The sequence below is a fragment of the Schistocerca serialis genome, chromosome 7, assembly GCF_023864345.2.
Source record: "Schistocerca serialis cubense isolate TAMUIC-IGC-003099 chromosome 7, iqSchSeri2.2, whole genome shotgun sequence".
Taxonomy (NCBI): domain Eukaryota; kingdom Metazoa; phylum Arthropoda; class Insecta; order Orthoptera; family Acrididae; genus Schistocerca; species Schistocerca serialis.
Window position 1 is genome coordinate 85,662,349 of NC_064644.1, and position 72,089 is coordinate 85,734,437.

Here is a 72,089-nt window from a genome sequence, read left to right on the forward strand (position 1 = left end):
TATGTTTGCTATGAAGTTCCTTTTGCTTCCGTAGCAGTTTCTAACTCGGTTGTTGTACCACGGTGGCTCTTTTCCATCTCTTACGATCTTGCTTGGCACATACTCATCTAATGCGTATTGTACGTTGGTTTTGAACTTTGTCCACTGATCCTCAACACTATGTATACTTGAGATAAAACTTTTGTGTTGAGCCGTCAAGTACTCTGAAATCTGCTTTTTGTCACTTTTGCTAAACAGAAAAATCTTCCTACCTTTTTTAATATTTCTATTTACGGCTGAAATCACCGATGCTGTAACCGCTTTATGATCGCTGACTCCCTGTTCTGCGACAACTGTTTCAAATAGTTCGGGTCTGTTTGTCACCAGAAGGTCTAATATGTTAACGCCACGAGTCAGTTCTCTGTTTCACTGCTCAAGGTAGTTTTCAGATAATGCACTTAAAAAATTTCACTGGATTCTTTGTCCCTGCCACCCGTTATAAACGTTTGAGTCTCCCTGTCTATATCTGGTAAATTAAAATCTCCACCCGAGATATTTTCCTTCAGGTGTTCTGCCACGCCGGCCGGTGTGGCCGAGCGGTTCTAGGCACTACGGTCTGGAACCGCGAGACCGCTACGGTCGCAGGTTCGAATCCTGCCTAGGGCATGGACATGTGTGATGTCCTTAGGTTAGTTAGGTTTAAGTAGTTCTAAGTTCTAGGGGACTGATGACCTCAGAAGTTAAGTCCCATAGTGCTCAGAGCCATTTGAACCATTTTTTGTTCTGCCACAACAGCTGCTGAGCCTGGGGGCCTATAGAGACATCCAATTATCATGTTTGAGTCTGCTTTAACAGTGACCTTCACCCAAATTATTTCACATTTCGGATCTCCGTCAATTTCCTTCGATACTCTTGCACTTTTTATCGCTATAAACACGCCTCCCCCTTCACTGTCCAGCCTGTCTCTGCGGTATACATTCCAATCTGAGTTTAGAATTTCATTACTGTTTACATCTGGTTTCAGCCAACTTTCCGTCCCTAGTACTATGTGGGCATTGTGTCCGTTTATTAATGAGAGCTGCTCTGGGACCTTTCTATAGACGCTCCTGTAGTTTACTATTACCACATTAATATTGTCGTTCCCTGTTGAGCTTTGCGTACTGCTACCTTGTCGCGTCTCAGCAGGCATCTTGTCGGGCCTAAGGAGGGAATTCTCTAACCTAAAAAACCCACATGTGCACTCCACAAGTACTCTGCTACCCTTGTAGCCACTTGCTGCGTGTAGTGCACGCCTGAACTATTCAGGGGGACCCTAAATTTCTCCACCCGATAGCGGAGGTCGAGAAATTTGCACCCCAGATCTCCGCAGAATCGTCTGAGCCTCTGGTTTAAGTCTTCCAAAAAACGGTCCAAATGGCTCTGAGCACTATGGGACTTAATATCTAGAACTTAGAACTACTTAAACCTAATTAACCTAAGGACATCACACAACACCCAGTCAGCACGAGGCAGAGAAAATCCCTGACCCCGCCGGGAATCGGACCCGGGAACCCGGGCGCGGGAAGCGAGAACGCTACCGCACGACCACGAGCTGCAGACTTTAAGTCTTCCACTCGGCTCCAAACCAGAGGACCGCGATCGGTTCTGGGAACGACACTACAAATAGTTAGCTCAGATTCCACCCCTCGAGGGAGGCTTTCTGCCTTCACCAACTCTGCCAACCGCCTGTATGAACTGAGGATGACCTCTGAACCCAGACGGCAGGAGTCATTGGTGCCGACAAGAGCAACAATTCGCAGTCGGGTGCACGCAGTGCTCTCTATCGCCACCGGTAGGGCCCTCCTCCATATCTCGGATGAGACCCCCCCCCCCCCCCCCCCGGCAAGCAGACAGAGTGAACACTAGCCTTTTCCCCAGACCTTTCGGCTATTTCCCTAAGGGGCTCCACTACCCGCCTCACATTTGAGCTCCCAATCACTAATAAACCCCTCCCCGTGTGCCTGCTCGGACCCTGCCAAAGGAGCGGCCACATGTCCACTCACAGGCAGAGCAGGCGATGCCACACGGCCAGCCTCCACATTGACCCTCCGCCTCGTGCGCCGCGAACGCCGTTGAACCCGCCATTCCCCTTGGGGAGAGGGTGGCCCAACTGCGGCCAGTACACGCGAAGATGTCTCGACAGCAGGGACCGTGGGCGGAGCATGTAACACCTGGGTGTACCATGCGACGCACCAGACTCCCCACTGCCGATACACTCCGAGGCAGCAGCCTGAAGACGGCTGACCGCGGCCATCACCACGTTCAGGTGTTCGCGAACAGTGGCCAGCTCCTCCTGCATCCGTACACAGCAGTCACACATCGTATCCATCCTAAGAAATCAACAATTTACTGTAGAGAGTTAAGTAATCAACTTTTAACTAGACTGCTAATTCACTAAAGGTGGCTGATAGCTGACTAAACTGTGGTTACTAGACACTTCTTGCTGGAAACGATTAAAATAAGCACCAACTGTCTCTGGACTGTATTCAAAACAAACACGAAATCTATGGAACACTATTATTAGTGCTCGAAAATTAAAGCTTTCTAAAAGCAAAAACACACAGAAAAAGAAGTGACAAGTATGAAAAACACAGTTAATACTTAAATTTACGTAGCTTGCTGCACAGCAGACGTGAAGCAGACGGCAGTTACGACGACACTAACCTTTTATACTGATGAGCCAGAACATTATAACCATCTCTTTAATAGCTTGTTTGTCCGTCTTTGAAACAAAATACATCACTGATTATGCGTATCGGGGATCAGACAGTTTGTTGGTAGGTCTGAAAGTATGGAGCATTAGATGTCTACTCACAGGCCATCTAATTCGCGTAAATAAAACGGGACATTGATTTGCGTACGCAATGATGGGGCCCGAGAGCGACAAAGATGGGTTCCATAGGATTTACATCAGACGAATTTGGTCGCCGAGACTTCAGCGTAAGTTCTCTATAGTGCTCCTCAAACCACTATAGCAATGTTCTGGCTCAGAGACAACAACAATTATACTGCCGAAGGATGTCAACACTGACGGGGAAGCATCAAGGATGAAGGTGTTCGCAGTTGTCAGCGTGTCTTCAGTTACTACCACAGGCCCCGTGCACGCACAAGAGAGTGTCTCCCATACCATAATACTGCTCCCACCAGCCTGCGTCTGTGGGGAGCTGTTCATTTCGAGCCCCCGTTCACCTCGATGACGGCGTTTGTGGAAGCGACCATCGACTTCGTGTAGCAAAAATGTGATTCACCCACACAGGTGACATGTTTTCATTGATTGACGGACGAATCGTAATGGCGCTGTGCCCACTGCTATCGTAAGACGATATTGTTGTGTCAACGTGTGAACATGCAGGGGTGGTCTGCTGCGGAGCTCCATGTTCCAAAATGAACGATGAACAGTGTGTTCCGAAACACCTGAGCGTGCACCAGCATTGTGCTCTTTCGGCACAGATGCCACGGACCACCATGTAGTCTACTTTGCAGAGCTGACAAGCCTGTGGAGGGTCGTGGACGTCCAGCCATTTAGGGACTAGTGGTAGTTTCATTGTCCTTGGACCTGTTTCTGTAGGTGCTCACGGTAATAGTATGTGAACATTCAACCAGCTTCACCGTTTCCGGGATGCCTGTTCACATGCTCCGCATAATAATAATCTGCCCTTTGTCCAAGTCGCTTATCTCAACGGATTTCCCCATTTGCAGCCCGTATCATCGCCTTGGGAGAGCCAGTCCTGACAAAACTCTACCATCTGGTGAGCAAGATGTATGAGACAGGCGAAATCCCCTCAGACTTAAAGAAGAATATAATAATTCCCATCCCAAAGAAAGGAGGTGTCGACAGATGAGAAAATTACCGAACTATCAGTTTAATAAGTCACGGCTGCAAAATACTAACGCGAATTCTTTACAGACGAATGGAAAAACTGATAGAAGTCGACGTCAGGGAAGATCAATTTGGATTCCGCGGAAATATTGGAACACGTGAGGCAATACTGACCCTACAACTTATCTCAGAAGAAAGATTAAGGAAAGACAAACCTACATTTCTAGCATTTGTATACTTAGAGAATGTTGATTAGAATACCCTCTTTCAAATTCTGAAGGTGGCAAGGGGTAAAATACAGGGAGCGAAAGCCTATTTTCAATTTGTACAGAAACCAGATGGCAGTCCAGGGATATGGAAAGGTAGCAGTGGTTGGGAATGCAGTGAGACAGGGTTGTAGCCTATCACCGATGTTATTCAATCTGTATATTGAGCAAGCAGTAAAGGAAACAAAAGAAAAGTTCGGAGTAGGTATTAACGTCCATGGAGAAGAAAAAAAAAACTTTGAGGTTCGCAGATGACATTGTAATTCTGTCAGTGACAGCAAAGGACTTGGAAGAGCAGTTGAACGGAATGGACAGTGTCTTGAAAGGAGGGTATAAGATGAACATCAACAAAAGCCAAACGAGGATAATGGAATGTAGTCCAATTAAGTCGGGTGATTAGATTAGGAAATGAGATACTTAAAGTAGTAAAGGAATTTTGCTATTTGGGGAGCAAAATAACTGATGATGGTCGAAGTAGAGAGGATATAAAATGTAGACCTGGCAATGGCAAGGAAAGCGTTTCTGAAGAATAAAAATTTGTTAACATCGAGTATTGGAGGGCAGCGTGGAGGGTAAAAATCGTAGAGGGAGACCAAGAGATGAATACACTAAGCAGATTCAGAAGGATGTAGGCTGCAGTAGGTACTGGGAGATGAAGAAGCTTGCACAGGATAGGGTAGCATGGAGAGCTGCATCAAACCAGTCTCAGGACTGAAGACCACAACAACAACAACATCATCGCTGGGGGAATCCACCGTCCGTGTCTGCTCCGCTTACACTCTTTTACAACCACGCCACATGCCCACAACGCCACCAGGCGGTATCCAACTTCGCGTTGGGCAGCGGTTATAATGTGTAAATGATTCTAACTACTGCTTCCAGTCACACTAAGTTATTACATATTTATTGTTCGACATGTTTCGAGGCTATGTGGCATTACAAAAACAATTTCGCAGTAGGATCATGCAGATGTTAAACAGTCTTTTCATGAATGCTGTGGTTATCCCATGGAAGAAGAGAAAACAAAAGCTATTAAGAGGTGATGTCACTTTGTAAGCTGGACTGATGTTTGCATGAAAGTGTTTTGTAACGGTCACTGACTTTGTTCTTATGGCGTGGTAGTCTCGTTGTGATGAGCTGAGGTGTTTCCATTTCCGTGGCTCTCTTGGCTTTCTTGATCACTGTTCACAAATTTTCACAAACGTACCAGTAACTTGTAAACACGGAAACAAAAACAAATATGTAGTGCAGTGGACAAGATGGCGGTCAAAATACAGCTGGTTTCGATTTGACTATCGATCTGTCGATCTATCTGGTGTCAGATGTTTACAATGTCTTCTGCACATCTTGTTATCGTATTACATATGCGGGTAGACGAAATACATTACAAATTGAGCACCTGTTACAATATTATTGTACAAATGATGATATAAATGCTATTTATTTTACACATTTCTAAGCTATTACTGGGGCTAGAGTCAAATGACTGTGATGTTATGTATCTGTTATTCTAGGAGTACTATAGTGAAATTGGAAAAGAAATACAAATACACTACTCACCATTAAAATTTCTACACCACGAAGATAACGTGCTACAGACGCGAAATTTAACCGACAGGAAGAAGATGCTGTGATATGCAAATGATTAGCTTTTCAGAGCATTCACACAAAGCTGGCTCCGCCGGCGACACCTACAACGTGCTGACATGAGGAAAGTTTCCAACCGATTTCTCATACACAAACAGCAGTTGACCGGCGTTGCCTGGTGAAACGTTGTTGTGATGCCTCGTGTAAGGAGGAGAGACGCGTACCATCACGTTTCCGACTTTGATAAAGGTCAGATTGTAGCCTATCGCGATTGCGGTTTATCGTATCGCGACATTGCTGCTCGCGTTGGTCGACATCCAATGACTGTTAGGCCGGCCGCGGTGGTCTCGCGGTTAAGGCGCTCAGTCCGGAACCGAGCGACTGCTACGGTCGCAGGTTCGAATCCTGCCTCGGGCATGGATGTGTGTGATATCCTTAGGTTAGTTAGGTTTAATTAGTTCTAAGTTCTAGGGGACTGATGACCACAGATGTTAAGTCCCATAGTGCTCAGAGGCATTGCAATGACTGTTAGCAGAATATGGAATCGGTGGGTTCAGGAGGGTAATACGGAACGCCGTGCTGGATCCCAACGGCCTCGTATCACTAGCGGTCGAGATGACAGGCATCTTGTCCGCATGGCTGTAACGGATCGTGCAACCACGTCTCGATACCTGAGTCAACAGATGGGGACGTTTCCAAGACAAGAACCATCTGCACGAACAGTTCGATGACGTTTGCAGCAGCACGGACTATCAGCTTGGAGACCATGGCTGCGGGTACCTTTGACGCTGCATTACAGATAGGAGCGCCTGCGATGGTGTACTCAACGACGAACCTGGGTGCACGAATGCCAAAACGACATGGGGTGCCATTGGTTACACGTCTCGGTCACCTCTTTTTCGCATTGACGGCACTTTGAACAGTGGACGTTACATTTCAGATGTGTTACGACCCGTCGCTCTACCCTTCATTCGATCCCTGCGAAACCCTACATTTCAGCAGGGTAATGCACGACCGCATGTTGCAGGTCCTGTACGGGCCTTTCTGGATACAGAAAATGTTCGACTGCTGCCCTGGCCAGCACATTCTCCAGATCTCTCACCAATTGAACACGTCTGGTCAGTGGTGGTCGAGCAACTGGCTCGTGACAATACGCCAGTCACTACTCTTGATGAATTGTGGTATCGTGTTGAAGGTGCATGGGCAGCTGTACCTGTACACGCCATCCAAGCTCTGTTTGACACCGAGCGAGGTGGCGCAGTGGCTAGCACACTGGACTCGCATTCGGGAGGACGACGGCTCAATCCCGTCTCCGGCCATCCTGATTTAGGTTTTCCGTGATTTCCCTAAATCGCTTCAGGCAAATGCCGGGATGATTCCTTTGAAAGGGCACGGCCGATTTCCTTCCCCATCCTTCCCTAACCCGAGCCTGCGCTCCGTCTCTAATGACCTCGTTGTCGACGGGACGTTAAACACTGATCTCCTCCTCCTCCTCCTCTGTTTGACTCAATGCCGAGGCCTATCAAGGCCGTTATTACGGCCAGAGGTGGTTTTTCTGGGTACTGATTTCTCAGGATCTGTGCACCCAAATTGCGTCAAAATGTAATGACATGTCAGTTCCAGTATAATATATTTGTCCAATGAATACCCGTTTATCATATGCATTTCTTCTTGGTGTAGAAATTTTAATGGTCAGTAGTGTATGAATTTTGAAGTCTGTCATTTCATTCAGGATCTCGTTATTCACTATCTGGTCATGAGAAAGATAACAAAATTATTTTTCTAGGAATGATAATAACTAACACAGACAAAACCCTAAATATCGATGTATACAGAAAACCAACATACACAGACACAGTCATTAATAAATCTTCCACACATCCCAACTCACTTAAACAAGCTGCATTCAGATCCTTCTTAAACAGAGCACAGTAATTCCCACTTAATGCTGCCGACTATGAGACAGAAATGAACACTATCAAATCATTGCACATAACGACGGCTATCACGAAAGTGAAACAGACACACTTTCACAACGCACTACTAAAAATAACAACAAACAACGTGACACAGCTTCCTCACACAACATCCAAAAACTCAAGTACATAACGTTACCATATGTAGGTGTCATGTCAGACAAAATACCCAAGCTGTTTAAAAAACAGACTTCAGGATCACCTTTGCCACCAAAAACAACTTAAAAAAAACTGATGCATGACATCTCACATCCTACAGAGAAACTGAACAAATCAGAAATTTATAAAATTACTTGCAGTCATTGCAACTACATAATTTAGAAAAGAGCTGAGAAATGGAGATCTTGGAAGAAATGGAAATATTCATCTATGGCGGCATCGGGAATAACGAGATCCTGACTGAAATGACAGACTTAAAAAATTCATATTTCTTTTCCAATTTCACTATAGTACTCCTAGAATAACAGATACATAACATCACAGTCATTTGACTCTAGCCCCAGTAATAGCTTAGAAATGTGTAAAATAAATAGCATTTATATCATCATTTGTACAATAATATTGTAACAGGTGCTCAATTTGTAATGTATTTCGTCTACCCGCATATGTAATACGATAACAAGATGTGCAGAAGACATTGTAAACATCTGACACCAGATAGATCGACAGATCGATAGTCAAATCGAAACCAGCTGTATTTTGACCGCCATCTTGTCCACTGCACTACAGATCTGTTTTTGTGACCGTGTTTACAAGTTACTAGTACGTTTGTGAAAATTTGTGAACAGTGATCAAGAAAGCCAAGAGAGCCTCGGAAATGGAAACACCTCAGCTCATCACAACGAGACTGCCACGCCATAAAAACAAAGTCAGTGACCGTTACAAAATATTTTCACGCAAACATCAGTCTAGCTTACAAAATGACATCGCCTCTTAATAGGTTTTATTTTCTCTTCTTCCACGGGATAACCACAGCATTTATGAAAAGACTGTTTGACATCTGCATGATCGTATTGCGAAATTGTTTTTGTAATGCCACATAGCCTGGTGATGAGGTATACCCTCAAAACATGTCGCACAATAAATGAATAATACATCAGTTAACAAATTTTGTGGCTGGTAGCGGCAGTTAAAAACCTTTACATAATTTACGAGACAGTCACGGTCGAAAAAAAAATAGGCTTCAAAAGCGGTTATATTGTTTTGTCTTATCAGTGTATATCTCGTGTACGCGATACTACCGACATCTGTATACGTGCATATCTCTGTCCCACGACTTGTCACTTCAGTGTACATGCTGAGGTGGATGTCAAACGAATGTAGAATCACCTTAAATGATGGTTTGTACTTGGACTCTATCTGAAGCCACGTTCACCATTATGGATTCGCTTTTATACATTTATCGTTATCAGTTACCATAGGTTATGGGTTGGGTATCAAAATAGTAAGTCACGATCACCAGTGACGTCTCCTGATCGTGGCTGAGTTCTGCGTCTGACTGTGTACCTACGTTAATAGAGAAGCGTTGTTTGTGTATGGTGTTCGTGTCGGACTCAACCAGGGGAAACTCCACCACACGCGCGTGCACACACACACACACACACACACACACACACACACATACACATATACACACGCTGTCGCGAGCCACAAACTCGATTAAATTGTGCTCCAGTGGGTGCTGAGAGGTGTCGCCGCGGAATTATGCGGCGTCACCCCCGCCGGCAAACTCCGGAGTGTGGGCTCATCTCATTACACGCCGGCGACGAGCGGCGAAGCGAGGGCCGGCAGGCTGGCAGCACTGCGGCGGATCTGCGATCATCCAGGGCAGCCAACTTGCGGAGGCCCGGCTGGAGAGCACTCTGCGGTCAGCCTGACGGACGCTGCCTGATTAATTTCTCGGCGAGCTGCACTAGCGAGCTAACTCTCCGTGCCCTTTATGCCACCGACGTACCCACAGAGTCACAGTGCGTTTAACGTGACGCGCTAATCCGGAAGGCAACTACCAGAAGCACCCATGTTGACGATTTAATCTACAGGTTTGCTTATTGCGTGATAAAGTTTCCGACTTAGAAAACGTGTTTGGGCAATTGTAAACAGTTTATCATAACTGAAGTTCTTCTTTTCTAAGATGTGCAATTCCTATTTGTAGATATCTGCTGTAGATATTCGTGCTGCATCCTGCTTATCGCATATCACTTTTCAAGAAATCGACGTTCAGTGTGTCATACTTCAACTGGTGAAGTTTCGATGAATGAATTTTTAAAACTTTTTAACTTTCTAATTTTTTATCTTTTGTAGCCTGATTATGAAAAACATGTCTCATACATACACTACTGGCCATTAAAATTGCTACACCAAGAAGAAATGCAGATGATAAACGGGTATCTATTGGACAAATACAGGGTGTTACAAAAAGGTACGGCCAAACTTTCAGAAAACATTCCTCACACACAAATAAAGAAAATGTGGACGTGTGTCCGGAAACGCTTAATTTCCCTGTTAGAGCTCATTTTAGTTTCGTCAGTATGTAATGTACTTCCTCGATTCACCCCCAGTTGGTCCGATTGAAGCAAGGTAACGTTGACTTCGGTGCTTGTGTTAACATGTGACTCATTGCTCTACAGTACTAGCATCAAGCACATCAGTACGTAGCATCAACAGGTTAGTGTTCATCACGAACGTGGTTTTGCAGTCAGTGCAGATGCCCATTTGATGTATGGATTAGCACGGGGCAATAGCCGTCGCGCGGTACGTTTGTATCGTGACAGATTTCCAGAACGAAGGTGTCCCGACAGGAAGACTTTCGAAGCAATTGGTCGGCGTCTTAGGGAGCACGGAACATTCCAGCCTATGACTCGCGACTGGGGAAGACCTAGAACGACGAGGACACCTGCAATGGACGGGGCAGTTCTTCGTGGAGTTGACGATAACCCTAATGTCAGCGTCAGAGAAGTTGCTGCTGTACAAGGTAACGTTGACCACGTCACTGTATAGTGAGTGCTACGGGAGAACCAGTTGTTTCCGTACCATGTACAGCGTGTGCAGGCACTATCAGCACCTGATTGGCCTCCATCGGTACACATCTGCGAATGGTTCATCCAACAACGTGTCAATACTCATTTCACTGCAAATGTTCTCTTTACGGATGAGGCTTCATTCCAACGTGATCAAATTGTAAATTTTAACAATCAACATGTGTGGGATGACGAGAATCCGCACGCAATTGTGCAATCACGTCATCAGCACAGATTTTCTGTGAACGTTTGGGCAGGCATTGTTGGTGATGTCTTGATTGGGCCCCATGTTCTTCCATCTACGCCCAATGGAGCACGTTATCATGATTTCATACGGGATACTCTACCTGTGCTGCTAGAACATGTGCCTTTACAAGTACGACACAACATGTGGTTCATGCACGATGGAGCTCCAGCACATTTCAGTCGAAGTGTTCGTACGCCTCTCAACAGCAGATTCGGTGACCGATGGATTGGTAGAGGCGGACCAATTCATGGCCTCCAACCTCTCCTGACCTCAACCCTCTTGACTTTCATTTATGGGAGCATTTGAAAGCTCTTGTCTATGCAACCCCGGTACCAAATGTAGAGACTCTTCGTGGTCGTATTGTGGACGGCTGTGATCCAATACGCCATTCTCCAGGGCTGCATCAGCGCATCAGGGATTCCATGCGACGGAGGGTGGATGCATGTATCCTCGCTAACGGAGAACATTTTGAACATTTCCTGTAACAAAATGTTTGACGTCACGCTGGTACGTTCTGTTGCTGTGTGTTTCCATTCCTTGATTAATGTGATTTGAAGAAAGTAACAAAATGAGCTCTAACATGGAAAGTAAGCGTTTCCGGACACATGTCGACGTAACATATTTTCTGCCTTTGTTTGTGCGGAATGTTTCCCGAAAGTTTGGCCGTACCTTTTTGTAAAACCCTGTATATTATACTAGAACTGACATGTGATTACATTTTCATGCAATTTGGGTGCATAGATCCTGAGAAATCAGGAATCTTGAAAACGTCCCCATCTGTTGACTCAGGGATTGAGACGTGGTTGCACGATCCGTTACAGCCATGCGGACAAGATGCCTGTCATCTAGACTGCTAGTGATACGAGGCCAATGTGATCCAGCACGGCGTTCCGTATTACCCTCCTCAACTCACCGATTCCATATTCTGCTAACAGTCATTGGAACTCGACCAACGCTAGCAGCAATGTCGCGATACGATAAACCGCAATCGCGTTAGGCTACAATCCGACCTTTATCAAAGTATGAAACGTGATGGTACGCATTTCTCCTCCTTACACGAAGCATCAAAACAACGTTTCACCAGGCAACGCCTGTCAAGTGCAGTTTGTGTATGAGAAATCGGTTGGAAACTTTCCTCATGTCAGCACGTTGTAGGTGTCGCCACCGGTGCCAACCTTGTGTCAATGCTCTGAAAAGCTAATCATTTGCATATCACAGCATCTTCTTCCTGTCGGTTAGATTTCGCGTCTGTAGTACGTCATCTTCGTGGTGTAGTAATTTTAATGGCCAGTAGTGTATATTCAAATTTGAGCTTCTCGTGCTGTTTCCAGCACAACAGTGCAACCTGCAGACTTGGCTAGCGCCTGTATTTACCCCACTGGCCATTAAAACTGCTACACTAAGAAGAAATGCCAATGATAAACGGGTATTCATGGGACAAATATACTATACTTGAAGTGACATGTGATTACATATCCACGCAATTTGGGTGCATAGATCCTGAGAAATCAGTTCCTAGAAAACCACCTCTGGCCATAATAACGGCCTTGATACTCCTGGGCATTGAGTCAAACAGAGCTTGGATGGCGTGACAGGTACTGCTGCCCATGCACCTTCAACACGAATCCACAGTTCGTCAAGACTAGTGACTGGCCTATTGTGAGGAGCCAGTTGCTCGACCACCATTGCCTAGACGTTTTCAATTGGTGAGATATCTGGAGACTGTGCTGGCCAGGGCAGGAGTCGAACATTTTCTGTATCCATAAAGGCCCGTGCAGGACCTGCAACATGCGGTCATGCATTATCCTGCTGAAATGTAGGGTTTCGCAGGGATCGAATGAAGGGTAGAGCCACGAGTCGTAAAACATCTCAAATGTAACGTCCACTGTTCAAAGTGCCGTCAGTGCGACCAAGACTTGACCGAGACGTGTAACCAATGGCACCCCATACCATCACGGCTGGTGATACGCCAGTATGCCGATGACGAATACACGCTTCCAATGTGCGTTCATCGCGATTTCGCCAAACACGGATGCGACCATCGTGATGCTCTAAACAGAACCTGGATTCAGCCGAAAAAATGACGTTTTGCCATTCGTGCACTCAGGTTCGTCATTGAGTACACCATCGCAGGCTCTCCTGTCTGTACTGCAGTGTCAAGGGTAGCCGCAGCCGTGGTCTCCGAGCTGATAGTCCGTCCTGCTCCAAACGTCGTCGAACTGTTCGTGCAGATGGTTGTTGTCATGAAAACGTCCCCACCTGTTGACTCAGGGATCGAGCCGTGGCTGCACGATCCGTTACAGCCATGCGGATAAGATGCCTGTTATCTCGACTGCTAGTGATACGAGGCCGTTTGGATCGAGCATGGCGCTCCGTATTACCCTCGTGAACCCACTGATTCCATATTCTGCTAACAGTCATTGGATCTCGACCAACGCGTGCAGCAATGTCGCTATACGATAAACCACAATCGCGATAGGCTACAGTCCGACCTTTATCAAAGTCGGAAACGTGATGGTACGCATTTCTCCTCCTTACACGAGGCATCACAACAACGTTTCACCAGGCAGCGCCGGTCAACTGCTGTTTGTGTATGAGAAATCGGTTGGAAACATTCCTCATGTCAGCATGTTGTAGATGTCGCCACCGGCGCCAACCTTGTGTGAATGCTCTGAAAAGCTAATCATTTGCATATCACAGCATCTTCTTCCTGTCGGTTAAAATCGCGTCTGTAGCACGTCATATTCCTGATGTAGCAGTTTTAATGGCCAGTTGTGTATTTTCATCATATGAGGTAATACTCTTAAAATGGGTCAATCAGAGTCGTTTCACAAGCCTTGTATTTGTGGCGCATCTCGCATACTTGTAGTGCTGATTTGCATATGCGTGTTACTTTATTCAGTTTTTCTTCTTTGGGTCCAGCGAGCATAATATATGTCTGACAACGACATGATTATTAGAACAGATGCACCAAACAGCTGTTTATAACAAGTAAACTTTATTCATGACCCTTATCGTCACTGTGAAGTACGTCTAGATTGATGTGACGTTCATATTATGTCTTTAGCGAACTGTTTTATAACTGTCAGTATTTAATAAGATAGTAAATGATGTAAATATGTTGAAAATAAAATGTTAATTATGGTGTGACAGTTTTTCCATAGTTCTTTTACGACACTATGTTCAAAATGAAACGTTCATTACGCTATATAACGTCGTACTGTCAACGGTAATTAACATTTTATTTTCAACATATTTACATCATTTACCCTCTCATTAAAACAGTGACAGTTATAAGACAGTTCACTATCAACGCAATATAGACGTTACATCGATCTAGACGTACTTGATAATGACGATAAAGCCTGAAGCAGTCTGTCGTGAATGAAGATTAATTACGAGGGCTATTCAGAAAGTAAGGAACGATAGGTAGCAAAATGTAAACCACAGCGAAAATCAAAACTGTTTTATTTGCAACAGTTAGCTACAACTTCCAGCTACTTATCTCCATAGTTGCCGATCCGACTTAGACGTTTGTTGTAGCGTTTGTCCTCGTTATAGAAGGCAGCCGCCAGTGCTTTCCGCCAATTCTCCACGCTGGCCTACAGCTCGTTGTCTGTGCCAAAATGTTGTCTCCATAGCCAGCGGTTCATGTGAGCAGAGATGAAACTCAGAGGGAGACAATTACGGGCTGTATTGTGAGTAATCAAACATTTACAATTGAAAACGTGGCAGGAGCATCTTCATTGTCCCTGCAGAATGCGGCAGAGAATTGTCTTGAAGAAGAAAACGCACAACAGTTATGTAATGTTGGCTGCATAGCTTCAGGCGAAATTTCTTACCAGGCCCTCGTACTTGGCGAGAGACACTATTGTTCTAGGTATTTTTATGTGATCCCAGTGTGCTCAGAACTAAAAAGAACGACATAACGCGATCGACGGGCATGCTAAAGACACTGCCCAACACCCCTGTGCAAAACTTCATTGGATTTTCACTGTGGTTTCCATTTCGCGACCGATCGTTCCTTACTTTCCGAATAACCCTTGTATTATCAGCAGCTATTTGGTGCATCTATTCTAATAGACGTTACTTTATTCAGTTTAACATAATACTCTGGTGAAAGGATGAGCCAATCTGTTCATTTATAATGCTTCTAAAACACTCCTTTTCAGTTCCTGAGAAACCCACACTTGATAATGAGTGTGCGAATTCGTCGGCGTCTGTAATTCAAATGTTTCTGCGAGCAACAACAGTATGCGTGGCGTGGGGTCATTGCTAGCCTAACCTGGTGAGGTAGTTTGATACAGAACAAAAAGTTGAGAGCAGAGCGAAAGGTAAATGTTAGATTCAAACGTTGTCGTGTGGTAGTTGATCAGACATAGCGGGACCACTATCCCCTCCACCTGGTCTGAAAGCGGAGCCGTTTTTCGGCTAGCCGACATTCTCGTCACTCTGGTGGGTAAGTACACGGTCACGCAACTCTGAGCTGGGTCGTTCAGTGTGGCAGCTTGTATTTGAATGTATGACTTTTAACTAGCAGGAATGTTTAACCCATTATGCTTACAAGATGCCATAGTAGAATGGTAACGTGGGAATTATCTGTCATTAATTACTGCACAGGAATGACCCCTGACACAGATTAACCCTTAAGATATACTACATAAATCTGTATGCAACGGTCTGTCTGAACACTTATTGATATTAGGTGGCCCTACTAGTAAACACTAAGTTGGCAACTTGTGATACGACCACAACTTACATGAAATATTCAGGAAAAAAAAGAACGAAGCATATTCGCTACTGAAGTAAGGCTAGTGCCCCCCCCCCCCCCCCCCCCCCCGTGAACTATGGGACCATGGACCTTACCGCCGGTTGGGAGGCTTGCGTGCCGCCTCAGAGATACAGATAGCCGTACCGTAGGTGCAAGCACAACGGTGGGGTATCTGTTAAAGGGTCAGACAAACGTGTGGTTCCTAAAGAGGGGCAGCAGCCTTTTCAGTAGTTTCAGGGGCAACAGTCTGGATGATTGTCTGATCTGGCCTTGTAACACTAACCAAAACGGCCTTGCTCTGCTGGTACTGCGAACGGCTGAAAGCAAGGGGAAACTACAGCCGTAATTTTTCCCGAGGACATGCAGCTTTACTGTATGGTTAAATGGCGATGGCGTCCTCTTGGGTAAAATATTTCCGGAGGTAAAATAGTCCCCCATTCTGATCTCCGGGCGGGGACTACTCAAGGGGATGTCGTTATCAGGGGAAAGAAAACTGGCGTTCTACGGGTCGGAGTGTAGAATGTCAGATTCGTTAATCGAGCTGGCAGGTTAAAAAATTTAAAAAGGAAAATGGACAGGTTAAATTGAGATGTAGTGAGAATTAGTGACATTCGGTGGCAGGAGGAGCAAGACTTGTGGTCAGGTGAATACAAGGTTATAAATACTAAATAAAATAGGGGTAATGCAGGAGTAGGTTTAATAATGAATAAAAAATGTGAATGCGCACAAGCTGCTACGAATAGCATAGTGAAAGTATTATTGTAGCGAAGATAGATACGAAACCCACGCCTACCACAGTAACACAGTTTATATGCCAACTAACTTCGCAGATGAAGAGATTGAAGAAAGATATGATACGATAAAAGAAATTATTCAGATACTTAAGGGAGACGAAAATTTAATAGTCATGGGTGACTGGAATTGGATAGTAGGAAAGGGAAGAGAAGGAAATGTAGTGGATAAAAATTGGACTGGGGGTAAAGAATGAAAGAGGAAGCCGCCTGGTAGAATTCTGCACAGAGCGTAACTTAATCATAGCTAACACTTGTTTTAAGAATCACGAAAGAAGTTTATATACGAGGAAGAGGCCTGGAGCCACTGGAAGGTTTCAGATAGATTATATAGTGGTAAGACTGAGATTTAGGAACCAGGTTTTAAACTGTAAGTGTTGTGTACATAGTTCTGCGTAGTCAGCGCGTACACAACTTTCCCACTAGAGCGCGCCCCGCTAAGCACAACACCGCAAGCGCAGCGCTCGTGCGTCTCCGCACTACGAGATGGCGCTGTCATAGAGACGGACCAAATCCTGTTTCCGCCGATCCGCGTATTAATATGTAACGCAGCCAATGAGATTGCTGCTAACGGAGAACCTTTTCCCCTCGCGGATCACACTCGCGCAGTGATACATGAACGCGCAAGGTATTATAACGAGTGTACAGACCTCCGATTAGTCAGTCTGTTTTTGTCTGCACCAGTCCGTACCAGTCTGCATTAGTCTGTACCAGTCGATAGTCAAGTTTCAGTCTGCGCCTAATAAGATTATCATATTCCTGTACATAGCCATGAAGATAAATGTATAGACACTTTGTCAAGTATCAGAGATATGTGAGAATAAGATTAACGTACCGAGACAAAAGAAACGTCCGATTGTCAATTGTAAATAGCATCCAGAATCAAGTTAAGTAAGGTTTATGATTGTTATTATTTTAATAAATGTGTGTGAAAATTAATCAAGTTCTGTTTAAAGTTGGTCACCGTCAATCTGCTACTCTAAGCGTAGAAGTGGCATTTCTATCGTCTGACCTAACGGCAGAAGATAAACACGCCACGATAAGACCACGAGACATATTGCTGACACTCACCTACTTCGCTAGAGCGACAAGTCAAATAATCTGATGGTGTGTGTACCGAAGGTCTTACAGTACGCACACCACAGTAGGACATTTCCAGGGCAGATGTGTACTCTGACCACAATCTATTCGTTATGAACTGTAAGGAAAAAGTAGTAATTTGGGGAGTTGGGACCTGGATAAACTGGAAGAACCAGAGGTTTTAGACAGTTTCAGAGAGAGCATTAGGGAATAAAAGACAAGAAGAGATACAAAGAAAGAAGAATGGGTAACTTTTAGAGATGAGATAGTAAAGGCAGCAGAGGATCAAGTAGGTAAAAAGACGAGGGCTAGTAGATACCCGTGGGTAACAGAAGAGATGCTGAATTTAATTGATGAAAGGAGACAATATAAAAATGCAGTAAATGAAGCAGGCGAAAAGTAATACAAAAGTCTCAAAAATTAGCTCGACCGGAAGTGCAAACTGACTAAGCAGGGATGGATAGAGGGCAAACGTACGGGCGTAAAAGTATGTATCACTAGATACTGCCTACAGGAAAATTAAAGAGACCCTGTGGAGAACAGAGAACCAACTGTATGAGTATCAAGAGCTCAGATGGAAAGTCAGTCCTGAGCAAAGAAGGAAAGGCAGAAATGTTGAAGGAGAATGTAGAGGATTTATACACGGACAATGTACTTGAGGACAATATTATGGAAATGGGAGAGGATGTAGATGAAGATGAAATGGGAGATATGATACTGGGTGAAGAAAAGGACACAGTACTGAAAGATCTAAGTCGAAACAAGGCCCTGGGAGTAAACAACAATGCATTAGAACTACTGATAGCCTTGCGAGAGCCAGCTATGACAAAACTCTCCCATCTGTTGAGCAACATGTATGAGGCATTCGAAATACTCTTCAAGAAGAATATAATAATTCCAGTCCCAGAGACAGCAAGTGCTGACAGTTGTGAAAATTACCGAACATTCAATTTAATAGGTCATGGTTGCAACATAGTAGCACGAATTCATTACAAAGGCCGACCTTGGGGAAGATCAGTTTGCATTCCGTAGAAATGGTGGAACAAGCAAGTCAATACTTATAAGATAGGTTATAACATTTATAGACTCAGAGGAAGCTTTGACAATGTTGAATGTTGTACTCTCTTTGAAATTCGGAAGTTGACAGGGGTAAAATACAGGAGCAAAAGGCTATTTACAATTTGTACAGAAACCAGATGGCAGTTATAAGAGTCAGGGGCACAAAAGGGAAGCAGTGGTTGAGAAGGGAGTGAGACGTTACTCAATCTGTATATTGAGCAAACAGTAAAGGAAACAAGAAAACTGGAATAGGAATTAAAGTTCATGGAGGAGAAATAAAAACTTTGTGGTTTGTCGACGACATTGTAATTCTCTCAGAGACAGCAAAGGTCCTGGAAGAGCAGCTGAACGGAATGTACAGTGTCTTGAAAGGAGCATATAGGATGTACATCGACAAAAGCAAAACGAGGATAATGGAATGTAGTCGAATTAAATCAAGTAATGCTGAAGGAATCAGATTAGGAAATGAGACACTTAAAGTAGTAAATACGTTTTACTATTTGGGAAGCAAAATAACTGATGACTGTCGAAGTAGGGAGGATACAAAATGTAGACAGGCTATGACAAGGAAAGCGTTTCTGAAGAAGAGAAATTTGTTAAAATCGAGTGTAGAGTTCAGTGGCAGGAAGTCTTTTCTGGAAGTACTTGTATCGAGTGTAGCCATGTATGGAGGTGAAACATGGGCAACCACTAGTTCAGACAAGAAGAGAATAGAAGCTTTCGAATGTGGGGCTACGGATGAATGCTGAAAATTAGATGGATAGATCACGTAAGTAATTATGAGGTACTGAATAGAACTGGAGAAAAGAGGAATTCAGGGTACAACTCAAATAGAAGAAGGAATAGGTTGGAAGAACATGGTCTAAGGCATGAATGGATCACCAATTTAGTATTGGAGGGAAGCGTGGAGCCTAAAAATCGTGGAGAGAGACCAAGAGATGAATACATCAAGCACATTCAGAAGGACGTAGGTTGCAGTAGTTATTCGGAGATAAAGAGTCTTGCACAGGATAGAGTAGCATGGAGAGCTGCATCAAACCATTCTCTGGAGTGAAGACCACAACAACAACAACAGTCAATGAAACGATTGATTTATTACTATATAAATGTGCATGTAGTATGACGTACAAAGGAAATAAAATACAGAAAACACAGAAAGACAGATCCAACAAAACACATATCAGTGACAATTCACTCAGTAGTAATAGTCAGTTGCCAAAGATGCATGAAACGATGCAAGTCTCTGTGTGATGCCTCCCTCTTTGTGTATCAGTGGTAACACCGCTGACGTTATTTTCAATAATTTAGAGAAGGTGATGTATTCTAGATAAGTATCTCAACTGAGCAATATCATCATTACCCTTAAAAAATCACAATTTGGATTTTTTGAAAAGTTGTTCTAGAGAGTATGCCATGTACATGTCTCTCACCAAATTTTGCAAGCATTAAATAATAAAATATGGCCGGCTGGTATTTTTTGTGATCTATCTAAGGCACGTGACTGTGTGAATCACAATATTCTCCTAGATAAATTCAAGTGGATGATGTCATATGCAACCAAAAATGCAGAAAGTTACAGATAATCTGGGGACACTGTTCCGCCAGGGGTGAAATCACGTACGGGTTTCCCAAGGCTGACTCTTGGGTTCACTATTGTTCCTCGTGTGTGTAAATGATCTTCCATCTATAATAAGATCTTTTCGCAGATGGCTGTAGAATTGTAATTAACGCAAGCTTACACGAAGGAACAGAAGAAATGTTATTAAAAGTATCGTTGACTGGTTATCAGCGAATGGTTTCACTCTCAATTTCATAAAGACATATTCAGTTCTGTACATCTAGAATTACTACACCAATGGTGAGTGTAACACATTGTGAGAAAATAATAACAGTGCGGCAAGTTGAAATTCTTAGATGCTCACGCTGCATTTAAACCGGAAAAGCACATTTCAGAACTCTTAAAACAACTTAGCTCATCCACATTTACATTTATAATCATTGCAAATCTTGTGGAGAGATAAATCAGTAAGTTCACATATTTTGTGTATTTTCATTCAATAACGTCATATGGAATAAAGTTTTCGGGAAACTCATCTTTAAGAAAGAAAGTCTTCATTGGACAGAAACTTGCAGTAAGTGTAATATGTGGTGCACATTCTCGAGCATATTGTAGATATCTGTTTAAAGAGCTGGGCATTCTGACTACTGCCACATATTATTTATTACTTCGTGAAGTTTTTTTTTTCACGTAATTCACTGCACTTCAAAATGAACAGTGATATACGTAATTACAATTCCAGAAGGAAAAATTACATTCATTACTCGACATTAAGGTTGCATTTAGCAACAAAAAGGGGTTCACATTGTTGCAACAAATAGTTTTGATAATTTACCCAGGTATACAAAATGTCTGACAGTAAAGTAAAATTTGAAAACAGTCTAAAATAGTTTCTTCTTGACTACTCCTTCATTTCGGTAGAAGAAGTTCTATTACTTAAATGTCTAAAAAAACGTGGTGGTAGAAAGTCCTAACTCACATCTGTCGATATTTTAAAAAAATTAAAACTTTAAGCATGTAGCAATATTTAGGAATTAAGTTGTGATATGTATGTAAAAGTCTCGTTCCACATCATTAGAAGCTATCGAGCAAACGATTCGTGGAACTTGAAATTAACAATCTGACTGACTTATGTTAGATGACAGTGATTGTGAACCATTAAACTGAAGAACTGTGCAACATGCATTAACTGAACAACTGCTGCCAAAAGTCGAAAGGACGTGCCACCGATGGTGTAAACCAACACGGAGAATTCTCTGTATGCTGGAGGTGCAGCATAGACGGCTGCGCGTCGTGTGTGAACCCCATGTTTGGGGCTGCGAGAAATACGCAAGTCCGTGACTGGGCCGTGCACACGCTCGATCACCGGACTTCGCATCGATTGCTGCCTGCGGACGAATCTCCTCCTCAGTGTCCCTGAATGAACTTCTCGCCTGGTGGTTCTGGATCAACTTTCTGTTGCTTACATCACACTACCCTGAACGATGATGATGATGGTAATTTTGGTTCGTAGGGCACTCAACGGCGTGGTTATGAGCGCCCGTAAAAATTCCCAAGCTCTTCACTGTCCAGTCTCGCCATTGTCCCTAATGATGATGAAATAAGGAGGACAACACAAGCACCCAGTCCACTGGCGGAGAAAATCCCCGACCCGGCCGGGAGTCGAGCCCAGGACTTAGTGATCCAAAGGCAGCAACGCTGATCACTAGACTATGAGCTGCAGACTATCCACGAACGAACTCTCCCTCTAAAATTCTCCCGATTCCTTTTCGAAAAAAAAAAAAATGCTCCGCGGGGAGCATCTCTGAAACTCAACCTAGCAGTTGCATGCACCAAAATTCCTCCATGCCAGCCCCATAATCAAAAACCGGTCCTCAGTCACTGGCCCGATAGAATGACTTGCCGCCAAAAGTTATTGATGACGCCGGTAAACTCTGACGTGACTTCACCGTCTTATTCTCAATGGTAACGCTTTTTTTTAGTGTGCAAAAAAAAAAATGGTTCAAATGGCTCTGAGCACTATGGGACTTAACATCTTAGGTCATCAGTCCCCTAGAACTTAGAACTAGTTAAAACTAACTAACCTAAGGACATCACACACATCCATGCCCGAGGCAGGATTCGAACCTGCGACCGTAGCAGTCGCGTGGTTCCGGACTGCACGCCTAGAACCGCGAGACCACCGCGGCTGGTTTTTAGTATGCACAGTTAATCAAATTCAAATGGTTAAAATGTCTCTGAGCACTATGGGACTTAACATCTGTGGTCATCAGTCCCTTAGAACTACTTAAACCTAACTAACCTAAGGACATCACACACATCCATTCCCGAGGCAGGATTCGAACCTGCGACCGTAGCAGTCGCGCGGTTCCGGACTGAGCGCCTAGAACCGTTCGACCACCGCGGCCGGCTGCACAGGAAATCGATTGACATGGGAATCCATCTTATAAAAATAATTAAAAAAAACAGCAGCTGCGTCGGAGACAATCTGTCGGGGAGCCATCAACGCGGGACTATTTCAGATTCAGAGAAGAAACATTTTACGTTGCTAACAGATACTGATCCCCAGCAACCGGCCTGCAAATATCTACAGATTCCGAAAAAAATTTCCCTCCAGAAAGCGAACAATTTAGAGGATGGTGGAACATCCTCCGAGAGCGTCTGAAACTTGTAAAAAGCACCCCAGCCAGTATTTGGAACAATACCCCACATTGCGTTAGCAGCAGAACAATGCTGGTTGCCTGGCGACTCCCCATGGCCCTTGCGCAAACTTCTCCTATGACGTGAAAGCGGCCATTGGCCCCGACACGCCCTCTGGCATTCTGCCCGCAGTCAGCTACTTCCGCGTGCCCAGAATTCGGTTCATTAAGGCGGCAACACTCCAAGCAGTGCCTCTCTCCCCACATAACGGCAGCACAGCGCACGCAGATCACAAATTCGCAGTCAACGGAAGGGAAGACGCGTCACCTCTAATTACCCTCCTGTGCAACTAGATGCAGAGGTGCGCAGTACGCAACCATTGTCAGGCCACCTCATTAAATGTCATAACGTAAAAAGGACGCAGAGGCACGCCCTCGGGACTTGCACTCTTTTAATGTTAGGGAAATGTTCCGATATCCCATGTGATGGCCCTTTCGTTTAAATTTCTGAGTGAGACTAATTTGATGCTCATTGCTTTGTTCTGACCCGAACAACCATACCGTGAGGTCAGACTTCAGTACCTTCAATATGGTGAGGTCAATCTCTTACTAAACGTGGTTACATAATAACCATTTTATTGTGTGGAGTTAATAACATTTCTAATATGTCATCCTTTGTGTTTAACATCGCGACCTTCAAGCAATCGGCCCCATGTTTTTATAATCTCGCAGCTTTTGCACAACGCTCTTATACACTTTATAGTGCGTGAGATTCTCCCCAAAGGAACCCCCATACCCTTGAAGAAATAATTGCTTAATCACAATTTTTTTTAACAAAATTCTTGACAATGTGTACAGGAGATAACGGCGGCCATTGTTCTCTTTATTTGCTCTCTGTTTCTCTTACATCTACATCTACATCTGCATCTACATCTACATGATTACTCTGCAATTCACATTTAAGTGATTAGCAGAGGGTTCATCGAACCACAATCATACTATCTCTCTACCATTCCACTCCCGAACAGCGTGCGGGAAAAACGAACACCTAAACCTTTTTGTTCGAGCTCTGATTTTTTTTATTTTATTTTGATGATCATTCCTACCTATGTAGGTTGGGCTCAACAAAATATTTTCGCATTCTGAAGAGAAAGTTGGTGACTGAAGCTTCGTAAATACACTCCTGGAAATGGAAAAAAGAACACATTGACACCGGTGTGTCAGACCCACCATACTTGCTCCGGACACTGCGAGAGGGCTGTACAAGCAAGGATCACACGCACGGCACAGCGGACACACCAGGAACCGCGGTGTTGGCCGTCCAATGGCGCTAGCTGCGCAGCATTTGTGCACCGCCGCCGTCAGTGTCAGCCAGTTTGCCGTGGCATACGGAGCTCCATCGCAGTCTTTAACACTGGTAGCATGCCGCGACAGCGTGGACGTGAACCGTATGTGCAGTTGACGGACTTTGAGCGAGGGCGTATAGTGGGCATGCGGGAGGCCGGGTGGACGTACCGCCGAATTGCTCAACACGTGGGGCGTGAGGTCTCCACAGTACATCGATGTTGTCGCCAGTGGTCGGCGGAAGGTGCACGTGCCCGTCGACCTGGGACCGGACCGCAGCGACGCACGGATGCACGCCAAAACCGTAGGATCCTACGCAGTGCCGTAGGGGACCGCACCGCCACTTCCCAGCAAATTAGGGACTCCTGGGGTATCGGCGAGGACCATTCGCAACCGTCTCCATGAAGCTGGGCTACGGTCCCGCACACCGTTAGGCCGTCTTCCGCTCACGCCCCAACATCGTGCAGCCCGCCTCCAGTGGTGTCGCGACAGGCGTGAATGGAGGGACGAATGGAGACGTGTCGTCTTCAGCGATGAGAGTCGCTTCTGCCTTGGTGCCAATGATGGTCGTATGCGTGTTTGGCGCCGTGCAGGTGAGCGCCACAATCAGGACTGCATACGACCGAGGCACACAGGGCCAACACCCGGCATCATGGTGTGGGGAGCGATCTCCTACACTGGCCGTACACCACTGGTGATCGTCGAGGGGACACTGAATAGTGCACGGTACATCCAAACCGTCATCGAACCCATCGTTCTACCATTCCTAGACCGGCAAGGGAACTTGCTGTTCCAACAGGACAATGCACGTCCGCATGTATCCCGTGCCACCCAACGTGCTCTAGAAGGTGTAAGTCAACTACCCTGGCCAGCAAGATCTCCGGATCTGTCCCCCATTGAGCATGTTTGGGACTGGATGAAGCGTCGTCTCACGCGGTCTGCACGTCCAGCACGAACGCTGGTCCAACTGAGGCGCCAGGTGGAAATGGCATGGCAAGCCGTTCCACAGGACTACATCCAGCATCTCTACGATCGTCTCCATGGGAGAATAGCAGCCTGCATTGCTGCGAAAGGTGGATATACACTGTACTAGTGCCGACATTGTGCATGCTCTGTTGCCTGTGTCTATGTGCCTGTGGTTCTGTCAGTGTGATCATGTGATGTATCTGACCCCAGGAATGTGTCAACAAAGTTTCCCCTTCCTGGGACAATGAATTCACGGTGTTCTTATTTCAATTTCCAGGAGTGTAGATCTCGCCGCGAAGAAAAACGTCTTTGCTTTAATGACTTCCATCCCAACTCGCGTATCATATCTGCCACACTCTCTCCCCTATTATGTGAGAATACAAAACGTGCTGCCCTTTTTTGCACCCTTTCGATGTCCTCCGTCAATCCCACCTGGTAAGGATCCCACACCGCGCAGCAATATTCTAACAGAGGACGATCGAGTGTAGTGTAAGCTGCCTCTTCAGTGGACTTGTTGCATCTTCTAAGTGTCCTGCCAATGAAACGCAAACTTTGGCTCGCCTTCCCCACAATATTATCTACGTGGTCTTTCCAACCGAAGTTGTTCGTAATTTTAACACCCAAAGACTTAATGGAATTGACAGCCTTGAGAATTGTACTATTTATCGAGTAATCGAATTCCAACGGATTTCTTTTGGAACTCATGTGGATCACCTCACACTTTTCGTTATTTAGTGTCAACTGCCACCTGCCACACCATACAGCAATCTTTTCTAAATCACTTTGCAACTGGTACTGGTCTTCGGATGACCTTACTAGACGGTAAATTGCAGCATCATCTGCGAACAACCTAAGAGAACTGTTCAGATTGTCACCCAGGTCATTTATATAGATCAGGAACAGCAGAGGTCCCAGGACGCTTCCCTGGGGAACACCTGATATCACTTCAGTTTTACTCGATGATTTGCCGTCTATTACTTAGCAGTAGTAAGGGCTAGAATAAATCACTGATCACCTTGAGCTTTAATTACGTGATTCGTTTACATCCTAGTTTTGAAAGTTTGGTAATTTATCATACGAGTCTGAACACAAGTTCTCAAAGAATCTTGCATCCATACAGCCCCATCGTAATATTATGCTACAGGTACCTACGTAATGATAATTTATGTCCAACTGTTTACGTCGTTTAATTAATGTATTTCAGAGCGTTTTTGGCGATAATCCAGTATGTTCACGTAAATAAATAGTCGCCGTTCATGATAAAGCAATCTCATTGACTCCATAAAGAAGTTGCAGCCACCGACCCTGCTTTCCATCCTCACATACCAACTTGCCTCCGAATGATTAATTACAACATATATAACGAGAGAAATGAGCAGAATGAAAGATGTGCAGTGCAATATAGCTCAGTTCGATTTCCGTTACACCGCCTTCCGTGACACACTTCCTTAGTTTTGCGTTGTCTGTTGTCCTAAATTGTGTATTATCATAGTTGCTACCAAACTGTGAGATGAGGGAGAGCGTCAATGATGGTTGCAATGCCTGTGTTTGTACAGTAGCTGTGTCTGCACAAACAGACATGCATGTATGTCTGAAGGACTTTGCATTGTGAAGACACAGACACTATATAAACATAGACGTTGTAACAATCAACGATGTGAAACTTCCTGGCAGATTAAAACTGTGTGCTCGACCGAGACTCGAACTCGGGATCTTTGCCTTTCGCGGGCAAGTGCTCTACCATCTGAGCTACCGAAGCACGACTCACGCCCGGCACTCACACCTCTACTTCAGCCAGTACCTCGTCTTTTAATCTGCCAGGAAGTTTCATATCAGCGCACACTCCGCTGCAGAGTGAAAATCTCATTCTGGAATCAACGACGTGTCCATGCCTCGATAGGCTACAAGAATGATGCAACATACACAATCAAAAAAAGTTTAGATCACCTAGGTTCCGAGAGTTCCGGATCCTGTACAGAAAATTGGAATTTCCGCCATTTTTATTGCTCATGAAAACCACAATGCATGTTGTACCACCATACAGCGAGACCTTCGGAGGTGGTGGTCCAGAATTCTGTACACACCGGTACCTCTAATACCCAGTAGTACGTCCTCTTGCATCGATGCATGCCTGTCTTCATCGTTGCATACTATCCACAAGTTCATCAAGGCACTGTTGGTACAGATTGTCCCACTCGTCAACGGCGATACGGCGTAGAGTGTAGTGATGGGTCATGTCGTCCATGAACAGCCCTTTTCAATCTGTCCCAGGTGTGTTCGATAGGGTTCATTTCTGGAGAACATGCTGCCCACTCTAGTCGAGCGATGTCGTTATCTTAAAGGGAGTCATTCACAAGATGTGCACGATGGGGGCGCGAATTGTCGTCCATGGAGACGAATGCCTCGCCAATATGCTGCCGATATGGTTGCACTATCGGTCGGAGGATGGCATTCACGTATCGTAAAGCCGTTACGGCGCCTTCCATGACCACCAGCGGGGTACGTCAGCCACACATAATGCCACCCTATAACATAGGGGAACCTCCACCTTGCTGCACTCGGTGGACAGTGTGTCTAAGGCGTTCAGCCTGACCAGGTTGCCTCCAAACACGTCTCCGACGATTGTCTGGTTGAAGGCATATGCGACACCCATCGGTGAAGAGAACGTGATGCCAATTCTGAGCGGTCCATTCGGCAAGTTGTCGGGTCAATCTCTACTGCGCTGCATGGTGTCGTGGTTGCAAAGATGGACCTCGCCACGGACGCCGGGAGTGAAGTTGCGCATCATGCCGCCTATTGCGCACATTTTGAGTCGTCACACGACGTCCTGTGGCTGCACGAAAAACATTATTCAACATGGTGGCGTTGCTGTCAGGGTTCCTCCGAGCCATAATCCGTAGGTAGCGGTCATCCACTGCAGTAGTAGCCCTTGGGCAGCCTGAGCGAGGCATGTCATCGACAGTTCCTGTCTCTCCGTATCTCCCCTCCATGTCCGAACAACATCGCTTTGGTTCACTCCTAGACGCCTGGACACTTCCCTTGTTGGACCCCTTCCTGGCGCAAAGTGACAATGCGGACGCGATCGAACCGCTGTATTGACCGTCTAGGTACGGTTGAACTACAGACAACACTAGCCGTGTATCTCCTTCCTGGTGGAATGACTGGAACTGATCGGCTGTCGGACCCCCTCCGTCGAATAGGCGCTGTTAATGCATGGTTGTTTACATCTTTGGGCTGGTTTAGTGTAATCCCTGAACAGTCCTCAGGATGTTGAAGAAATTTACCTCTCCTTCGCAAGCAGCAAGAAGCGTCATGTACATCAGACTGCGGACAAAAGAAGTTTGCGCTGATGTTGTGCGGTGTTTCCCCAGCGACTGTTATTCAAACACACTGATGGAGACATCAGAGCTGTTTCGTTTGATTACGCAGGCTTTGGCCTTCGCACCATTTGTGTTTTCGAACTTCCTTTTGAGGTACCACAAGACATGACTGTACCTTCCTTTCGGTCTTACGGAAGCGTCATCAGTCATGTGATAGAGAATCGGCAGACCTACCACATCCTAAATAGCGTGCATCAGATCAAACTTGAGCTGACGAAGGAGATGACTTCTTATTTTGTGATTGGTAGCGTACGGGCGATCGTAATGTCCTTTGGTCAGCCGTTGACCTGTGCAGACTGTGGTCAGGAGTGCCACGTCCAGTCGGATTGACTCTGCAGCGGACTGATTCAGACACCAGTAGGAGATGTCGCACCACCTGCAGTGTTCTCTGTCACGGATGCAAAGGTGTCGGCTGCACCGCACAGATGTCATCGTTGCCGCACACTGACACGAAGGCAAGTCTTCTGATCTCTTCTCCAACACCTCTGGCAGAAATGACACGCTCGGACGCCTATCGGAACCCGTGAAGTGACGTTCGGTCAACTCGGTTTTCGTACCAACTTCTGCTTTCCTTCCTGTTGCGGGGGCGTCTGATGTCGGCTGATCCCACTCCAGTATATAAAGACACGTCCAGAAGGAGAAGGCACCGAGTGAGCGCAAGAAACACAGTCGTACGCCATCTGACGACTGTCTCCTGAGAATGACGAACATGGGACGCCGAACCGACGTTGGAAGACGCATCGATCTCGGAAGGTCTGCTGTTGAACGTGCCTACTTGCCCATATACCTCAGCGGTTTGTCCTCCACAGCCTGTGACATCTTCCTCTCTGACACCTGTGCCCTCTGTTGACAGGTCTTATGGAGGTCACCGACAGTCGGAGGCTTCCTCACGATTCTACTCCTGAACAACGCACTGGTGCTGCTTCTGTTTCTCGGGGGGACAACGTAGAGGAGGGATCGGAATGGCGTGTGAAAATCGTGGCTGGGCTTGTTCCGCTGGTAGTGCCGCCTGCTACCTCATCACTCTGGCTACTGTGATTACGACCTTCTTGGGCAGTTTGCCCCAGTTCGATGCCACTGTTTTTTACTATGACTCGACAGCAGGAGTGCCGGAACAGACATACCTCCTGGCTATGATCAATATCAATTCTATCTGTGGCCCACATAAACGCGCAATGTTCCAAGATATACACTCCTGGAAATGGAAAAAAGAACACATTGACACCGGTGTGTCATACCCACCATACTTGCTCCGGACACTGCGAGAGGGCTGTACAAGCAATGATCACACGCACGGCACAGCGGACACACCAGGAACCGCGGTGTTGGCCGTCGAATGGCGCTAGCTGCGCAGCATTTGTGCACCGCCGCCGTCAGTGTCAGCCAGTTTGCCGTGGCATACGGAGCTCCATCGCAGTCTTTAACACTGGTAGCATGCCGCGACAGCGTGGACGTGAACCGTATGTGCAGTTGACGGACTTTGAGCGAGGGCGTATAGTGGGCATGCGGGAGGCCGGGTGGACGTACCGCCGAATTGCTCAACACGTGGGGCGTGAGGTCTCCACAGTACATCGATGTTGTCGCCAGTGGTCGGCGGAAGGTGCACGTGCCCGTCGACCTGGGACCGGACCGCAGCGACGCACGGATGCACGCCAAGACCGTAGGATCCTACGCAGTGCCGTAGGGGACCGCACCGCCACTTCCCAGCAAATTAGGGACACTGTTGCTCCTAGGGTATCGGCGAGGACCATTCGCAACCGTCTCCATGAAGCTGGGCTACGGTCCCGCACACCGTTAGGCCGTCTTCCGCTCACGCCCCAACATCGTGCAGCCCGCCTCCAGTGGTGCCGCGACAGGCGTCAGTGGAGGGACGAATGGAGACGTGTCGTCTTCAGCGATGAGAGTCGCTTCTGCCTTGGTGCCAATGATGGTCGTATGCGTGTTTGGCGCCGTGCAGGTGAGCGCCACAATCAGGACTGCATACGACCGAGGCACACAGGGCCAACACCCGGCATCATGGTGTGGGGAGCGATCTCCTACACTGGCCGTACACCACTGGTGATCGTCGAGGGGACACTGAAAAGTGCATGGTACATCCAAACCGTCATCGAACCCATCATTCTACCATTCCTAGACCGGCAAGGGAAATTGCTGTTCCAACAGGACAATACACGTCCACATGTATCCCGTGCCACTCAACGTGCTCTAGAAGGTGTAAGTCAACTACCCTGGCCAGCAAGATCTCCGGATCTGTCCCCCATTGAGCATGTTTGGGACTGGATGAAGCGTCGTCTCACGCGGTCTGCACGTCCAGCACGAACGCTGGTCCAACTGAGGCGCCAGGTGGAAATGGCATGGCAAGCCGTTCCACAGGACTACATCCAGCATCTCTACGATCGTCTCCATGGGAGAATAGCAGCCTGCATTGCTGCGAAAGGTGGATATACACTGTACTAGTGCCGACATTGTGCATGCTCTGTTGCCTGTGCCTATGTGCCTGTGGTTCTGTCAGTGTGATCATGTGATGTATCTGACCCCAGGAATGTGTCAATAAAGTTTCCCCTTCCTGGGACAATGAATTCACGGTGTTCTTATTTCAATTTCCAGGAGTGTACTTCATGCAATACACTTAGACCTACAAGAAGTGTATATTGTGGGTCTCTTGACCCATATGGCCAAATCCGTTTCGTCTCTCATTCGTCAGACACCGGTAGCAGATTGGCGATCCTCATCTGTGAAGGGTTACCTATCGACATGCGAGCGACATGGCTCTCACACTCTTTGGTGTTCGAATTACTAACATCTGGGCTCCTACAGGATCAGCAAGGCGAAGGGAAAGCTCTGCCTTGTGCGTGGAGCCGGTCGTACCTCTTTTCGTGCTGCGGCAAGATGCATTGGCGCTGGGTGGTGATTTTAATTCCACCCTCCACCCCAAATATTAGCTGCCGGATCGTTCGTCCTGCCCAGAGTTTGCCTTGGTCATTGACTGTCTCGGGACACTTGGGAACAAACTCACGGTGACCACCCCGCTTTCATGTACTACAGCGCACATTCTTCCAGGCGCTTCGATCTCTTTTATATCTAATTCTCGAAGGTGGGAGGAGCCCGACTGGCTGAGTTTGGCCTATGGCATACGTCGGGTACCGCCACACTCGACATCCAGGCGGTGTTGCCATCGGAAGGGTGTCTGGAAGCTGAATGTGGCCCTACTGTCTCCCAACTGTCGGCAGCTTATCGAGGTGACTTGGGCTCCATGTCTCCGTCGCCATTGCACTTACCCGTCCATGTTGTCACGGTGGCTGTCCTGTGCAAAACCTGTCCTCTCTCCTATCCAACTGGGAGCTGCTATCGCGTTACCAGGCATCCACTTCGAATTTTTTAGTGCTTTCCGACATCTCTCTGCGCCCACGTGGACTGTCTTCTGTGGGGAACTCATACCCCCGACGGTCAGGATCCCCGATGCTTTCCTAGACGTCCTCGTTGTCCCTATTCACAAAACATATGGGAGTCCACACATCAAAGACTGTCGACCCCTGATCCTGCTAAATAGCGGCATGTCTTTTGGCACCTCGACTTAATAACACGGCCTTTTATGTGATGCCGTATGATCGGGCAGAGTGTACAACACTCAGACAGCGCTCTGCTGCTACAGCTATCTGATTTCCCTCGCTCGAACTCAACATTTGCCAGGAGCTTTGGCATCCTTAGACCTCAGGTAAGCATTTGATTGCGTCGATCGCTCTTTTCCTACAGCTATCCTCTTTCCCACGGGATGACCAGGAACTATTGTCGAGGTGGTCTTAAGTCTCCTGTGCACTACGAAATCCCGGTTGCTGTACAATGTTGTGACCCCTGCTGGCGCTGCTGTACGCCTCCACCCTAGAACCATTGTTATGTAGACTGTGACAACGATTGACAGGGATGTCGCTGGGTAGACATCGATTTTGCTGCACCGCATATGTGGGCGATTTGGTCCTCAGCCTTCGACGTGCTGACGGTACCCAGCGACACTTGCGTGGGTGGCGACTTACGGCGAGGCGTTGGAAGCCTTCCTCAATCTACATAAATCGCGAGGTACAGGCCTGCCTGATGGGGTTGTTGACCGACTCAATGTGACCGATACCTTAAGCTGCCTCGGCATCGAGTTTACAGCTGACCTGCGGCACTCGCCCTCAATTGCAGACAGTGCTGCAACGGGTGAGGTTTGGAAACACTGAAAATCGGCTTCACTCTCTTGACCTCGTACAAAATACGTGCTACGTCGACACTTACGTAGAATCACGCATCCCTCATGTGGTGCAAACTCTTCCGCTCCCACACAGTTTGGCTCGCCGCATGTCAGCTGTGATAGTGTTGTGACCGTAGAAAATTTTAATTTTTATTCTTGCCTTTGTGACCATAATAAGAGTCCAAGCTCCATAGGCAAACAACAAGCCGACATTAAGAAATAGTCCACCGGGATGGAGGGACAAGATAAGCGGCGGAGGCTGCCAAGTATGGCTTGTTGATCAAATAACTTAGTGTTTGACTTCCTGCCAGAGAAAGCAGCACGAATCAAACTTGCGCAATGGAAGACACAAACACCAGGACGATAATACAGCAAGAGAGAGTGTCAGTCACGTCCGGAAAAGACTCAGGTGGAACCAAATTAAGTTGTATGCAGCTAGAAACGAAAGTTTCGTGTGGAACCGAAGGCATTCTTCCGCAAGCCGACCAACTAGAAACGAGAGTGTCATGTGGAACCATAGGCATTCTTGTGCAGTCTGATCACTTAGAAATAAAAGGGTCGTGTGAAACAAATGAACTCATGTGCACCCAAGTACATGAGAAACGAAATAAAAGGCTAGGCAGCGGAAGAGCTAGAAGCAGAGATTCAGATGCAAATTCAGAGCCAGTGCCGGCAGTTTGGAGATTCCGCAGCGAGACGCCAGCAGGGCCGAGTAGGCCCATAGCAGCTGAGAAAGACTTCAACTACGAGAAGATGGTGATAGACTCTAGTGGACACTCAGGTACTGCAGGTCAAGTAGGATTTTTAGAGTTTCATTGGAATAGTGTTGAACAAGGCTGTCAGCCTTTGTCTCAATTACTTAGAGAGATTTCAGTGCTAACCAAGAGCAAGTGATTGCTTTGTACTTGTTTCTTATATGTACCGGCAATTAACTTTGAAGCAGCAAGTCCGAATAAATAGACTGATTTTTTTTCTTTATTGTGATTTCATGCCCCTGCCCCATATGGGCAGGGGAGGGCTGTCAGCAGCACAATCCGCCGCTCTTCAGCCGAGTGACATGACAACTAAAACAAGAATAAAATAATACATACATAAGGAGGTAAAAAAGGGGAACATAAAACAGAGTAAGGGGAGAAAATGAAGGTAAAAATACACTGACATGTAGACGTTCATCGGGGACAGTTAAAAAAGTCACCAGAAAGTTAAAAAACACAGTTGGCGATTCTTAAAACACAGAGAAGACACTCGATGCGTATGCACAGGTTAAAAGTTGGCCACAGTATTAAAAACACTCCGAAACAACACACTTAAAACCCACTTGGAGCACACACGACGAAGAATAAAACTACCAGGTGGGACCTGCCGAGGGAAAGGTCAGAGAGGATGGAAAAGGAGGGGAGAGCATGGGGCAGCTGGGGAAGCGGCGGGATGAAGAGAGGAGGGGCAACCGTGGGTTCACGAAGAGGCAGGAGACACAGGGGGCGGGAGAGGAAAAGGGAAGACAGGGCAGGAGGGAGCGCAGAGACACTGAAAGAAGGCACAAGACATGGACGGGGAGTAGGAGGGTAAATCCGCTCAGAAGGAGGGAGGGGGAGGAGAGGGAGCCCTGAGGAGGAGGCAGGAAGAGGGGGTTAGAGTTGGTAGGAAGGGTAGATGTCAGGGCGAAGCTCATCATCCGGGAGTGGTAGACGGTGGAAGTTGTGTTGGGAAAGGAGATGGAGGGTGTGGAGATGGAGAGAGGGAGGGACACAACGGTAAAGGCGCGGCAACTGGTTGGGAGTGGAGAGGAAGGGAGACACCAGGGGGTGAGGGGGGACCAAGGCGGCGGACAATATATAGTGTGCGACGATCCCCAACGGTATTCCCATTTTTTCAATAAGACGTGCTTGGATTTCTCCACGGCTATGGGTACCTTTCATGGGCTTCACTTCACAGGTTCGGAAAATAAACAAAAAAAAATTTCCTGTGACGTTCATTTGTTACCCTCCTTTCCTCACATCCTTTCTTAGTTTAGGTAGAACTGTTGAGATAGAAGTAGTTGAGGGCCAACGCCTGAAGCGGTGCGGCTATTCTTGTTTTTAGAGTCGAAGAGGCTGTGGAAAAACACGTCCCTTTTTTATAGGGTTATTTATAATCAGGAGAGCGAGGGAGAAAATAAAAATAAAAAAGGTCAGAGCACCTGTCTAGTGAGCAGGAGATATGAGTTCGTAACTCGGTCCACCACAAATGAAACAATAAATAAAAATAAAAAGTGGTTAAGCTGACCTGTGGCTACAAGCAGGAAATCCGCATTCGAGTCGCAGTCCAGCACAAACTTTTATGCCTCGCACACAGCTGAAGTGAATGGCACAGTCGGAGAATGCGAAACTATTTTTCGTAATGAGGGGGAAACTTTTATGGATGTAATTCGAGTTTGGTGCCTAGCATGTCTGTGTTACTAATTGACTAATAACGCAACGGACATGGCCTCATGGAAGTCCACGTGAATGTTTTCCATGGCATAATTTTTTTTTTATTTCATTAACAGTATACCGCCTTGAAATGTAAGGTGGGTCGGATGCTTCTGAATCCAACAGCAAACACTTCTCAGTATTACAATGTTATTGGTGTGCAGTTGTTAATGCTTTTTTAAATAATATAAATAACATAATATAAAAATTTCTCGAAGGTTGCACCGAATTGAGTGCTTAACAATTGTTAAAATGGTTCTATAATATTTGTTTCTGGCTAGCTGATGAGAATATAATTTATACATGCAAATGTCAAAGAAAAATAAAAAGAAAAATGTAATACAATGAGTGTGGTGGATACAATTTGCAATATGTAGAGTAAAGTGATATACTGTATCGGGATGTTGTAATCTTTCGCGTACGTCAGGAAAGAAAGAGTCTACTTGGCGACCCTTGTCGGATTCATCGCACTATCTCTGCGATGTTAGAATCCGCCATTGTTTCATTTGTATTTTGTTCATAATGTTGGTTCCCGTAATTTCCGTGATCTTATCGAGCCTGTCCCTCTTAAGCCAGTAAAGTGCAGCTCTGTAACGTATTGTTATGTCTATAGGGCAGGTCCCCATCACAATGCAAAGTGCCTCTAGTGACGTGGTGTTGAAAGCTCCTCTTATTCACAGGAGTACACTATGTTGACCCCGTATTGCAATTGGTTTGGTAGTCTGTATGTTCAGTTTGTGAACCCACGCACTTGCGGCGAAGCATCCGATGGATTCAAATATTGCAAGGTGGTAAGTCCTTATCGTCTTAATAGGTAATTTGTGCTGAGTTGTGTTTAGTCTTGCTAGTTTGTGCATAATTTTGGAGGCTTTGTCAGTCTGATATGATAGTTAAAAGTCTGTTTTTCGTGAAGATGCAATCCTAGATAACGTATGGCTTGCTTCCTCTGTATGCTTGTATTGTCTAATTTTAGAATTGGATTCCTCTGTAATATCCCTCTGAACTGTAAATATACATTTTAGTCGGGAGCGATTTTTAATTTATTTTCTTTGCACCAATTTTTAATTTTCTGAAGCAGTTGCGTGCCTTTTGTCTCTAGAGCTGCTTTCGAGTTGGCTGACGCCACCACGAGCAGGTCTTCTGCATAAGCCACCACACCTCTTACCCTGTCGTCACTGTCCAGCGTGTTCAGCAAGGGCTCGATTGCGATATCCCAGAATATTGGTCCGCAGATCGCGCCCTGTGGACATCCCTTCGTTATTCTTTTAACAACCTTCCGTGCACCGGCCCTCCACTCCGCCACTCCGCCTCTACAGTAGACGAAGAGGCTATTGTAGAGGGAAGCTGACAGCCTCATTCTCCTTAACGTAGTGAAGAAGGTCGGCCACCACAGATTGTCAAAAGCCCTGGCGATGTCGATTAGTATGGTGGCCGCGTATTTGTCGCTGATGCTATTTTTAACTGTCAGTGCTTGGTTGACGGCGTCTTCTATCGATCTACCATCCCTGAAACCGAACTGATGGGGCGTTAGGCGATTGTAAGCGGTCACACAACAGCCTTTGCTGTATCTTGGCGAGAGTGTTTAAGAGACAGATCGGTCGGTACATTTTGGGGTCTGTTGGCTCTTTGTCTTCTGATTTCCTGGTTATTACTACATTAGCAGTTTTCAGAGGTTTGGAATTCTGCCTGTTAGTATTACCTCGTTGAACATGTTAGTAAGAAAAGGTGTCATTTGTGTTACTGTTTGTTTTAATGTTTCTGAAAGTATTTTGTCTGGGTCGGGTGTTTTTCGGTTTTTAAGCCTGCTGTTTGCCGTCGCGACTTCTTCTTGCGCGAATGGCATTGTTACACTGTCACTGATGTATGGTTGCCTCATGCTTTCTCTGAGGTCAGCATGGTCTCGCTCATCTTGTATGAAGTCGTCATCCGGGAGGAGCCTATTCAGAAGATATTCTGCTGTGCTTCTCCATCCTTTGGTCATTGTGCCGTCAACTTGTTTTAGTGTTGACAGAACTGTAGGTGTCTTAACTCGTTCTGTTTCTATCTTGAATGGTTGTCCACAAATGTCGTTCTGTAGCTGGGTTTTGATGAAATTGGTCCAGTAGTCTGGCATTATTGTCTTTAGTTGTTTTTGGTATTTCTGTTTAGCGTCAAGACACAGGTCAAGTGTTATCTGTCTTTCAGGAGCTGTCTTTGATTGTTGTTTGTACTTTCTTTAGGCCTGTGAATCCTTCCTTAGTCTTGCCAGTTCTGTCGACCACGGTTTTTTGTCCCCACCCAGTTTTTGCCCGTGGTATAGCTGCTTCCCGTGCTCTTTGTAGGATCTCTGTCAGTACATGCGTTTTGTAATCTATACTACCTATACTGCCTATGCTCCAGCGGCTAAGTCCGACGTAACGTTACATGCCCACCCACCAGCCCCACAACAACATCCACCCTAAACACACTTATTTAAGATACTTATTTGCCTATTTTAATCACCCTGAGAAGGAGACCTCACTTACCGTGAGGCCATTTTCTAGGATGGCCTACGGCTGTGCGTCTGAGGAGGACTTTGAGGTTTTTAATTCATTGAGGTTAATTAATCACTTACCCTAATATCCTGAAGCCCTACAACTAATTATAGTGCAGCGAGGGCCTCGTAATACTAGGCCCCTCGCTGCTGCACAGATCACTACTTTTAGCCAGCCAACGGCTGTAGCGGCTAAGTCCCACTCAAGGTCACTGCAAAAGCGGAAGTGACTCAGCAAAAAACTTGATTATAGCCCGCTCGGCTTCCCCTTAGAGGAAGATGTCGAAGCACCAAGAGTGCCGTCCACATTTACAAGTGTTTTGTAGACAAGCAATCGTCGGCGACGACGATAACAACGTCTACGAACCATTGTAAGAAGCAGTGCCTCAGTGGCTATTCACTCACACAAGAGTGAATGCGCTAGACAGGACAGTGTGCTCCTTATATAGCATCAGTCCTGGCGCACGCAGCGAATGTGGACTGCTGGGCGCCCATTGATAAAGCGCCGGAAATGACTCTGCAAAAACTTGATTATAGCCCGCTGCGAGCCTAGTAATACTAGGGCTCGCAGCTCCATGCGCTCTCTCTCGCACACTCAAGGTCACGCGCCAAAATTTCACGAGTTTCAAAGGATTCCAAACCAGCTCTCCCTGCACTGTTACATGCAACAAAAGCAACGGTTATCCACCCATTACCTAAACCTGAAGAAGTAGAACTCTTCATTAAAGAGAAATTAAACCTCGCGCCACAAAACAAAGTAGGACCATTTATAAGAACAAACTGAGCAGTTTTACCTACTCCCCTAACTTCGTTCTTTTTCCCCTTAGCGGAAGATGTAGAAGCACCAAGAGTGCCGTCCACATTTACAAGTGTTTTGTAGACAAGCAATCGTCGGCGACGACGATAACAACGTAATCGTTGGCCTTTCCCCTTAGCGGAAGATGTAGAAGCACCAAGAGTGCCGTCCACATTTACAAGTGTTTTGTAGACAAGCAATCGTCGGCGACGACGATAACAACGTAATCGTTGGCCTTTCCCCTTAGCGGAAGATGTAGAAGCACCAAGAGTGCCGTCCACATTTACAAGTGTTTTGTAGACAAGCAATCGTCGGCGACGACGATAACAACGTCTACGAACCATTGTAAGAAGCAGTCTTCCGCTCACGCCCCAACATCGTGCAGCCCGCCTCCAGTGGTGCCGCGACAGGCGTCAATGGAGGGACGAATGGAGACGTGTCGTCTTCAGCGATGAGAGTCGCTTCTGCCTTGGTGCCAATGATGGTCGTATGCGTGTTTGGCGCCGTGCAGGTGAGCGCCACAATCAGGACTGCATACGACCGAGGCACACAGGGCCAACACCCGGCATCATGGTGTGGGGAGCGATCTCCTTCACTGGCCGTACACCACTGGTGATCGTCGAGGGGACACTGAATAGTGCACGGTACATCCAAACCGTCATCGAACCCATCGTTCTACCATTCCTAGACCGGCAAGGGAACTTGCTGTTCCAACAGGACAATGCACGTCTGCATGTATCCCGTGCCACCCAACGTGCTCTAGAAGGTGTAAGTCAACTACCCTGGCCAGCAAGATCTCCGGATCTGTCCCCAATTGAGCATGTTTGGGACTGGATGAAGCGTCATCTCACGCGGTCTGCACGTCCAGCACCAACGCTGGTCCAACTGAGGCGCCAGGTGGAAATGGCATGGCAAGCCGTTCCACAGGACTACATCCAGCATCTCTACGATCGTCTCCATGGGAGAATAGCAGCCTGCATTGCTGCGAAAGGTGGATATACACTGTACTAGTGCCGACATTGTGCATGCTCTGTTGCCTGTGTCTATGTGCCTGTGGTTCTGTCAGTGTGATCATGTGATGTATCTGACCCCAGGAATGTGTCAATAAAGTTTCCCCTTCCTGGGACAATGAATTCACGGTGTTCTTATTTCAATTTCCAGGAGTGTAGATCAGGAAGAATAGAGGGCCTATAACGCTTCCTTGGGGAACGCCGGATATTACTTCTGTTTTACTCGATGACTTTCCGTCTGTTACTACGAACTGTGACCTTTCTGACAGGAAATCACGAATACAGTCGCACAACTGAGGTGATACTCCGTAGGCACGCAATTTGATTAGAAGACATGTGAGGAACGGAGTCGAAAACCTTCTGGAAACCTAAAAATATGGAATCAATTTGACATCCCCTGTCGATAGCACCTATTACTTCATGAGTATAAAGAGCTAGTTGAGTACCATAACAACGATGTTTTCTGAATCCGTGCTGATCAACGAACTTTACTCCGAACCAGACGTTCTGTGGGGAGACGTGCACATTTGACGCTTTGACACCTGTTCGTCGTTTTGCCGCCCTTCATGCAGTTTCATAGGCGCTCACAACAATAGCGAGCGAATAGTCAATTACGAGCTTCGCCGTTTCCGAGGCGGTCGCATCCGGGCGGCGGGTCGTGACCACCTGCCCTTCTCCCAAGTCGTTTATGTCAGCAGTTTTGCCCACTCGCTAGTCGTGCCGTCGCTAGACAGTTTCCCCATTGGTCGGTTCTCCGTTTCTTACTTTCGTTACCGCAACACGTATCTGGAACGTGGCATTCAATCTTGCAGTAGACACTGATCATAATGTTTTGGCTCGTCAGTGAACAAGAAATTCTGCTACCTTGTAAGCAAACTAACATATCAAATGAGGATATGAGAAACAAACTACAACAGGCAGAGAGAGTATTCTTAACCAGCGTAGTACTGAATTCACTGACACGCTTCCGCGGAGAGGTGGGTGTTTCGAGAATGTGCGGTGCTGCTTTAGGCTGGGTGACGCCGTATATCCTTACACAGACAAAGATCTGTTGTAGCAAGAAATGTGACTGATACGACCAGGCGACACGTTTCCACTGATCCACGGTTCAATCTATGTCTAAGGCCCTGCAGTCATGGACTGAGAGGCTGGTCCCGGTTGAGGTTCGAGTCCTCCCTCGGGCATGGGTGTGTATGTTTGTCCTTAGGATAATTTAAGTAGTGTGTAAGCTTAGTGACTGATGACCTTAGCAGTTAAGTCCCATAAGATTTCACGCACATTTGAACATTTTTCAATCTAGGACATGAGAAACAAGCTATAACAGGCAAAGACAGTACTTTTAACCAAAAGAATACCAGTATCAAACTGAGCCCTTAATTTAAGGAAGAAGATCTGAAAGCGTCAAAAAGGAAACGGTCTTGGAAAGGCAGATTCAGCATATACGAAAGGACTTCAGAAAGCAGATTACGCCTACCTATGGCAAGCCAAGTAACTTTTATTGAGGCCAAGAAGTGACACAGAGACATGACACTATTTATCACCGTTGTCATCAGGCCGCTGTAGACAACAGTCGGGACACACTGCCGGTCGTTCGGATCCTACATGACAGAAATCCGCTGACTGGTCACACTGCTGTTCGAGAACTACAGTGTGAACATCCTCGTCGTTGGAATATTTCTTCCCCCCTGCCCCACCCCGCAAGTTCCTTCAGCTTGCGAAAAGAAGGAAATCGCATTGTGCATGATCTGGACTTCCAGATCAGCATCACCAGCTTATATGCGGATTTGGTCAAATTACTCGCACAATTTCAATACGGCTTACCGCGGTATTGCACTTGGTCAACGGTTGGGTAGGGTTGTTTAGGGGAGGAGACCTCACAGTGAGGTCATCGGTCTCATTGGATTGGGGAAGGACGGGGAAGGAAATAGACCGTGCCCTTTCAAAGGAACCATCCCGGCATTTGCCTGCAACGATTTAGGGAAATCACGGAAAACCTAAATCAGGATGGTCGGACGCGGGATTGGACCGTCGTCCTCCCGAATGTGAGTCCATACTTGGTCAAGGTATCGCCAGACTTTCGCGGTGCATGTCCAAAGTATCGTCATTCAGATCAGTCATCGTGATTAGAAGAACAAAGGCACTGCAATTTCGTACTTTCACATTGTGATCCACTTGTCATCTTCACAGCAGTAGAGCGGTGTGTGTAGCAATCCTGGAACATGTACTAACAGTGCGTCATTCTTGTTTCACAATGGTCTTAGTATGAGACGGAGTGTGTAGCCTATTTACTGGAGTCTCTACGTAAGTCTGGAGGACAACGGCAGATTGATGTGAATCACGGACTGTGGGAGAAGAAGAGCATCGAAGTGTTTAAGATGTGGTGCTATACAAGATTGTTGAAAATTAGAATAACTGATAAGACAAACAAAAAAATGAGGAGGTTGTTCGCAGAATCGGCAAGGAGAGGAACATGCGGAAAACATTTACAAGCAGAAGGGGCCATATGATAGGTCATATATCAAGACACGAAAAAACAACTTCCATTGCGTTTGAGGGTAACAACTGTAGGTCAAGGCAGAGACTGCAATATATCAAAGAAATTAATTGAGGAAACAGACCAGTCAGGAAAGGGAGAGAGAGAGAGAGAGAGAGAGAGAGAGAGAGAGAGAGCTGAAATTGACAAGGAGATGTACGTTTAAGACGGGGGAGGAAAATTTGCGGTAAGGTCTTATGGGACAAACTGCTGAGGTCACCGGTCCCTAAGCCTACACACTCCTTAATCTAACTTAAACTAACTTACGCTACGGACAACACACACATCCATACCCGAGGGAGAACTCGAACCTCCGACACCGGGAGCCGCACGGACCGTGACAAGGCGCCTCACACCGCGCCCCTACCCCGCTCGGCTACGGGAGAGGGGGCGTGGCCGAAACAAGATGTTCAAATAAAGTTAAGCAGCAGCTTTTGTCGGACCGTTCCTTTAGTCCAACACGAAGTTCACAGCGTTGACCTTTGGTGGGTGGTGAGGCGTCGATAGGGTTTGTGACGCCAGAGGCCGCTCCTGCCCCGCCCGCTTAATTCAGCGGTGTCCTTCAGCCTGGTCGGTGACGTGCGACGTCTATCCCCATGACCCCGTTCAGCTTGAATGGAACCTGAAATAGCTCAACGCTCGCAACATACAGCCACGCCGCGTCACGACATCACTCTCCTGTCATATTTCGGATCGGTAAACAGCATTTCATTTCGGGGCTGGCCGCCGTCAGAAAGGTGCGATGGAACATGAGCAACAAGTCATGCCCGATATTGTCTGCAGTGTTTTCCCTCTGTGACTGCCCGCAACCACATCCGTTCGGCATTAAAAAATCTTGGGTTCCTCAAGAATTTTCTGATCTAGCGTTTCAGTCTTTTTGCTGAGTCTTCCTTTCACACAGTGTGATGCAGTGTTAAACGTCCGCTAATTTAAGGACATATTTTCAGCGTCTATCGCAGTAGACCCTATGGGTCGGAAATTGGTTAGAGGGTGACAGATCACGGTCCTCATCCTAGTCATCGTGAACTACTCAAGATCAGACAGAGAGGCGGTTCCTAGCGTGTAGGTAAAGCAACTCAAGAACACTGCAAAGTCTATAACTAGTGTATATTGGCAATTCTAACTTACCGAAAGAAACATGGTGTTCAAATACTTGAAAAGTTAAAAACTGAGGGTTTCTGAACTAGCTACGGATGTAAGATAAAACAAAGTGGACAGAAAGAGTGTCAACTGAATAAGAAAAAAAGACCGGAGTTGAAGACTTGATAGTGATGTTATGGAGCTGACGTTGTAGTGAGACGAAATGAAAGGGAATAGATTAAGCCATTAAGGGATTAAAAGATTTCTCGCGTTAGAAACAGACCTAGAAAATGACCTAGTGGAAAATGAATGACGCTATAAAGAAACAAGCAGGACATAGTCAGTGCGACAGTCACAGATTGTAATGATTGTGAAAGTCTGGAGGAGCACTACATTCAACAGCTTCTTACCAAGCAGTCTAAATTAGTGAGTAACTGAACGATTTTCGTTTTAGTTAATAGATGCCAGTGCGTACAGGAAAAACCCCGCGAACTTCAAACAGTGCGTGATTCGTTAAGCTGAAGGTCAGAAGGATGCATTTCCAGGTATAGATGTCACACTGAGTCCCTCAAATGAACAAGGTTGCAAATAGCCGTCACTTTTGCGCCTCTCCTACTGCAATAGTACAGGATCTCTCTACTGGAATTTACTCACTTACCTCCGCGAATTTGCATAGAACCTCTGCCTGCAGTGAAGCGACGTATAATGAAGGTTGAACCTGGGAAAACTGTTTACAAGACAGGGTACATGAAACGTTGTGGTTCCTGCTGCAAACAAGGTTCTTTATCATAGGGCTAACTGAGATAACCGAATAAAACAGACACTTGGCCAAAATGTTTGTCCTACGTTTTTATTCTAACAATACACAGGCTGCTACGAAGTCAATCCTAACACACGGTTCTTGTTTTAAAAACATGTACTTCCTCACATTTTGCACAATCACGTTCACATACATATCACAATATCGCATTGCAAATACAGAATTCGCGACCTGCTCTCTACAGAACTATAACGTTTGTCAATAAACGGCTGTAAGTTTTCACGATGGTTCTCAGATGTGGTATGCTGCGCAGTTCACCAATACTCAGTAATCTGAAGTTGCAATTATCATAACATAGCACGCCCGGCATATTTTTTCCAGCCCATCGGGTGAAGGTTACAAAATTCACTAAAATTCTCGAATCTTCCAGCTACATTTCTTACCGCCGACCTTCCTCATTTTCCAAAACACTATGCTTCTTAATGAAAGTAGATTTCAATATTTTTAGTAGAACACCGAAACATAGTTCCACTCACTGCTAGAACTGACTTCCGACTCTTCAAGACGAGCGCATCCAATCTCTCACTCTCCTACAGAACGCGCGAAAATTCTCTGTTGTCACTGGCTGGAAGATATTGTAGCCAGGTAGCTTCATAGAGGTTCCCAGACAATCTGATAACTTCCCTCGTTTCCAGCCCCAGTTCTTATCTTACATTAATAATTTTTCAATATTAGTATTTTCCGAAGTAAACTGAAAAATAACCTCATATTTACTTGCTTTAAGGAGAGAAGTAAAGATTTTGCTTCTACAGTCCCTAAACTGACTACTTACAACCTCATCATATGAGGAGCATTCAGTAAGTAATGAACACATTTTTCTCTCTCAGCCAGTTTCGGCTGAAAAAATGCGAAATTTGTTGTGGGAATTGGTGGAATATTTCCACTTCAGCCTCTGTAGTTTCGTGAAGTTCCGATAGATGGCGGCGGTATACGTGGCCTTCAAAATGGGGTCTGCAGTGGAGGTGCGTCCCAGCCAGAGAGCTGTCACTGGGTTTCTTATGGGCAGAACCAAAGCACCTCAGATATTCGTAGGCGCCTGAAGAATGTTTAGGGAGACCAGGCAGTTAACAAAAGCACGGTGACTCGTCGGGCCAGGCGTCTGTCAACATCGCAACAGGGTCTGGCGGACCTGTCCGTTCTCTCTCGTGCCGGCCGGCCGCACACGGCTGTGACTCTTGCGGTGTTGGACCGTGTGGACACTCTCATTGGACCTGATCGACGGATCACAATCAATCAACCGACTGTTCAACTGGACTTCTCTGTTGGTAACGCTGGCAAACTCGTCCACCATTTTGGGTACTCGAAGGTGTGTGCCCACGGGGTTGCTCGCCGCCTAATAGAAGACCACAAAGAGCAACAAAGGGCCCCATCTTCCTTCTTCCACGTGTTTCGTCCAATGAAGGGGATGCAACCTGTGGGAAGCAGTACGTGGATAATGGAGAGGTTACTGATGCAGCAACACGTTGGGTCCAACGTCGAGTAGTGGAGTGTGGTACCATGCGGGCATACAGGCCGTGCCAGTAAGGTTGTGTAACGCCGTCGCATTGAACGGAGATTACGTTGAAAAAATAGGGTTTTGTAACCGAAGGAGAGGAGAATAACATGGTGTATTGAAATCCTAAATAAAACAAACTAGCTTTCAGGAAAAAAAAATGTGTTGCATTACTTACTGAACGCCACTCGTGATATGTAGGTGATTCACTGCTCGATTACACAGTGTGACTCCTGCTCTCATTCATTATTAATTATTATAAATTTTCAGGGTTCATGCGTTCTGCACTCACCCCCTCTTTTAATTTGACACCATAAATATTGTTTCATTAGCTATTCAGTGAGAAAGTGTTTGTTTCAACCATTCCCTGATGTACTTGCAATAACATATCAACGTCTTAGAATTTTTATTTTTATTAGAAATCATAAAATTTAGTTTTTAGTCAGTTCTTAATATTTCCGGAAATATTTCAAGCATGAAATTGAACCTCTTTCAGAAGCTACCCAGTGTTCTTATGAAAGACCCCTAGGTACCAGCTAACCAGGTATTCATATAACCTTACTACAATTTAGTTATAAGGGGGTGTTTACCACAGTGACTATGTGGTTAGCTGGTACCTAGGATTGATGAAAAGTATTACAGACACAGCGTTATGGGTGTTACACCCTCTAGATTTAATGATATCGGTATCCATAAATAGGCAGTGACTTATATTTTAACTTTGTTCCAGGTTATCAGTGTTGTACCAGAAAAATTACTTATATTCTCATAGATATTGTTAGGTCAATGTTGCCATACATCTACAAATGAGATACTTGCAATTCTTGAGTACTGATGATCATGGGGTTAATAGTATAACACTATGGAATTTTGTGTACTATACTTAGATGCTATTTTGATACTTGCCAATATAAGGTACTTATGGTCAATACTACATTTCTTCCCCTCCCATGGAAATTGTCCACTGCCATAACTCAAAAATGTGTCCAACATCGTTTTCTAATCCTTTTGGGTTACTGTACTATTCAACTATCGTTGCACTCCTGAGTTGCCACTTAACCAATTTTATACTTGATGCAACATTGCATTTCCTGACACTTAGCTGATGGGTATAAGTCCGCTATTGTCTGACTTTAACTAGTCAAATACTTTGACCAGTTTTTAGGTACCGTGACATTTTGATCTATGCAGATAGCTTCTGACTCATTAAGGTCATTAGACAGAATATGATGACACTGGATGATGTACTTAAGATCCAGATGGTCATCTCATACGCTACTACAACTGCCCTTAATGCAACCTCAGAATGATTTGACATGGTTATACGTCATACCCTTAGTCTTAGGGATTGTATACATTTCATTTTGAGATTTATCTGCACACATATAGGCGGCCTCCTATATTTATCTTTTTCATCCTTTCATTTTTATTCAATCGATTCCATTTTGTATAATCCTGCATAACTGTATAGGATTTACATGTAGGGAGATAGACATTTCTTGATATACAGAGATTGAGAAACTTATTTGTAACCATGACTACATGAGGCAGCTACTGGCATTGCGTTAATTCACTCAGCACAATGTGGGGTTGTCCTACATGAGGGTCCTAATGAAGTGTGTACGATGACCAGGTGTTTGATGATTTTATAGTACGATTGCATTGGTTTACTTCGGGAATGCAATTGGGTTTTAAGACAACTCTTGTGTGCTTTTTATCGTTAATATTGCGGCAGCTGTTTGTCGTACCACACATAAGTAACTATGTAGTCTGACATGTTTGTCACATTTTCTCGTATTTTTATTTATTTTAATGTTATTTATATTAGTTAATTTTTATTAAAAAAATCTTCCACTTTTCCACAGGACATACGAATGTATGGAGTACATCTGATGTGTTGCATGGCCTATTACAACTGTGTGTTACAGTTTTATGAATAATAGCGTACACATATGTCCATATACCGTGCGTATTTGAGTAAAACAGGGAAAACTATTAATAAGACCATGGCATAGGCAGAAGCATATGTGCCCTAATGTTACGTATAGTTTTAATGGTATACAATATATCTCTTTGAGCCACTTACATAGTTAACATGAACCTGTCAATTGTTAGCGTATGTTCTATATTTTTTATAAATTTTTTGTAATAGTACATTTCTTCTATTCATTATGCCTTAAGATGGCATCAACGTAATGCCGAAACTGGTAGCACATAGAAGTTCATAAAATAAAATAAATTTCTGCAATACATACGGCTGTTGGTAAATTATTGCATCAAGAAGTTCATGCCAGCCGTCGTCCCACGATCCATAATGGATCAACGAAGATTAAATTTCATCTCTGATTAACTCACAGATTGGTGTGTAATTTAAACAATCTGTAATGTGTTCGCGTGCGACTGGGCCTACAACCAGCACAGATGACGATTGGCAGCTTGTCAGCGGGGAAACGCGTTCTGTCCGCTCAACAGCAGCTTCCTAATCAACAGTGCACACGGCTACTCCACAATGTGGACAACCGTTCAGAGAGTATGCCCTTCTGGTCCCATGGCGACTGGAATAGTTTTTCTTGTTTCGGTGAATACTGCCACTTCTCATAATATTTAATATCTCTTTTTTCGCACATTACATATGTAAAGACGTCCTTTACTCCATAACATGGATTCTATATTCCAAAATCGGAGATTTCATCTCCAAACCAAAACCACATCCACTTCAGTTTCATTACAATCTTTAGTACGTTGTTCGGTTCAAAATTGGCTCTAAGCACTATGGGACTTAACATCTGAGGTCATCAGTCCCCTAGAACTACTTAAACCAAACTAACCTAATGATATCACACACATCCATACCCGAGGCAGGATTCGAACCTGCGATCGTAGCAACCGTGTGGGTCTAGACTGGAGCGCCTAGAACAGCTCGACCACAGCGGCCGGCATCGTTGTTCGGGTTGCGTGCTGTAGTTTGTAATGAAACTGGACACACTGTCACACTCGCTTTAACGAAGAACTCGAGACAACAGATCAGATCTTCGTCGCTCGTTGCTAGGAAGTCAACTGTACAAAGACTACATCGGTATAGCTACTAAATACTCTTTAAAACATTGCCTGCATTTATATGTTATTTCCTAGCAAAATATTGAATGAATGGTGAAAGCATTTAATGAAAATTCTCCTATTGTGCAATTGATTAACGAAAAGCTAGCATTTTAGCATGTTTTTCTCATATTCCCATGTTGGTATTGATTCAATCAGAACCATAAAAATAAGAAATGTATTTATCCGGAAAAAAGTAGTACAGCAATAATGAAAGAAATATGTTTTACATCAGAAAAAATATATTACTGGGTATTCACGGACCTTATCTTGGCACTCACCATACGCAATTCTTTCCTTTCTGTTCCAGTAGTAGTTCGTGCCTGGACTCGGTCATGTAGGGCAGTTTTTGTTTTGCTAACAATGTACTGTGAGTGTATTAATGAAGATGAAAACACTGGTAACTGTTCACAGAATTCCTGACTCGAGTACAATGAGACTATTTGTGAATGTGGGAAAACGAAAATCTTTTTGCGGCAGGGATCGCGAAAGAGTCGACTGAGCCATTTTACAACAAAGACCGATGTTAAAAATGCTGTTTCAAGAGACAAATAAAAACTTGTTGCTTATTTTGATAAAATATACGACCTCTAAGGAATAGTCTTATTTTACCTTAATGTACAGTTACGGCGCGGAAGCACTATGACAAAAATATCTGAAAGGGCCACGTGCAGAATCGCGATTTGGGGGAGGGAGCGGTCTTGGTACTCGGTTTCTATTTTACCTAGGAACAGGGTGCGAGAAGTCTGTGATTTAGCCCCGACCAGCGGCCGTTTGTATAGCAGTGTTACAGTATATTAAGATGGCGCCCAGGAAAATTGTGCGAATCGATTAATTCGTTTTGTAAAATAATTTAATTGGGATGTACTTAGTGCTGCACTAATGGCACCATTTGTGTGCGAGTTCGGATTTTACTTGTGAAAACAGTCAACCTTAAACAACCACGGACCGGAGGGAAACTCATGGTTCACATTTGGTCCACTGGCGTATCGGACTTTCGTTTAAGATAGGTTCTTATCCATTGCAAACTCTTATTTGTTTGGATTTTACGCGCAAAAAACACATTTTTATGGGAGGTTTCTGACACGTGGCAAATCTATGCTTTAAACTTGGACGAATCGGTTCAAACTCTGCACGAAGGTAGATGAACGGATGAATTAAAGTAATCTTTGTCCGGGTGTAGAGATACAACGGTTAATGTCGAGCTAACTGTAGCACGTAATAGCCGTTTTTACATGAACTCGAATGCGCAGAAACGGTTTAAAGTGAACCGAACAAATAATAAAATGATTCTTACTACGTATAAAGAGAACGTTCTTTGCGAGTTTTCTTACGCGTGCCACTTTTATGTTTCATAATTGCGCGAATCGGTTTAAGTTTTGTAAAAAGGTAGACAAATACGAGTAGATGAATTTAATTATCAAATTTCTTAAGACGGTAGACAAATACGAGTATATAAATTTCATTGTCAGATTTCGTAACAAGGTAGACAAATACGAGTTCATGAATTTAACTGTCGTCCTGTTGCTTAGTGAAAGCTTTCATCCGTTGCTGTCATGTAAGCAACATGGTTCGAAATCAATAAAGATGCCTGTACCGGATCAGTCGTCGCCCGAATCAACTAATATTTGCATCGGTTGCCAAACTATGCCGTCTAGTGTCAAAATTATGGTAGAGTAAAATTTGGGAACCAGAATGAGAAATGTCACGGTCGTAGCACAAAAAAAGCGACTATGTCCTGAGCAGAGTTAAGGATATAAAAGAAGGGAACTAACTTTTCGACTTATCTGGCAGCTTCAAAGACATTTGAATCGAAGCACATTGACATATTCGCCCTTTTTTACTTGTTAGTATCAGTAGCCATGTCAGGTAATATAATGGATCGTATCAAGAAAGTAGCATGATCCATGAGACATGTCGTGCAACATAACGTATGCTATCGTGTAATTCGACACGGAATTTTTGATGTCGTGCAATATGACATAAAATGTCATTAAAATTTAGGGTGCATGTACCTCACGCTGGGAGACTCCCTTTTATAGTATACTTCCTACTGTCGACGCGTTCCACTCTCTAGAAGCACATAAATGTGTGCCTATTTGTTCTTACACCCCTCACCATATATGGAACAGGGAATGGAGGAGCATTTTTCATTCCGGAGAGAAATCATTAATTAAACAGTCTTATGAATTGAGGATATCATCTCTGCAAAATAGTTACGTGCTATAGCAAAATGGGGTAAGAACTTCATCCTTATACACATCTTCTCTTATCGCGTGAATAAAAGTTTTTGACAAAACACTTATGTCTACTACAACAGCAACCATTCAGCACTGCCTTTGTGTCACATCAAGAAGAAAGCTAGACGAACTCCCAACTTTCCAGAGACTACTGAAGGGAAAACCGACTGTTTTTAACAATAGATTGTTTTTTCCTTCAGTAGGTTTTTTTTTCGGTCGCATGAAACAACCGAATGAAACTAGTCTCTGCAGCCACATCAGCTGTACGAATATTTTTCACTCATTTTCCGAATTTGAGTGGCTTCACTCAATGTGAGACAAATCTATGTCGGTTACGTCACTTATTTGAATATCTTCCACAGTCTCCGGGTTTTAGCATTCTCGATTATACATGACGTACAACTGGGGTTGCCAACTTTTTAGAGGTTAATAACGTACCTTATTTCTAGGAGACCTGAAAAAAGTATACTTCTACAGTGAAATAGCTTCCAACATTATGTACACTACTGGCCATTAAAATTGCAACACCAGGAAGAAATGCAGATGATAAACGGGTATTCATTGGACAAATATATTACACTAGAACAGACATGTGATTACATTTTCACGGAATTTGGGTGCATAGATCCTGAGAAATCAGTACCCAGAACGTAAAATCCACTGCTCAAAGTGCCGTCAATGCGAACAAGAGATGACAGAAACGTGTAACCAATGGCACCCCATACCATCACGCCGGGTGATACGCCAGTATGGGGATGACAAATACACGCCACCAATCTGCGTTCACCGCGATGTCGCCAAACACGAATGCGACCATCATGATGCTGTAAACAGAACCTTGATTCAGCCGAAAAAATGACGTTTTGGCATTCGTGCACCCAGGTTCGTCATTGAGTACACCATCGCAGGCGCTCCTGTCTGTGATGTAGCCTCAAGGGTACGCGCAGACATGGTCTCCGAGCTGATAGTCCATGCTGCTGCAAACATCGTCGAACTGTTCGTGCAGATGGTTGTTGTCTTGCAAACGTCACCATCTGTTGACTCAGGGATCGAGATGTGGCTGCACGATCCGTTACAGCCATGCGGATAAGTTGCCTGTCATCTCGACTGCCAGTGATACGAGGCCGTTGGGATCCAGCACGGCGTTCCGTATTACCCTCCTGAACCCACTGATTCCATATTCTGCTAAGAGTCATTGGATCTCGACCAACGCGAGCAGCAATGTCGCGATACGATAAACCGCAATCGCGATAGGCTACAATCCGACCTTTATCAAAGTCGCAAACGTGATGGTGTACATTTCTTCTCCTTACACGAGGCATCACAACAACGTTTCACCAGGCAACGCCGGTCAACTGCTGTTTGTGTATGAGAAATCAGTTGGAAACTTTCCTTTTGTCAGCACGTTGTAGGTGTCGCCACCGGCGCCAACCTTGTGTGAATGCTCTGAAAAGCTAATCATTTGCATATCACAGCATCTTCTTCCTGTCGGTTAAATCCCGCGTCTGTAGCAAGTCATCTTCCTTGTGTAGCAATTTTAATGGCCAGTAGTGTACTTATTTACATAATTACTCATTTTTTTATTTCTGGCAATAAATACGGGTTTTTGGTTGGTTTTAAAAGATTAATTAACGGGGCTACATTATAAATTTATGTTTACATATATGAACAATTATTTGTTTATTTAAATTTATTGAATCTCTCTCTTCCAGCTGGTCTGCACTCATCGCCGATAATTATCATTCAGTAAACGTGGAAGTGACGTGAACAAAAATCATGTAATAGACAACTGTTATCATATTTTAGTGACTTAATCAATTTATTTTTAAAGGGTTACTGTCACTTGTGGGAAATGCTTTCTTCGCGAGAAATATTTGTCATCTTTCGTTAATTTTATGTACTAAATGTGGCTTCATAATATGAATCATTCTTGCTGATTCTCTATTCCTCATTGGACTTGTCTTGTGTATCACCTCTTATCCAATGATTTCTTACGTTCTCACACCAATGACCATTTCGGCATTTTGGTCGAGTCCTAAAGTTCACTATTAAGTAAACAGGTATTCATAAATATCGGCGAAAAACTGAACTATGAGCTAATTATGGACACTCAATAAAAGCAAATACCGGAACAACAGTATCAGTGACGACAGGAGATGACAGAGTTGTTGTTGTTATTGTTGGTTGTTGTTTGGGGGAGGAGACCAGACAGCGAGGTAATCGGTCTCATCGGATTAGGGAAGGACGGGGAAGGAAGTCGGCCGCACCGTTTCAAAGGAACCATCCCGGCATTCGCCTGGAGTGATTTAGGTAAATCACGGAAAACCTAAATCAGGATGGCCGGACGCGGGATTGAACCGTCGTCCTTCTGGATGACAGAGTGCAGGCGACAGTTTTGATTTAACAACGCCGAAATGATGGAATGTTTGAGCTGAGAACAGGATGTGACGAGAAGTGGCCGACTCGATCTGCGGCTCCCAGCGGTCCGAAAGCGAGCGACCGACGTTGTAGACCGTTTCCAGTGCTGCCTACTGAGAAACTGAATCCCCAGTGTACGAATAGGAGTAATGCCACTTCAAGCCCATGAAATACTATACCTGCAGCTTTTCACAGGCAGTGAAAGGTAAACGGGTTCGTGTCCACGGCTGTGATTTGCACCTACGTAGCCGGTGACGTGATTATCTGCGCAATATATTTATGTTCAGGAAAATAAATGCCGGGATAAATGATTTTCAACTCATGGACATCTTTACAGTTTTCAGTAAAACGAAATGCAAACTGTCACTAAAATCTGGTAATGTTACTTTTTTCTTCTCGCCCCCATAAAGGTTACACTCAACTTCGTACCCCGAACCGTACATGAGATTAACCTGTTATGTCTTAATTGCATCTGAAATAACTCAGCCCACAGCAGTATGTTAATCAGTGTTGAATGATGAAATAAAGAATAGACTGTTCAGTACATAATTAAATAAACATGAATAATTCTTATTTTAACCAGGGCGTACCCCGTCAGATGTCTTCACTTACCTCTTTGCTTGGATTATCCTCTGGAGGAATGTACACCCCCGTTGGTTTGCATGTCATTGCTTTGGTTCAAGTAATGAAAGCACTACAGACTGGTTTCAGTCTGAACAATGAATCTGTAGCTCAGTCAAGTAAAATTCTAAAGAGCGTGCAGTGTGTCTGTTAAATTGGATGTGACTTCACTAGCAGGAGTAAAAATTAAAGCTTCACTTGAATTTACTCTGCTTACAGATGCCATCTTTATAAGCGACTGAAGCCCAAAGAAAATAATATTATTACGCGATCTGACCATACTCAGGAATAATTCATCACGCAGATACATAAGAAACGCAACGGAAATTGTGTAGTCATCTGAAATGATCTATTACTTATTGACTTTGACCTACTAACCCAAAGTTGTCATGGAAGATAACGAGACGACAGTACAGCTGCTGCCCAGAAACCCCGGCGGCAAACTTACCTTCCGTAATCTGAAAACAATTTGCTACTTATTTTTGAATATTCGTTACGAGTAAAAGTGCTGCTGAGTGAAACATTAATTGAATTATCCACAGTAACGTTTAGCTTGGTTACTTATGTATAGACGTATGAGCAAGGCCTTAAATTGCACTGCTTTTAACTGAATATCTCAATAATATGGTTTTCAAATAAAGGTACAACATTTGCGTTATGTCTGGATTTTTACAGTGCTTCAAGCGCACAGCACACGCATGTAACGTACATTTGAAAATCACATTAGACACAAAACCTACGAAGGGCGTTCATTACAATGTAAAATTTACTGTGGGTCATTGTGGAGTATTTGTTCAAATGTGTGTGAATTGCTAAGGGAGAAAACTGCTGAAATCATCTGTCCCCAGACTTACACACTACTTAAACTAACCTATCCTAAGAACAACACACACACCCATGCTCGAGGGAGGACTCGAACCTCCGGCGGGAGGAGCCGTGCAGTCCGTGACATGGCGCCTCAAACCGCGGGGCCACTCAGCGTGGCTTGCGGTATTTCTTACAGTTTCATGACGTCGTGGAGTATTTCTTACAGTTTCATGACATCGTGGAGTATTTCTTACAGTTTCATGACATCGTGGAGTATTTCTTATAGTTTCATGAAGTTTCGATAGGCGGCGGCGCAATACGCATTCTTCAAAATGGCAAGCAGAGAGCTGTCAATGTGTTTCTTTTGGTGGAAAATCAGAGCTTCACAGATACTCACAGGCGCATGCAGGATGTCCACAGAGACCTGGCAGTCAACAAAGGCACGGTGAGTCGTTGGGTGACCCTCTGCCATCACTGCAACAAGGTCGCGCAATCCTGTACGATCTCCCGTTTGTCAGCCCGCCGCACACATCCTCAGTGTGGTGTCACCGCCAGACAACACACTTGCTAGGTGGTAGCCTTTAAATCGGCCGCGGTCCGTTAGTATACGTCCGACCCGCGTGTCGCCACTATCAGTGATTGCAGACCGAGCGCCGCCACACGGCAGGTCTAGAGACACTTCCTAGCACTCGCCCCAGTTGTACAGCCGACTTTGCTAGCGATGGATCACTGACAAAATACGCTCTCATTTGCCGAGACGATAGTTAGCATAGCCTTCAGCTACGTCATTTGCTACGACCTAGCAAGGCGCCATTATCAGTTGCTATTGATATTGTAAATAATGTACAGACAAGAGCTACGTTCAACATTAATGGATTAAAGTTAAGTATTCCACCATCTGCGTCCGTTTTTCTAAGTTCTAATTTCCTTGTCCTGTTCCAGACCTCACGCCAACCTGCGTGAGCTTAAACGCGTGCCTTTCAGCTTCCTCTAACATTAGTGGGTTGGCTCTCCTGCCAATCCACAACACTCAGGAAACTGAAGAAACGACTTCAGAGTGTTCGTCGCCACAGAAATGCAAATTAACTTCCTTTCAATGACAACGTAGGGCCTCACACAAACCTGTGCACCTGTGACGAGCTCACAATACTTCATTGGACAGTTCTCCCTCATCCACACAACAACCCGGATCTCGCACCTTCCGACTTGTATCTGTTTGGCCCAATGAAGTGTACATTCCGCGGGAAGCAGAACGTGAATAATGCGGAGGTTATTGATGCAGCAAGACATTGACTCCGTCGACCAGTAGAATGGTACCACGGGAGCATTCAGGCCCTTCCAGTAAGATGACGAAAGGCTGTCGCAGGGAACGGAGATTATGTTGCAAAATAGGGTTTTGTAGCCAAAAGACTGGGGAAAAGTATGGGGTGCTGGAATCCTGAATAACACCATTCTGCTTTCAGAACAAAATATGTTGCATTAATTATTGAGCGCGCCTCGTATTTAGTGAATGAAATACCGGTTTGCTACACTCGGTCACGAGTCAAACAGAATGCATTGCTCCACATTGATCGTTACTCATTCAGTAACATTGCCTAAGCAAGCACACTGTTCCGGAATACGTCGTCAAGTCGTAAAATACAAGACACACATTACCTTACGTTGCAGAATAGGCACATCGAGAGGAGTTTTATTCGCCCCTTATTATTACTTTGTCGATACTAGCGTATTGATGTAGACGCATTACTCCCTCTCTCTCAGCCATATGTGGCGACCACGCCCTCGCTAGAACTTGGCAGAAGTCACTCCGCCTCGGCGACATGCGGCAGAGACACTCGTGTGGCCGAAGGAACTGTGAATACGAAGAAGTCGATGAGTGTTCCACAGATATAATAGAAAAGATTGCTCGCGGGACCCAGCTACGCAAAAACAGAATATGATGCACAATTCAATCAATAGGCAAAATTACAACAGACTTCGTCGATTATTTTCATTCGGCTGCTACATCATAATGATTCCACTCGAAGATTGAATGAATAGTTCAACCGATACGTAAAACTACAGCCAACTGACCTGACCGTTTTACAGAAACTCGCTGAACTGAGTGTTTTCATTCCGGTTTTCCCACCACCATCAGGGACCAGCTGCAGCACCAACACTCCACATCATTCGTACTCAAAATTGTTTAAAAAGAATTTTTTCTTAGTATTATGTCTATTTTGTAACAATTTATATTTATTTATGAGGTTGTATTGAATAATGACATTTCTCCACATGTGTACTGTTGTTGTTGTTGTGGTCTTCAGTCCAGAAACTGGTTTGTCATGTACCAGCTTCTTCATCTCCAACTACCTACTGCAACCTACAGCCTTCTGAATCTGTTTAGTGTATTCATCTCTTGGTCTCCCTCTACGATTTTTACCCTCCACGCTGCCCTCCAATACTAAATTGGTGATTCCATGATGCCTCAGAACATGCCCTACCAACCGATCCCTTCTTCTGGTCAAGTTGTGCCACAAACTTCTCTTCTCCCCATTCTATTCAGTACCTCCTCAATAGTTATGTGATCTACCTATCTAATCCTCAGCATTCTTCTGTAGCACCACATTTCGAAAGCTTCTAGACTCTTCTTGACTATACTATTTATCGTCCACGTTTCACTTCCACACATGGCTACACTCCATACAAATACTTTCAGAAAAGACTTCCTGACACTTAAATCTATACTCGATATTAACAAACTGCTCTTCTTCAGAAACGATTTCCTTGCCATTGCCAGTATACATGTCGCATCTTCTCTACTTCGACCATCGTCAGTTATTTTGCTCTCCAAATAGCAAAACTCGTCTAAAACTTTAAGTGTCTCTTTTCCTAACCTAATGCCCCTAGCTTCGCCTGATTTAATTCGACATTATCCTCGTTTTGCTTTGTTGATGTTCATCTTATATCCTCCTTCCAAGACACAGTCCATTCCGTTCAACTGCTCTTCCAAGTCCTTTGCTGTCTCTGACAGAATCACAATGTCATCGGCAAACTCAAAGTTTTTATATCTTCTCCATGGGTTTTAATGCCTAATCAAAAATTTTCCTTTTGTGTCCTTTACTGCTTACTCAATATGATGATGATGATAATGATGTCTGGTTTGTGGGACGCTCAACTGTGCTGTCATTACCGCCCATACAAAGTCCCAATTTTAGGCAGTCCACTTGCGATAGGCTACAACCCTGTCTCACTCCCTTCCCAACCACTGCTTCCCTTTCATGCCCCTCGACTCTTATAACTACCATCTGGTATCTTTATAAATTGTAAATAGACTTTCCTGCCCTGTATTTCACACCTGCCACCTTCAGAATTTGGAAGAGAGTATTCCAGTCAACATTATCGAAAGCTTCCTCTAACTTCCTGGCAGATTAAAACTGTGTCCCGGACCGACACTCGAACTCGGGACCATTTGCCTTTCGCGGTCCAGTGCTCTACCAACTGAGCTACCCAAGCACGACTCACGCCCCGTCCTCACAGCTTTACTTCTGCCAGTACCTCGTCTCCTACCTTCCAAACTTTACAGAAGCTCTTCTGCGAACCTTGCAGAAATAGCACTCCTGAAAGAAAGGATATTGCGGAGACATGGCTTAGCCACAGCCTAGGGGATGTTTCCAGAATGAGATTTTCGCTCTGCAGCGGAGTGTGCGCTGATATGATACTTCCTGGCAGAATGGACTGATCTGGCCGTCCCCCTGACTTGAATGCTATCGCGCACCTTTGCAATCCGTTCAGGACACGTACAGCTGCACGCCCACGTGCATCCAAGACGACCCAGCTAGGGAGGGGGGGGGGGGGGGCGAACGGAACGGCCTGCCGCAAGAACTCCACACGAGCCGCATGATCAGCACGGCAGCGTCTTGCACAGCATGCTCCGCCGTTCGCGATGATCGTACGCCTTATTAAAAACAATATCCCGCCATTTACAATACCGGCCATTAAAATTGCTACCTCACGGAGATGACGTGCTACAGACGAGAAATTTAACTGACAGGAAGAAGATGCTGTGATATGCAAATGATTGGATTTTCAGAACATTCACACAAGTTTGGCACCGGTGGCGATACCTACAACGTGCTGACATGAGGAAAGTTTCCGACCGATTTCTCATACACAAACAGCAGCTGACCGGCGTTGCCTGGTGAAACGTTGTTGTGATGCTTCGTGTAAGGAGGAGAAATGCGTTTCCGAATTTGATAAAGGTCGGATTGTAGCCTGTCACGATTGCGGTTTATCGTATCGCGACATGGCTGCTCGTGTTGGTCGAGATCCAATGACTGTTAGCAGAATATGGAATCTTTGCAAAAACAGACTTAGTGCTGATGGGATAGCAGCGATCAGTGATTGTACAATGTTACTTATAATCCTTCTTGATCGCAAAATTTTTTTATTCATATGACCGGTTTCGGTTCATTCAGAACCATCTTCAGATCTGATATTTCAGTTACAGGAGTAACCCATCCAAATCCAGCAACTTTCACATGCTGCGTCACATATGTCAGATCTGATGATGAATATGGAATCGGAGGGTTCAGGAAAGTCATACGGAACGCCGTGCTGGATCCCAACGACCTCGTATCACTAGCAGTCGAGATGACAGACATCTTATCCGCATGGCTCTAACGGATCGTGCAGCCACGTCTCGATCCCTGAGTCAACAGATTGGGACGTTTGCAAGACAACAACCATCTGCACGAACAGTTCGACGATGTTTGCAGCAGCATGGACTATCAGCTCGGAGACCATGGCTGCGGTTACCCTTGACGCTGCATCACAGACAAGAGCGCTTGCGATGGTGTACTCAACGACGAACCGGGGTGCATGAATGGCAAAACGTCATTTTTTCGGATGAATCCAGGTTCTGTTTACAGCATCATGATGGTCGCATCCGCGTTTGGCTACATCGCGGTGAACGAACATTGGAAGCGTGTATTCGTCATCGCCATACTGGCGTATCATCCGGCGTGATGATATGGGGTGCCATTGGTTACACGTCTCTGTCACGACTTGTTCGCATTGACGGCATTTTGAACAGTGGACGTTACCTGTCAGATGTGTTACGACCCGTGGCTCTAGCCTTCATTCGATCCCTGCGAAACCCTACATTTCAGCAGGATAATGTACGACCGCATGTTGGAGGTCCTGTACGGGCCTTTCTAGCTACAGAAAATGTTCGACTACTGCCCTGGCCAGCAAATTCTCCAGATTTCTCACCAACTGAAAACGTCTGGTCAATGGTGGCCGAGCAACTGGCTCGTCACAATACGCCAGTCACTACTCTTGGTGAGCTGTGGTATCGTGTTGAAGCTGCATGGGCAGCTGTACCTGTACACGCCGTCCAAGCTCTGACTCAATGCCCAGGCGTATCAAGGCCATTATTGGCCAGAGGTGGTTATTCTGGGCACTGATTTCCCAGTATCTACGCAACCAAATTGCGTGAAAATGTGATCACATGTCAGTTCTAGTATAATATATTTGTCCAATGAATACCCGTTTATCCCGCATCTCGTGGTCGTGCGGTAGCGTTCTCGCTTCCCACGCCCGGGTTCCCGGGTTCGATTCCCGGCGGGGTCAGGGATTTTCTCTGCCTGGTGATGGCTGGGTGTTGTGTTCTGTCCTTAGGTTAGTTAGGTTTAATTAGTTCTAAGTTCTAGGCGACTGATACCCTCAGCAGTTGAGTCGCATAGTGCTCAGAGCCAATACCCGTTTATCATCTGCATTTCTTCTTGGTGTAGCAGTTTTAATGGTCAGTGGTGTATAATGTTCAGGGGACCATCATTATCCGCGATAACTTCAACGTAGTTATTGCCTTTGAATAAAAATTTCTTTTAATTACCTTCTGTACTGTACTGCCGGAGTTCTATTTATGTGTAGTCCAAGTTTCATCGAGCTGTGTTACTTGGCAGTGAAAGTTACGTTGAACTTTAAGTTTTGTACAACAGTGTATTATCTTGCTGCGGCTCGTAACATGGCAACAACGTTTCACAAACCGGAGCTTTGTTTTTGTGTGTGTACTGATCGTGATGTATTTCATAGGCGAGTAAATGACTTCGAGTCCGATCGCCTAAACGAAGCACTAATAATGAGATCACCGCCAAAAGTTACTAAAATAACAGCACGCGCCTCGTAGAGTTGTACAGCGGTGCCCCGCTGAACCCTGGCCGCTGCCCGCCCGTTCCCTGCTCAGCCCCGGCTGCTCTGCGGCAGCCGCAATGCAGCACACGCACTGCGGGCAGCCGCCTCTCCAGGCGGCGCGTTCTCCGAGGCAGCACCACACGTGTCGGTCGAGAGTATCCGAGAGTAGGCGCACACTTAAGTGGAAACAGTTTATTTGGCGTATCATAGTTTGGATCCGAGGAAGGTTGCTCGACTGAGAATGCTATTTATATATTCACTAATCCGAGAGTGCAAGCCTTCAATAATAATATTTCGCCTGTTGTTATTTTTTCTGAACTCTCCAAGACCTTCGATTGTCTAGATCGTGACTCTCTCTTAGATGAACTCAAGTTACGTGGAACTGATGGCTTTATACACAGCTAGTTTGAATCATCCTTGACAAGCAAAATGCGAAAGGATGTGCTGAATAGTTCAGACACTGTCGAAGAGGATGAAATTTTAGTGACTGGGAATAAAATCGCAAAAGGGGTCCCCAGGGTTCAATTTTGGGGTGCACTCCTATTCCTTATATATGTGAATGACCTACTTAACAGTGAACAAGCAAAACCGGTACTTCTTGCAGACGCCAGCAGTGTTATGAAAAGGCTCAATAGAGAAAAAGCAACAGAAGAGTTACTATATGATATTTTCCAAAGAACTATTAAGTGTCTCTCCGACATTAGGCTGCTAAATTCTGGAAAAAGAGCACACTACTCTCAGTCCTGTACAATTAACAGTCATGTCAACAACTGATGCAGCACATGAGCAGGAGTCAGTAAGTGGGATAGAATGCTCAAATCATGCGGTGCACGTAACGATGAAAATCTCAAGTGGTAGAAGCGTATTACTGAGTTTCTCAAACAACTAAGTTTAGCTATTATTGCTCTTCGTATAATTGCTAATACTGGAAACAAACGTAATAACCGCTTGACATATTTTGCTTATTTCCACACCAACGGAATAACTTTCTGGGGTAAATTATCACTTAGAAAGTATTGATTGCACAAAAGCGAGCAGTAAGAATGATACTTGGTGTCCACCCACAGATGTCATGTAGGGACCTCTTCAGGGAGCTCGGTATTTTAACTGCGCCGTCACATTACATATTTTCGCCAGTGAAATTCGTCGTAAGTAATCCATCACAATTTGAGAAGAACACTGATGTACATACCTACAACACTAGAGGGAAAAAGACCTTTATTAGCCATTGTTAAAGTTGTCAATGGTTCAGAGAAAAGTTCAATATACACCAATAAAAAATTTTGACTATTTGCCCAGTAACGTAAAATGTCTGTCAGGTAGCGAAGCAAGTTTTAAATTCAATTTAAAATCATTTTTCTTGAACAATACCTTCTTTTTCATTTACGAATTTCTACTTAAAACCAGGTAGCTAGCAAAAAAAACCTTGTTAATAAGGGTAGTTGCGTGAGTAGGAATACAATGATAATGTGTTTATTATTCTAAAAAAATGTTCAAATGTGTGTGAAATCTTATGGGACTTACCTGCTAAGGTCATCAGTCCCTAAGCTTAAACAGTACTTAACCTAAATTAGCCTAAGGACAAACACACGCAGCCATGCCCGAGGGAGGACTCGAACCTCCGCCGGGACGAGCCGCACAGTCCATGAATGTGGCGCCTCAGACCGCTCGGCTAATCCTGCGCGGCTATTAATTTAAACACTAATCATCTATGCACATCCTGTAAACTGGCACGTTCCACGTTTCGATACACGAGAACCAAAGGCAACGACAGGAAGAAAACTCGAGAGTATCTGTGGATAATTGTACAGTCGACGCCCTAGAACAGCACTCTCAATGCAACAGAAGACGGAAACTCATATGTATGACTTGAGTGACAACTATCTCCTCTCCTTGAAATCTCGGTGGAATTTGCTTGTTCCAAATTCGAGAACAAAAACTCAACTTTTTTCCTCATGATCTTTGATGTCGAATATATATAGTTTGTAACTCCTGGTTTCTTGTAATAGCTCTGCTTATTTTTGTGAGGTAAGTGATTTGTGAAAAGTATAGGTTAATGTTAGTCAGGGCCATTCTTTTGTAGGGATTTTTGAAAGTCAGATTGCGTTGCGCTAAAAGTATTGTGTGTCACCTTAGTGAATGTTTGAGTACGTTTAGTTTTGCTCAGCTGTTTGAAGAGCAAATGATGTAAGAGGTTTATCAGCACAGTAATTAATATATTTTTCTAAGGGGACGTTTCATATGTCTACCCTTAGCCGAGGATACCTCACTGGAATCTTCTGATTTTTTTTCTTGTAGTTTGTGTAATTAGTGTAGCTATTGTTTATTGCTAGCGCGTAATCATAGAGAGAACTTCCTTTGTAGTTGTAGTTTTTCATTCTTGTACAGTAAAACAGTTGTGGCATGCATGTAGATTTGCACCAAGTATTGCGCAGCTGCGCTTGCAATTAACGAGATATTATTTTCAATGCTATGTTAATGTGTTTTCTTATTTTGCTCTTCAAATTGGGCTTTTCTGTGTTGTCGTGTGAAATATAGTGACAATAATGGCGTGAGAAAAACGTAATACTAGGCTCCAAAGTAAACTGAGAAATGACAGGGAAGACGAAAGCAGTGTGTTAGCGCCACCGTGTAATGAATTAACTAATGTTCAAACTAGTAATTTGGTAATTGTGCATAGGGAAATGGAGCGGGCGGCAAATAATGGCGTAGACAGTGATACAATTAGTGAACAGGGAAGCATTATCGATCGATCGGTGGGCAATAGCTCGCCTCAGGAATCCGAAATGACAGGACACAATCTCGCAAATACTGTAGATTCAGGTATTGGGTGCTCACGGTTTTCTCAAATAAGTCAAGACACATTTTCTGCTTGTCAAAATGTGAATGTTGCCGGTGCAAATTCACTGCCGAAAAGCACTGAAGAACATGTTTCAGACACCAGTGCATTGTTATTACAATTAGTACAACGAATGGGACAAACACAGCAAAAGCTTCGAAAGTTAGACACAGTGGAACAAAATCTTCGGAAGTTAGACACCACGCTTGAACAAACACTTGAAGATTTAACTACTGAGTTACATAACATTGAATCGAAATGTCAAAAAGTCTGTAATGACGTAAAAACAGTAATTTGTGAGCATTTTCAACCTATTTTTTCGCGGCATGAAAATGCATTACAGAATCACGAAGCAGCCATAAAAGAACTGCAAACTATTGCTCATGAAAATCATGAGACCTTGCAAGCTAAAATTGACTCAGTTGCATCTACCGATTCGGTTACGCAACTTGCAAAAACTCAGGAAAACTTAAAGGACACAGTAGATACTCTGAAAATTGGTTCTGAAAGACATGGAGGAAATTAGTTCATTATCAGAGAAAGTAGTTGAACTTTCGGATCAGCTAAATAATTTATCTACGAAGGTAGATGATAATCTGAATGACACAAAGCTGGTAGTCTTTAATGACACAGAAGAGTGCGAACAAATTAGGAAATTCAAACAAATTCAGAATCAAATTAATACGCAACGCCAAAGAGAAATCCGGGAAGTACAAGATCAGCTGACACAGGTAATACAAGAATTACGTATTTCAGAGGACACTCGCGCCCCAATACGGGAAGAGGGACATAGAAATACAGAACAGCCACAAATAATAACACAGCGCATTTCGGAAATTATGAAAGAAATTGGCAAGGTGCACCGAATTTTGAAATGGAACCGCCGAAACGACGTAACAATGACCGATATGCGACTCGCCTACATGATGATTTTGACTATAAGCTGTTTATTACTACACGTAAATTCAAAACATTTACGAATTTCGGCAATGACATTCATCCACAAGCGTGGATTCATCAATTCTCTCATTGGTTTCCTCCCAACTGGTCATTAGAGCACAGATTAGAATTTATGTGTGGCTATTTAGAGAATGAACCAGCTGTAAGAATGCGATCGGTCATTCACGATTGTCACAGTGAAGGAGAATTTTATCATGCCTTCCTCTCAGCATATTGGTCTCAAACTACACAAGACCGAGTAAAACATAGCATGATAAGGATGAAACATTTCGAACAATCTGAATTTTCCAGTCTTGTGAAATATTTTGAAGACATGTTGCACAAGAATCAGTACCTGTCAAACCCATACAGCCCCTCAGAACTCATCCGCATTTGCTTAATCAAATTACCTGAATATTTACGACATATTATTTTGGCAGGACGTTGCAAAGACGACATTGAAGCTTTTCAGGGACTCTTACAAGAATTAGAAGTTGACACTGAAAATCGCGGAACGCGAAAACTGGAACACAACAGTTACAGGTCACATCCGTCGCAATTCCGCGATGAAAGAAATAATAACTGGACACGACAAGGCTATTCTCACAACACAAATCGTGACCAAAACAGACACAACCCGTATGACAACCAATGGCAGAGTAATAGTTACATAGAAAGATCGCATTTCCGTAGTAATGAATGTGACAGAGATAACCATAGAAACAGACAATATGGGAACGAAAATAATTTTTATCAAGGGAGACAGAATAACTTCAGACGCAACGGTCCACAACGCAGTTACGATTCCGGGAGAAATTCTCCACCACATGACCGACAAACAAGAAAATATGTAAACTACCGACAAAGTGAATTTGCAAAAGTTAGGTCTCCTAATCCTAATAACGACGTGCGCCAACAAATAGACAGACAATGACTCACACCGCAGGTAGCCACGTGCGCCGGCTGGTTCAGAGAAAAATATCATAGACGCTAACCTTGAGAAAAATTCCAGTATTCTTTACCGACTTATACCACATGATAATTGCGTCGAAGTTGAAACACTGCGTACTAGGAAGAGTAAACGTTTACATCACATTTCACATGTAAAACCGTTTATTGAAAGATAATCTGCATTTTAGCTTTGTCTTTGCCATAAAACTTTTCACTTCACATTTCTAGTATGCATTGTCAGACTTAGAAACTGTTACCATGCAACAATGTTTGAAGTTAAATACCCAATCAAGAACCAAGAGAACTTATTTAAACAGAAATTACGAATGCATTGTTATAGTGAACAGACGTTACGGTGTTATTGTGTGTGTACATTCTTGCTTGTTAGTTGCACGATTACGTAACGACTATAAGGCTTACATACTTAGAACATATACTGGTACTGCTAATGAGATTTTAATGCAACATTTTGGTTTATTTGAAAATACATTCTGGATTTAAAGTACTTTCAGTGAGATACCAGATGACATAGTGGTTAGTTTATGTGACAGCTACACGATTTTATCACGATGCTACTGATGAGTGACAATTTACAATGTTGCTTTTGCGGTGTATCTGTTTTATACCTGCACAGTTTTTCTGAATTCTTGTGGAAAGTAAAACAAGTTTTAGTAGTAACTTTTGTGGTATAGTTACAAGGAGACAGCCTTTTCCGTAGCACAACAATACGTTACAGCACAGTACTTTCTTCATCACTGCAATAAGCGTAATAACTAAGATATCTATACGCAAAGCATTTCACTTTTGTTTATCATGAGGTAAGTACATTGACTTCTGCAGAACTTGGCTTTCGGAGGACGATAACTACGACACTTCCACAGAGATTATCTTACAACAAGACGTACCGTTTAGCGCTACAGTACACGTATTTGAGTGATTAATTTTGTACTTAAAACATTTATTTTTAAAGATATTTGAAGTACAATGATACAAGGGTTTTCCGTGATACATTTCATTCCATTGCTGTAATCTGTAACACCTGAGGGTATAATTACATTAATCCTCAGGGGGTACACGCCTACTTTGTGTACCATGTGTTTGGCAAGCACAAGGAGCCCTAGCTAATATGGTATTTGCTTATACAATTTTACACATTGGTACCATATTTCTCTAACACATAAATTACACAGCTATCAGATCATTTAACTGAGAGACAAACATTTTTTTGACTACATCAGTGACACATGTTTACGCAATTACACAGTTGGATAACTTCATACTTATGAAATTGTATTTTGTCTGTACTTAGTGAACTGTTCATATTTTTTCGGAACCATTGTGATACTATGAGAGCTTTGAATAATGTATTTGGTATGAGATCATGATTTTTAAATTACGTTTGAGGTAGATGACACTATTGAAATGAGCAGAGAATTTTCTTTAGGTTTTGAAATTATTGCAGAAAGCTATGACGTTTTTGAGATTTGACTGAGGTGTTATGATGTTATTTTTACGACGACGATGTGTATTATGCTGTTGAGGTATGTTTATGATCAATAAGATGATGCTACCGTAAATGAGGAACTTGATTATGCTACGTATTTATTTAGATGAAACATTGAAGTAGTGTCAACGAATATGTATATGTGTAATAAGGTAAGGAATAATGAGTAGTGGTTAGGGACTCTGGTTTGTGAAAAAGGTTGTTGGAAACCAAGAATCGTACTTTAAGAGTTGTGAAATGTATGTAAATGTGTGAATGTATTACATTGCAGACGAAATTTTTTTTGGACACTCTTATATCAATAGGATTTTGTTTCTACACATTTGTAACGGAAATCCTCAACCTGTGGAATTTTTTTATATGAGACTGCCACTGTAGCAGAAACTGCTGTCGTAACTATTTCAGTAAGAAAGATAGGTGACCTTGACGTAATGCGTTTTGGGCGCCCAGCTGAGAGGTAGTTGTCTGACAAAAGAAAGCCATTAGGTGGAGAAAAAAAGAGGCCATTATCCTCGCCATTGACATTCCTTTAGAGAAAGCATCGCAAATATGATGCGCTCATTACTTGGAAAGATACTTACATCTGCACACCTGATTATGACAAGCGTCTTTCTATGAGAGTTGAGAGAATTTCTATTAACTATGAAACATCACATGACTATTGAATGATATTTTTATGCTTTGCTTTTCATAATTGCTTATTTCATTTGATATCTAGTTTCCAGCTGTGTTGCAGCATTGGTTTTATAAAATAAAATGCATTTGCTAATGTGAACACTTTCTGTCAACAGATCTATTAAATAATAACTTTGTGATCCACATTCTTCAAAAAAGGAGCACTTGGAAAGGAAAGAACAATAAGAAGGGACTAGTAACAGTAACTGCATACATAATTTTCTTTTCAAGTACATGGTAATATTTTTTTTTTTTACAATAAGTTGTTGTGGTGCACCACTTTAATTACACAGACACTAAGACGTTACATAGGTATTAGACATGGCCATCTTTACTGTAATATTTTTTTGCTTGAGCTTTGTCATGTTTAGATATAAGTTATTGCATTTGCTGCTGCTGTTTGCCAGGCATAATGTTACTGAATTTGACTTTGTATTACTCTGTTAAGCCAGTTTTACTAATGATTTATTTTTATTGTTTGCTGCACATTGCCTTATATTAGTTGTAAAATTGCAATAACTTTGTTAATTTAGATTTCCTGCTTCTTGCTTTGACAATATCCATTTTTTTCATTGCTGTTTGTATTAATTGTTTTGTGCTGCTGCATTGCCTTGTCCCTTAGTTTATGCATCTGAGCTCAGTAGATTTAAGTTAGCTTAAGAGGGGGTAGACTATATAAGAGAATGAGTTGCGATGAATTGGAAGAAATGCATTGAGAAGTTATACGAAAAAAGTACAGAAAGCAGGTATAGATATGACTTTTTGGGAATAATGACGAACGAAAGGCGATAAAAAAAAAAAAAAAAAAAAATTTGTTTGCAAAATACTGCAGTACCAAATGTTACACCGAAAACAAACCCTGTCCTTTCCCCCCGTGTTATTCTGCTATGTGTTTGTATACTCTTGTATATTTGTGTTTTTCCTGTCTTTATGTGTTTAGCTGATGAGAGTTATGTTGTAGAATTTTTCTAATACTACTTTATTTACTTTGTAAAGATGTTTAGACATTATTTATCTGTTCTGTTTTAATGCTCATGTTTGAAGTTGATGTTTCGAAAGTTATTCTGATCTTTTATGTATGTACTCATGTCATAATTCCTGTAACACTGATGTATATGTTATTTCGATTCATTTGTAAAGCCTGTATTACTACAAATGTTATCTGTATTATTATGTTTTTAATGATGTTTTCTGTATCTTTGTAAATGTATTCTCATGTTATAAAATTGTAATTGTCACCAGTTCATCATATTATTAACTTGTAAGTTACATTTCACTGCACACGTTTCTGTTGGTCATAGTATATGGACAATATGTGAGAAGTAGTGACTGTTAGTGTTTGCACGTATGTTAATAATTCAGCAAGGGACTGGATAACAGCATTGCTGGTTCTAAGGACAATTCCAGAGGACTTGACTGCATGGAAATCCACTACTTCTATGTGCATTTTCTTTTACTGCTCAGACTTTGAGAAAAACACTCCAATTTTACTGTGATGAATGATCAGGACTGTCTTTATGGACTGTGAGAAAATTTTAGCCTTTGACCAACATTGTATTGATAAGTTGGAAGCATTATTATGTTATGAGAGACATTATCCTGCCCCTGCATGGGACCTCTGTTGGCAATCGAAGACAGAGTGATAACTGTGTACCACCTGCACCCCTCATGCTTGATGTCTTCCCCAACAGCGATGTCATCTTTCGGCAGTAAAATTGTCCGTGTCTCGGAGCCAGAAGCATGCTACGGTGGTTTGAGCAGCATTATAGTTAACTAACGTTGGTGACTCGAAAGCAAAATTCACCTGACGTAAATCCTATGGAACCCATCAGGGCGGCTATCGGGTGTCATCACAACTTGCGCAAATCAGTAGCCTATTATTTACGCGAATTAAGTGACATGTGAGTAGCCATCTAATGCCACATACCTTACAAATCTATGAGCAAACTGTCGAATTAATGTTAGGCAGAATTAGTGCTGTATTTCGTTCCAAAGACGGACAAGCAAGCTATTTAACAGGCTGTCATAATGTTTTGGTGCATCAGGGAATGTTTCATATACATGGGCGCCGACACTGTGAGACACACCAGAATAGACAAGTAGGCGTACTCCTGTCCCGTAACACGTCTGACAAGGAATTCCCTTCCCAGTTTTTCAGTGCCAAACATGACGCATATTATTTTTACATATGGATTTACTTCTCAATATAACTGATAATTAATTAAATGTAGACTAAATATCGACCAACTAACAGTAAATTAATATTTACACTCTGTGTAATGATCATATTTTGTATAAATCCAATTTAGCATTCCAACTTTCAATAGCCAATGAAATTTTATTAGGATAGTAGTTGTTACTGTTAAAGACAACATTACAATGATGACAACATTACAGTAATGTTGTCTTTCTTCTTAAAATGACTTTTTAAATCCTAAATATTATTTTAGTGCTACAAAAATCGAAAAGTGAAGTTACTACCAGTATTTGTTTGAATTAAACGAGTTTCTACTTGTCGATTTAAGACGCAGTGTAAGTATTTAATAACTGAATTTTATCTATGCTCAATAGTTTTCATGTAACATAATATATGTTGTGCTAACTCTGCCCTTTAAGCTTTTCATTGAGATATCCGTTATAACACTTCAGAAACCTACCTCCGTCTTATTAATACGCGAGAATATGAATTGAAAACTACGTATTCTACGAGCATAATTCTCAAATATACTGATCTGATACCTATCTATTCTTCTACAAGTTATATTTATCGACATTTCAGGGCACAAAACTGCTTTGAAGTACACGACACAGGGCCCATAAAGTTCAGAATGCACTTTGAAATCAGATGCAACGAAAACGTGTCCACGACTGTACCCTCATTTTGTACCTGGCTCAACTTCATCGTGACACTTACCTGAGAGGTGTGACGTCGTCGTTCGTTGAACTAAAATTACGCCAAACGATTCCTAAGTTGTATTTGTTGCAGAATACTTGAACATATTCTCAATTACAATATAATAAACTTTCTTGAGGCTGAGAAGCTTATGTCCACGACCCAGCATGGTGTTAGAAAGCATCGCTTTTGCGAAACTCAGCTTGCCCTTTTCTCACATAATATTCTGCAAACTATGGATGAAGGGCAACTGGCTGATTGCATATTTGTAGATTTCCGGAAAGCATTTGACACGGTGCCCCATTGCAGGCTATTAACGAAGGAACGAGCATATGGAATAAATTCACAAAAACGTTAGAGACTCGAAGACTTCTTAAATAACGTAACCCTGTAATATGTCCTCGACGGAGAATGTTGTTCAGAGACAAGGGTATCGTCAGGAGTGCCCCATGGAAGTGTGACAGGACCGCAGTTGTTGCCTGTACACACAAATAATTTGGTGGACAGGGTGAGAAGTAATCTATGGTTGTTTGCTGATGACGCCGTGGCGTATGGTAATGTGTTGAAGGTGAGTGACTGTAGGGAGATACAAGACGACTGAGACAAAATTTCTAGTTGGTGTGATGAATGGCAGTTAGCGGTAAATGTGGAAAAATGTACAGGGTTATTACAAATGATTGAAGCGATTTCACAGCTCTACAATAACTTTATTATTTGAGATATTTTCACAATGCTTTGCACACACATACAAAAAGTTTTTTAGGCATTCAAAAATGTTCGATATGTGCCCCTTTAGTGATTCGGTAGATATCAAGCCGATAATCAAGTTCTTCCCACACCCGGCGCAGCATGTCCCCATCAATGAGTTCGAAAGCATCGTTGATGCGAGCTCGCAGTTCTGGCACGTTTCTTGGTAGAGGAGGTTTAAACACTGAATCTTTCACATAACCCCACAGAAAGAAATTGCATGGGGTTAAGTCGGGAGAGCGTGGAGGCCATGACATGAATTGCTGATCATGATCTCCACCACGACCGATCCATCGGTTTTCCAATCTCCTGTTTAAGAAATGCCGAACATCATGATGGAAGTGCGGTGGAGCACCATCCTGTTGAAAGATGAAGTCGGCGCTGTCGGTCTCCAGTTGTGGCATGAGCCAATTTTCCAGCATGTCCAGATACACGTGTCCTGTAACGTTTTTTCGCAGAAGAAAAAGGGGCCGTAAACTTTAAACCGTGAGATTGCACAAAACACGTTAACTTTTGGTGAATTGCGAATTTGCTGCACGAATGCGTGAGGATTCTCTACCGCCCAGATTTGCACATTGTGTCTGTTCACTTCACCATTAAGAAAAAATGTTGCTTCATCACTGAAAACAAGTTTCGCACTGAACGCATCCTCTTTCATGAGCTGTTGCAACCGCGCCGAAAATTCAAAGCGTTTGACTTTGTCATCGGGTGTCAGGACTTGTAGCAATTGTAAACGGTAAGGCTT